Genomic DNA, 67,899 nt, shown 5'->3' on the forward strand with positions numbered 1-67,899 from the left:
TACCACTGCTTTACAGGAAAACGTCTCTTAACATTTTTGCATATATATTACAATATTATTAACGAATCTAACATGAAAACTAGAATTTAATAATGCAGCCTAAATTAATAAAATCAAAATGTGAAAGCATTATCATCAACAACAAGAAAAATTTTTCTCGCAAACAACCATAACACGAAAAAGTGAAATTTATTAATTTGACAAATTAGTATAAAAAGTTTCAAAGTTATATTTATATATATATATACACACATACACACATATAGTCATAGTTATATAAAAAAGAAATAGAGGTCAGCCTGGAGGGGGAGCCTTGTAGTTGGGTTTCATGTTGTTGGAAAATCGAAGGTAAATAGCATATAATAATATACATGCATATATATGTATATTTCAGGTGTTTAATTTATATTTGTTAATTATTAGGAGCTATTTTAGAAAGTTTTGTTTTAGATATGAAGTTAAACGACATAAAAGTAACATGTGTATTTAGGTCGCCCCCGCATCATGTTAAACCTACTTAAGGTTACTAACAGTACCATCAGTCACACCCTGATGTTGAGTACATTTGTAAAATTACAGGGGGTTTTAATGTTTTGCAAATAAAAATATCAGAATAAATTCTATATTTGTAAGATGTATGTTTGGTTGTTGCTGTTATTATAGTGTTAATTCGCTCTTTTTGTTGGATTGAAAATGCAGTCATATAGAGGTAGGTTTAGATGCTGTTTTCAACATACAGTTTCGTTCTGATAGTTTTCTTCTAATTTACGTTAAAGTGATTGTGTAAAACTAGAAACTGTTCTTTAATTCTTTGAAAACAAAAATCGCCATTTTGTTAAGAACTCGATTTTATTATCTTTTTAATTTGAAATACAGATTTTATTGACACAAATGTTTAGTTACTATCAGAGATAAGTTTTGGGTTTCATTTGTTAACATATTGCATGATTCATTGTTAAAAATTGAGTTTGGTAGATGACTCCTACAGTTAAACTAAGTTATTGAAGGTACAAATTTTGTTAAATTTGTCCCACAGAAATTCATCTTGAAGATTATGTTGTGGCTAAAACTATGAAAAACAATTGTCATAAGAGTTTCTAGTTTTTAAATTTTAGTAAAGATTCTGTCTACTTGTTCTAGCCAAGTTTTCACATTTTTTACACATTTTCTGTGTATCACTGCTGAAATTTTTCTGTCAGAAACTGTAAACTTTCTTCTGAGGAACATTTACAAACTTTTTACAGCATTTTTTAATAACTAGTCTGGAAAGCTTAACCTTATACTATAGACTGTAACTTGTACTTTACTGTAGAGGGAGAGATATTTTAATTTCTGTAGTTAAAACATTTTAGAAATCACCTTTTACATCTAAACAGATAATCACAAAGTCTAACTTCTTACACTAGCTTGCTTACTTGTTCTTGTAAGTTATATACCATTTCTGGTCAAATGAAATGTAACCTATTTAGCTGATTGGAGTCATTTGTCATAACCACTTGTAGTCTGTATACGTATTTGTGAAGGAGTATTTTGTTAATGTTAACTTGAAATTAACAGTTATTGCTACAGAACATGAATTACATACAATAAGACAGTTTTCATTAATGATAGTCTTATAATTACCTAATTATGGTTGCATTATTTCAGTGAATTGTTCAGATATACATGGAGTTCTAAGAAAACAGTTTACTGCATTTAAAGACATTATCAGATGTATATGTGGTGAAAATGAATATCTTGTTTTTCATTATCTGAGAAACTTTATGAAGAGGTTCAATTATAATTTAAGATTAGAAAAAGAGGCAAGGTTTTGAAAGCCACTTATCATTTGGTTTATATATAAAGTTAAGTAAATTTTAACAAGAAAATATAAACTAATACCTCAAAGTATGTCACCAGGCAAGTGCGACTAATCTGCATTTGTACCCTCCTACATGTTTTATTGCGACTTTCCATGTGACAACTTACCCCTGGATGGGATATCACTAGCCCATCATGTCGTTAATCTCCATCATACAAAAACAGGTGGGATAAAGTGTTTTGGTGATGGACACTACATTGTGATGCAAATGTTAAACACTGGAAAAGATTTCTTGACCAGAACTTTGTAAATAAACAAAAAAACTCAAGTCTTCATTTAAAAACACCAATAATAAAAAGATAAAAAACAATGTTTTTAATACCAAAAAGTAATTGAAGAGTAATAACAAAGTTGGAAAAAAAACAAAAGTTGCATATAAAAGATGAAACCAGAATCTACAGTGGTGCGTATAAAAGATGAAACCAGAACCTACAGTGGTGCATATAAAAGATGAAACCAGAATCTACAGTGGTGCGTATAAAAGATGAAACCAGAATCTACAGTGGTGCGTATAAGAGATGAAACCAGAATCTACAGTGGTGCGTATAAGAGATGAAACCAGAATCTACAGTGGTGCGTATAAGAGATGAAACCAGAATCTACAGTGGTGCGTATAAGAGATGAAACCAGAATCTACAGTGGTGCGTATAAGAGATGAAACCAGAATCTACAGTGGTGCGTATAAAATATGAAACCAGAATCTACAGTGGTGTCTTAAGAAATAAAATATCTGACGTATCGCAAATCTTTAACACCTTTTGTCATCAGCACTCCGACTCCAACTATTAAGTGGTTTCTGTTGTCTTGCCAAAGCATATAGTTTTGATGTCAGTGTCTAACTATTTAACATATATTTGGCATAATTAATCATGAACCTAGTATCCCAACATCACTTTAGTAAATCTTTGTGTTTGTATAGTAATATAAAAATACTTGTTTAATGTGCAGTAGAAAGGATAATTGATAGAAGAGAAAATACATGAATGATAAAATCAAAACTAAAAACAGAAACTACAGTCTATAAAATATATTGAGACAACAAAAGAGAATAATGTGTAATGTGGTTTGTTTGTAACCTTACCAGTGTCCATGTAATCATATGGAAAGTAGTTTAACCTTACCAGTGTCCATGTAATCACATGGAAAGTAGTTTAACCTTACCAGTGTCCATGTAATCATATGGAAAGTAGTTTAACCTTACCAGTGTCCATGTAATCATATGGAAAGTAGTTTAACCTTACCAGTGTTCATGTAATCATATGGAAAGTAGTTTAACCTTACCAGTGTTCATGTAATCATATGGAAAGTAGTTTAACCTTACCAGTGTCCATGTAATCATATGGAAAGTAGTTTAACCTTACCAGTGTCCATGTAATCACATGGAAAGTAGTTTAACCTTACCAGTGTTCATGTAATCACATGGAAAGTAGTTTAACCTTACCAGTGTCCATGTAATCATATGGAAAGTAGTTTAACCTTACCAGTGTCCATGTAATCATATGGAAAGTAGTTTAACCTTACCAGTGTCCATGTAATCACATGGAAAGTAGTTTAACCTTACCAGTGTCCATGTAATCACATGGAAAGTAGTTTAACCTTACCAGTGTTCATGTAATCACATGGAAAGTAGTTTAACCTTACCAGTGTTCATGTAATCATATGGAAAGTAGTTTAACCTTACCAGTGTCCATGTAATCACATGGAAAGTAGTTTAACCTTACCAGTGTCCATGTAATCACATGGAAAGTAGTTTAACCTTACCAGTGTCCATGTAATCACATGGAAAGTAGTTTAACCTTACCAGTGTCCATGTAATCACATGGAAAGTAGTTTAACCTTACCAATGTCCATGTAATCACATGGAAAGTAGTTTAACCTTACCAGTGTTCATGTAATCACATGGAAAGTAGTTTAACCTTACCAGTGTCCATGTAATCACATGGAAAGTAGTTTAATTTTACCAGTGTCCATGTAATCACATGGAAAGTAGTTTAACCTTATCAGTGTCCATGTAATCACATGGAAAGTAGTTTAACCTTACCAGTGTCCATGTAATCATATGGAAAGTAGTTTAACCTTACCAGTGTCCATGTAATCACATGGAAAGTAGTTTAACCTTACCAGTGTCCATGTAATCACATGGAAAGTAGTTTAACCTTACCAGTGTCCATGTAATCACATGGAAAGTAGTTTACTGATTATTACTTTTGGTTAATCTTTGAAAGGTACCAGTTTACTAAAGAGTGAATTTTTACATTTTGTTTGTATTTGTTATAAAGCAAATAGAGTGAAGGATAGTTTCATATGTTGACTGGAAATTACATGCCTGGCCTATATCTGTATCACAACATGTTATAAAGGAACCAACACTTAACACAAAAGACCTTAAGAGGTTTCACCAGGATATGGTATAAACAAACAGGAATTATCTATAGAATTGGATGTTTGTAACTGTTCTAGTGACAGGATGTTGAATGTATGTGTATTGTTGTTCTGTATAGTCCTTAACTTTTGTATTTTAACATGACTTCTAGGATTCAGAAAAATGGAACTTCGAAGACACTTTACAGTTTTAAGTTCAGTAATAATAATACTACATGTAGCACATAGCCAAGGTAAGTGAGATTTGATTATTTATTCAGTAAAGAGTTCCATAAAATTGTATTCTGTAACTTGATTTGACTGGACAGTGGTCAGTCTGGTGAGTGGCTTTCTATCTTTTTATGCTTTCAGATACTTTTATATTACTGTTTAAGATTGTTTCATATATGTGAGGTTTGTGATATTTTGTTAGCTTATGGTGTAAGCTTCCCATAACACTCACCATATGTGAAGTAGAGAATGTTGTAGTTATATGTAAATTATTAAAAGTATTTATGAATAAGTTGAAAGATATTTAGTTAGTAATTTAGAGATTAGGATACTCTTGTTTGAATATTTCACTCTATTTCAAGCATCAAAGTAACAGGTGTGATACATCATTCCTATTATTTGTACATGTATGAGAAATTATTAAATGTCTAATTCTGATTTCTTATTCTACTGTGTAAGGTATGGGTTAATGGTAAGACTGTGTAATAAACCTTCTCTACAGTCCATAAAGTCAGTGGTACACTGTCAGGTTAATACAGAACATTAAAGTAAATGTCTTGTGTTTTCGTAGAACTATGAGAAATTCAGGCATTTACAAGAAATGTTTCAAACAACCCAAAATTATATTAAAACAAGGAAATAGGTGTGTAAAGCCTGCTATTGTGATTCATGACACATTTGGTGTTTCTTTTATCAGAATTATTATATTTGTGTGTTTTTTGTTTATGACACATGATATGTTTATCTGTATGTTTCTTATGGCACACTTGTAATAGCTGGTGTATTTTATCACTATTAATTTATATTTTTTCCTCTAATTTATTTATAGTTGCAGAAAAACTGACATCCAGTCAATGTATATCAAAAAAATCTTGTGGCGAGTGCATTACGTCTCATCCTGAGTGTGCCTGGTGCTCTGAAGAGGTGAGAATTTATTGTTAATTGTTAAAAAATCTTGTGGCGAGTGCATTACGTCTCATCCTGAGTGTGCCTGGTGCTCTGAAGAGGTGAGAATTTGTTGTTAATTGTTAAAAAATCTTGTGGTGAGTGCATTACGTGTCATCCTGAGTGTGCCTGGTGCTCTGAAGAGGTGAGAATTTGTTGTTAATTGTTAAAAAATCTTGTGGCGAGTGCATTATGTCTCATCCTGAGTGTGCCTGGTGCTCTGAAGAGGTGAGAATTTATTGATAATTGTTAAAAAATCTTGTGGCGAGTGCATTACGTCTCATCCTGAGTGTGCCTGGTGCTCTGAAGAGGTGAGAATTTGTTGTTAATTGTTAAAAAATCTTGTGGGGAGTGCATTACGTGTCATCCTGAGTGTGCCTGGTGCTCTGAAGAGGTGAGAATTTGTTGTTAATTGTTAAAAAATCTTGTGGTGAGTGCATTACGTCTCATCCTGAGTGTGCCTGGTGCTCTGAAGAGGTGAGAATTTGTTGTTAATTGTTTTGAATACCTGAATGATATACACAAGGAAAATAATAAAAAATAAAGTTTTAAAGTTACTTGTACATATAATTGTTGAGGATATTCTAATTGAGGACAAAGTTATAAACTAGACAAGCCTCAAACTTACTCATTCAATAAAACTTGGGTCTTAAGTGTTACTTTGAAGATTCGGAGTTTTTACCATCATACCAACATGTTGAGACATTGGAAAAGGTACAATAAATTATTTTTCAGCCAATTTTTCTCTAATGTAAAACCTGAGGTGTCAAAGTGGATGTATCATCTGTTTTACTTTAGTCTTTCATTGTATTAAATGGGTATTATCTTTCTTGGTGGCTTTTGAACTATAAATCTAAAATATTGTTAAGTTTTTAGAACTTTTATGTATTTAGTAAGAAGCCACTACACAAACAAAAACCAGACAGTTTCTGTAGGCTCCTCTTAATATTATATATTTATGTTTTCTACATGATCACAAAATACACATTTTATATATTATCAGTACAAATATTCAAACAGTTACAATAATATCTTAGGCTATCACATTTTATCAATGTAGCACCTGAGTTGTTGATCAATTTCTTTACTGTTACAGAGTTAAGAGTTACTTCCTGACATATTATTAAGTCTCTGAACACTTAATCTGTGAAATAAGAAAATATTTACTTAATAGATTTAACTGATTTTATTATTGTATTATATTTTTCTATACTAGCAGTTAGGAAACAACAAAAAATCTTGCTAGATAAAGTAACATGAATGTTTAGAAACTGTTACAAGACTGTAATATAATTTCATCAACACTTTACATGTTGAGTTAGCTGTGAAATGGGTGACATTTACCTATTAGAGAGACACTGGTATATTAGTGACTACACTGAATCTGTGTAGGTATGTTGTATAGTGGCCAGCTGTGAAATGGGTGACATTAACCTATTAGAGAGACACTGGTATATTAGTGACTACACTGAATCTGTGTAGGTATGTTGTATAGGGGCCAGCTGTGAAATGGGTGACATTAACCTATTAGAGAGACACTGGTATATTAGTGACTACACTGAATCTGTGTAGGTATGTTGTATAGTGGCCAGCTGTGAAATGGGTGACATTAACCTATTAGAGAGACACTGGTATATTAGTGACTACACTGAATCTGTGTAGGTATGTTGTATAGTGGCCAGCTGTGAAATGGGTGACAGTAACCTATTAGAGAGAAACTGGTATATTAGTGACTACACTGTGTCTGTGTAGGTATGTTGTATAGTGGCCAGCTGTGAAATGGGTGACAGTAACCTATTAGAGAGACACTGGTATATTAGTGACTACACTGAATCTGTGTAGGTATGTTGTATAGTGGCCAGCTGTGAAATGGGTGACATTAACCTATTAGAGAGACACTGGTATATTAGTGACTACACTGAATCTGTGTAGGTATGTTGTATAGTGGCCAGCTGTGAAATGGGTGACAGTAACCTATTAGAGAGACACTGGTATATTAGTGACTACACTGAATCTGTGTAGGTATGTTGTATAGTGGCCAGCTGTGAAATGGGTGACATTAACCTATTAGAGAGACACTGGTATATTAGTGACTACACTGAATCTGTGTAGGTATGTTGTATAGGGCCAGCTGTGAAATGGGTGACATTAACCTATTAGAGAGACACTGGTATATTAGTGACTACACTGAATCTGTGTAGGTATGTTGTATAGTGGCCAGCTGTGAAATGGGTGACATTAACCTATTAGAGAGACACTGGTATATTAGTGACTACACTGAATCTGTGTAGGTATGTTGTATAGTGGCCAGCTGTGAAATGGGTGACAGTAACCTATTAGAGAGACACTGGTATATTAGTGACTACACTGAATCTGTGTAGGTATGTTGTATAGTGGCCAGCTGTGAAATGGGTGACAGTAACCTATTAGAGAGACACTGGTATATTAGTGACTACACTGTGTCTGTGTAGGTATGTTGTATAGTGGCCAGCTGTGAAATGGGTGACAGTAACCTATTAGAGAGACACTGGTATATTAGTGACTACACTGAATCTGTGTAGGTATGTTGTATAGTGGCCAGCTGTGAAATGGGTGACATTAACCTATTAGAGAGACACTGGTATATTAGTGACTACACTGAATCTGTGTAGGTATGTTGTATAGTGGCCAGCTGTGAAATGGGTGACAGTAACCTATTAGAGAGACACTGGTATATTAGTGACTACACTGAATCTGTGTAGGTATGTTGTATAGTGGCCAGCTGTGAAATGGGTGACATTAACCTATTAGAGAGACACTGGTATATTAGTGACTACACTGAATCTGTGTAGGTATGTTGTATAGTGGCCAGCTGTGAAATGGGTGACAGTAACCTATTAGAGAGACACTGGTATATTAGTGACTACACTGAATCTGTGTAGGTATGTTGTATAGTGGCCAGCTGTGAAATGGGTGACAGTAACCTATTAGAGAGACACTGGTATATTAGTGACTACACTGTGTCTGTGTAGGTATGTTGTATAGTGGCCAGCTGTGAAATGGGTGACATTAACCTATTAGAGAGACACTGGTATATTAGTGACTACACTGAATCTGTGTAGGTATGTTGTATAGTGGCCAGCTGTGAAATGGGTGACATTAACCTATTAGAGAGACACTGGTATATTAGTGACTACACTGAATCTGTGTAGGTATGTTGTATAGTGGCCAGCTGTGAAATGGGTGACAGTAACCTATTAGAGAGACACTGGTATATTAGTGACTACACTGAATCTGTGTAGGTATGTTGTATAGTGGCCAGCTGTGAAATGGGTGACATTAACCTATTAGAGAGACACTGGTATATTAGTGACTACACTGAATCTGTGTAGGTATGTTGTATAGTGGCCAGCTGTGAAATGGGTGACAGTAACCTATTAGAGAGACACTGGTATATTAGTGACTACACTGAATCTGTCTAGGTATGTTGTATAGTGGCCAGCTGTGAAATGGGTGACATTAACCTATTAGAGAGACACTGGTATATTAGTGACTACACTGAATCTGTGTAGGTATGTTGTATAGTGGCCAGCTGTGAAATGGGTGACAGTAACCTATTAGAGAGACACTGGTATATTAGTGACTACACTGTGTCTGTGTAGGTATGTTGTATAGTGGCCAGCTGTGAAATGGGTGACAGTAACCTATTAGAGAGACACTGGTATATTAGTGACTACACTGAATCTGTGTAGGTATGTTGTATAGTGGCCAGCTGTGAAATGGGTGACAGTAACCTATTAGAGAGACACTGGTATATTAGTGACTACACTGTGTCTGTGTAGGTATGTTGTATAGTGGCCAGCTGTGAAATGGGTGACATTAACCTATTAGAGAGACACTGGTATATTAGTGACTACACTGAATCTGTGTAGGTATGTTGTATAGTGGCCAGCTGTGAAATGGGTGACAGTAACCTATTAGAGAGACACTGGTATATTAGTGACTACACTGTGTCTGTGTAGGTATGTTGTATAGTGGCCAGCTGTGAAATGGGTGACAGTAACCTATTAGAGAGACACTGGTATATTAGTGACTACACTGTGTCTGTGTAGGTATGTTGTATAGTGGCCAGCTGTGAAATGGGTGACATTAACCTATTAGAGAGACACTGGTATATTAGTGACTACACTGAATCTGTGTAGGTATGTTGTATAGTGGCCAGCTGTGAAATGGGTGACAGTAACCTATTAGAGAGACACTGGTATATTAGTGACTACACTGAATCTGTGTAGGTATGTTGTATAGTGGCCAGCTGTGAAATGGGTGACATTAACCTATTAGAGAGACACTGGTATATTAGTGACTACACTGAATCTGTGTAGGTATGTTGTATAGTGGACAGCTGTGAAATGGGTGACATTAACCTATTAGAGAGACACTGGTATATTAGTGACTACACTGAATCTGTGTAGGTATGTTGTATAGTGGCCAGCTGTGAAATGGGTGACAGTAACCTATTAGAGAGACACTGGTATATTAGTGACTACACTGTGTCTGTGTAGGTATGTTGTATAGGGGCCAGCTGTGAAATGGGTGACATTAACCTATTAGAGAGACACTCTTGTATTAGTGACTACACTGTGTCTGTGTAGGTATGTTGTATAGTTGCCAGCTGTGAAATGGGTGACATTAACCTATTAGAGAGACACTGGTATATTAGTGACTACACTGAATCTGTGTAGGTATGTTGTATAGTGGCCAGCTGTGAAATGGGTGACATTAACCTATTAGAGAGACACTGGTATATTAGTGACTACACTGAATCTGTGTAGGTATGTTGTATAGTGGCCAGCTGTGAAATGGGTGACATTAACCTATTAGAGAGACACTGGTATATTAGTGACTACACTGAATCTGTGTAGGTATGTAGTATAGTGGCCAGCTGTGAAATGGGTGACATTAACCTATTAGAGAGACACTGGTATATTAGTGACTACACTGAATCTGTGTAGGTATGTTGTATAGGGGCCAGCTGTGAAATGGGTGACATTAACCTATTAGAGAGACACTGGTATATTAGTGACTACACTGAATCTGTGTGGGTATGTTGTATAGGGGCCAGCTGTGAAATGGGTGACATTAACCTATTAGAGAGACACTCTTGTATTAGTGACTACACTGAATCTGTGTAGGTATGTTGTATAGTGGCCAGCTGTGAAATGGGTGACATTAACCTATTAGAGAGACACTGGTATATTAGTGACTACGCTGAATCTGTGTAGGTATGTTGTATAGTTGCCAGCATATTTCCACAGGTAGTTGCTGCTCATTCCACAGTGAACTCAGTATGAATATTCTGACTAGCTATCCATCAAATAATTATTTTTATACTGTTTTTACTGTTCTCTGAGAAAGGTTTTGTATATTACTTGTGTTCTTTGGGTCTGCTTAGTTGCAGTATTCAGACATTAATTGAAATGTTTTTATTAGGCTTAAAGGAATAGTGTAGTTTAACAAGTGCAAACTGAATTCATGAACTTGTTTAGTGTTAGAAAAATTTTTTAAAGACAAAGTAATACTACTTGCAAATATCTTTTACTCTGTGTAATGATATTGTAAAGTGTCTCTGTGTAATGATATTGTAAAGTGTTTTGTTGGGGGGGGCTAATACAATAACATAATGAAGAATGTGAACAGAGATTATGATCTAGTGTGTATGACACTTTTAATAATTTAGAAGTGGATGTGATGTGGAAAATAACCATTCAGTATCAACATTTGGAATGTAATAATTTGAACCTCTAAGTTTATGCTTCACACTGTTGTATGCCAAGTTATACATACATCACAAAATTGAAGTTAGTTACTAGATTGTTTTCTGTTTACTCTGGTTTTAAAGGTATACACATATCACAGGTTTTAAAGGTATACACATATCACAGGTATAATACATCAGCTTTATATCTTCCTCTAATATATCTATTAATAGTTAAATTGGACAGTGTTTTTACTATATTCAGCATAATTCAGTGACTGTCATGATTTGGTGTACTTTTAATTTTCCCAAATCGTTGTGTGAAGGCAAATGAAAAACCACTAGTTGATAGTGTGAATCAGGAACTTTCCTTTAGAAGCTATATTCTTCTAACATGCAACCAGTTTGTAAGTCTGTCAAAGTACATGGTAATATTACTTAAGATTTGTTTTTGGTACACCAATGGTACGTGTTGACGGTCTCATTAACAGTATCAGTTCATCAAAAGAAATGGTCTCGTCCAACAGTTTTGGTGTACAAAAAGAAACCATCTCAGCGTTGGATGAGCCATTCTTATTTGTTTTGGTACACTAACAACACTGAAGTGTTAAATATATCACTTGTTGCTGTATAAAAGTATTTAGTAACAATCATTCTTATGTTAAGTTGTATGTAATGACATCTTCTACGTACAACACAAAGATTAAAACACTCTTTATTATATTGTATGTTATTAATATCATGGTTAACATGGATTCTGCTGTTTAAGTTCTGTTAAGTATGTTGAACACTGGCTTATTAGTGTAGCATCATAGACAGTTTTAAAATACCATAAGGTAATTTCTGTATGTACCATATTACATCCTGATAGCATAAGTACGACATTAAATTGTGATCAGATTAAATAAAGAAATAATGGTCACTTATCTTCCTTTAGGATTTTGAAAATGGTGGAAACCGGAGATGTGACACAATTGGGAACTTGATTGGGAAGTGTTCACGTGGAGAAATTGTTCACCCAAATAGCAAAATGGAAAACTTGTAGTGAGTACAAGATTTTATGTCAATTAATATATTTAGTTCATCATTAAAAAAATATCCCATGAAGTTCACATAAGTTCTTTATTAAAATGTGTTAATTTTACAGGTTATTAAAAAGGCCATTGGCTAAAGTTTAGTTATGATCTCAGGCAATAGGTGGCATTAGTGCATCATAATTATTTTCACAGCTTCACATACAACACACTTATTTGTGGACATTTTTTTCTGAAAGGTGGTGTTAACATTACACAGTATACTGTCAACAATATGTCATTCTAGATGTATTTAATGGCCATATTACATAGTTATTTGTCCAGTAGAATTATTGGTGAAGTGTTAAGTTAGCCTCTGACCAGTACCACATAGCCATTACATTGTACTTCGCATTGTCCACTAAATAATGTTTCCTTGTATATAAGTATGAAGTGGAATTAATATATACAATTTATTCTTCTTATTTTGTATTTTTTGTTTGAAATTCAAATTTCTGATGTGGTACAACACTTCCACTAACATGAATAGCTATTCTTGTTAAGTGCTGCCCTCTGCATGCAGAATTTGTTTGCATGTCACAAGCTTATGTCTCCACCTCTAAACTGTTATTACTAACTTCCAGCATGATTACCTGGGCTTCAGGTGGTGGTCCTTGACTGATTATGTAAGGAGATTTATCATCATATGAGTTCACCTTCATTGGTCCTTGAGCAGGCCTGAGGAGAGGGGAGGTCAGTGGGGGGCTACAGTTCCTGGGAAGTATGAAATAAAGAATAATGTATTCACATTTTCATAATATACTTAATGAAAAATCGCAGTACTGCTTTCCCTCATAAAATACCTTTTTGTCCAAAAAATGTTAATTCTCAACACATTTGGCTGGTGCCCAACAGAAAAATTCCTTATCCATGAAATTATGACAATTCCAAAAAGGTGACATAATTGCCCCTGGCCTTGAATTTGGTGGCCCATATATTTGAGTTTGCCAGCTTTAGATGCATAAGCTCTTAGAACTTGTATATATTTTTGAATATTTTGATATTAATATTATTATCTGTATTTAGTTTGTTTTGATAACGTATGTTTAATTAGATTTTTAACTACTTCTTGTATGAATCCGGTTTTCTTAATTATTGTACAGTTTATATACATATCCTTTTGTACCATAATGTTGATTTTAGGCTTACTGTGTGTATTTGTAATTTTAGGCTTATTTGTCATTAATCTTACTTGTAAATCATAAATTAGGTTAAATGCATTGTTTCTTCAACAAATACCATCCACTAAATATTTATTGTCAAAATACACTTACTTAAGTTTACACAGTGTTTTTATTTTCATAAATTTTTGTGCATTTTACAGTTAATATTGACAACCCCTGGATCCAGGGTGTCTACCCAGCTTTCTTCCACTATTGCTAGCCTTCCTTCTTTACCTGGTTTGTTTGAGACAATGTCTATTTTGAATTGGTCTTTACAGCAGAGTCTGCTTCACCTACTGCAGCCATTTTTATTAATGTTTTTCTTGTTTTCTCTCCTTTTCCAGATGTTTTATTTTTAGTTCATGTTGGTTTTTTTGTCACTCATTTTAAAAATAGTGCTGGCATGCTGTGGGCTTTGGTTCATTTTTCCTTAGTTTATCATCAGGCAGCTTGTTTTCTTAGTTCTTTGCACTTTAAATATCTGTTTCTTGTATGGAGGGCAGAATTAGTTAGTATTATTCCTTTCACTTAGCCAAGTATTCTTGCTTTTATCTTTCCCTATTGCATATCCTACTAGTATTGACTGGCATGCAATTTCTTTCTCAGGTGTTCTATTTATCCATTGATATTACCTTCCTCCTTATCTCCATGTTGAAATAATTACAGTCTTTGGATCTTTTGTTTCAAATGTGACAAAGGGATCTTGTAGGATGGGATATTCTTTTGTACCAAGTTTGTTTTTCTTCCTATTCTAATTTAGACGTGCACATGGCTCTCTTCTGACACATTTTATGGGGATTTTTACTCTTGTGACATTAACATAATGTGGGTATCTGGTTTGCTACATTTGCTCAGTTGTCTCTTTGGTCATTGAAACAAATAATACAATGACCAATGTCTGGCACCTTTCTATTGTTTACCACTACCACATTGAACTATACTTCAATTATTCTCAATGTAGATTGGAGCCCTATGATTGATATGACCCGTCTCATTTGTTGTTTGGGGATTTCCCATATTCCTGTATCTTTTATCACACTTTGGTGGATTTTCACTAAAACTAAAGATGTCCACATTCGACATTTTGTTTTATATTCTTATTTACCTTTAGTGAAATTTAAAAGAAATCTACAACACACACATGCACACATTATAACCATAAAATATTTGAGCCATAAACCAAAAAACTTTAACATGAAATTTTTAAACTATGCTGCACATTTTTCTTAAAAAAGGAACCCTAGGGAACAAGCTATGATGCGGGATTATAAAATGTATCCTAGGTTTTGGAGGTGACTGAAGAAGTAGGACCCACATTGTGGTGGGGATACACCATTTATCAGTCTTAATGTCCAATTCAGTAGTCTCTCATAAGAATAATAGAAATTAAGAGAGCAAGATGTGTGTACTCAAGGTGACAACATCCCATATATATATCACCATTCACTGCCTAAAGACAGTTGTGGCAAGATGTGGGTACTCAAGGTGACAACGTCACGTATCTACATCACCCTTCACTGCCTAAAGATAGTTGTGGCAAGATGTGGATACTCGAGGTGACAACGTCCCATATCTACATCACCCTTCACTGCCTAAAGACAGTTGTGGCAAGATGTGGGTACTCTAGGTGACAACGTCCCATATCTACATCATCCTTCACTGCCTAAAGACAGTTGTGGGAAGGTGACTGTTCTCCCAAGTTAAAATAACAATAAGAAAAAAATAAACATAAAATAAGGAAAATAAGTTAGTACCATAAGAGATAAAACTTATCTCTTGAAGTTACAACATATTGTTCTTGCAGTTTTTTAATGTTATTGTTAGCTGTTTAAATGATAAATCTGTATGGTATTTTTTTAAATGTATGTAGAATAATTTTATTTTTATTTTAAGTTTCTATAACTTTCATTCCAAAAGTCATCTGGATGGATAAGCTGTAATATAATAAAGTTTTAAAATATATTCATCAGTATTTTCAAGTGATTTTAGAATATTATTTTTATTAAATTTTGTAGCTATTCTGTATTTAGTTTGATTATCTTGCATAATATTTTATTTGTTATAATATCTAAATTACCAGTAATATGTTTATGAAAAGTATCAACAAATAAAGTATTTTCACATTGACAAGGTAAATTATTAACGTCATCTACATTTAAATTGGTTAAAAAACTTTTATATATTAATGGAACAATTTGAACTTTCATATTTATAAGTGACAGTAGGTGTTAAGCTTTTACAAGGAAAATTGTTATTGTTTATAGAGTGACGAATAATTTTAGAAATATGTAAATCATTGAATATTTTATGTCTAAAATTAATTATCAAATATTTTACTTTTTGTTTCTCAAAACTTGAAACATTATAAACTTTTAATCAATATTTTATAATGTCTGTAAGTAAGTGTGTTGTGTAGGGTCAGTTTGAAAGTTATATTTAATTTATTTATTACATTAGTTAATTCTTTTATTTTGGGATGATTAAGTTCATAAATCTTCTTAAAAATAGTTTATGTACATTAATGTTAGTATAGACTATTATCTAAATAACTACACAATTCTGAAAAAAAAAACCATTTTACTTCTTTTACCTGGAAGAATATACAACATGGAATAACGATTTAGGCATGTATGTAATCATTAAATGTCTGGTCCAATGTACAACATGGAATAACGATTTAGGCATGTATGTAATCATTAAATGTCTGGTCCAATGTACAACATGGAATAACGATTTAGGCATGTATGTAATCATTAAATGTCTGGTCCAATGTACAATATGGAATAACGATTTAGGCATGTATGTAATCATTAAATGTCTGGTCCAATGTACAACATGGAATAACGATTTAGGCATGTATGTAATCATTAAATGTCCGGTCCAATGTACAACATGGAATAACAATTTAGGCACAAACTGTAAGATTGTTTGAACACTTAGATTATTTTTGTTTCTTTATTGGTTGTTGAAAAGGACATAAAAACCCCATTAACACTTACATTGTTTACAATTTTAGTGAAGAGAATAAGTTCAGAGTTGCAGAATGTACAGTTTTAGACCTCTAACTAAGATGGGTCAAATCAACCCACCTTGTAAATAAAAAGCTGATTGATTTAATATAATTTTTCTTCTAATCCTTTATTATTATATATTAATCTTTGTAGCCAATACTTGTTTGTAGGTTATTTATGTTAGTAGATCAATGATGTTTGTTTTTCCAATGACAACACTGAAAATATAAAACTTTCCATATTTGGTAGTCATTTAGTAGGTCATTGAAATATATCCTCTCCCATTGTAGAACTGAGGGGTAAAAGATAGAACTTTACCTGATTCTCTACATTCAACAGTAGGCTTGCTTGTACTAGAAGTCTCTTGGTTGTATATGTCACCATTTTGTTACTTAGTAATAACCTTGTTTGTTTTTAATAACAAGCATTATGTCATTCTAAATTTATTAAAACATGTTCCTAATTGTACAAGCAGGACTTACATACAAAAACTATTATTACCTCATGTTTAACATTTGAAAATTTGTATTTTCCTCTTTTTTAGATTTCTGCTGTTTTTGGTTTGTTGAAACATAATTTGTAGATAATAAATAATACTGTGGAGTGTCTTGTATCTATGAACTTAACTACTCAGTATCTTGTGTTTTCTTCTTTCTGGTATGTGGGTTCTACATTTAAAAATCCACACATTACCTTTTCTTTACATTCTCATTAATTTGGTAAATTGTTTGTGAAGAAATGGTCTCTTAGACCAGTGATTGCTAACCTTTATGAACCAATTATTTCTGAATTAAAGTTTCATGGAGTACTTCACACAAAATGAAGTTTTAAAAGTTGCATATTACACTGTAAAGCAGCATACTTCAATAGCTATGTTTCAACTGTATCTCAGACTGACTCAGATTTATATTACACTGTAAAGCAGCATACTTTAATAGCTATGTTTCAACTGTCTCTCAGACTGACTCAGATTTATATTACACTGTAAAGCAGCATACTTCAATAGCTATGTTTCAACTGTCTCTCAGACTGACTCAGATTTATATTACACTGTAAAGCAGCATACTTCAATAGCTATGTTTCAACTGTATCTCAGACTGACTCAGACTTATATTACACTGTAAAGCAGCATACTTTAATAGCTATGTTTCAACTGTATCTCAGACTGACTCAGATTTATATTACACTGTAAAGCAGGATTCTTCAATAGCTATGTTTCAACTGTCTCTCAGACTGACTCAGATTTATATTACACTGTAAAGCAGCATACTTCAATAGCTATGTTTCAACTGTATCTCAGACTGACTCAGATTTATATTACACTGTAAAGCAGCATACTTCAATAGCTATGTTTCAACTGTCTCTCAGACTGACTCAGATTTATATTACACTGTAAAGCAGCATACTTCAATAGCTATGTTTCAACTGTCTCTCAGACTGACTCAGATTTATATTACACTGTAAAGCAGCATACTTCAATAGCTATGTTTCAACTGTATCTCAGACTGACTCAGACTTATATTACACTGTAAAGCAGCATACTTTAATAGCTATGTTTCAACTGTATCTCAGACTGACTCAGATTTATATTACACTGTAAAGCAGGATACTTCAATAGCTATGTTTCAACTGTCTCTCAGACTGACTCAGATTTATATTACACTGTAAAGCAGCATACTTCAATAGCTATGTTTCAACTGTCTCTCAGACTGACTCAGATTTATATTACACTATAAAGCAGCATACGTTAATAGCTATGTTTCAACTCTCTTTCAGACTGACTCAGATTTTACTTATCTGTGGTTAAGAACCACTTTCTGGGATAACCCAAAAACAGATAATAATATAAGAAGTCTTAGGAGAGATAAAATACATCATGGTGGTTAGAATGTTTGGTTCTCAACCTGACTGTCATAAGTCTGAATCCCAGTTACCAAGCATGCTTGTTCTACATGACTGGTGATTGGGACAGCTGACCAAATGTGAAATTTTATGATGACTTAAAATACAGTTAGCTGACCACAATATATTTGGGGTTAATGTTACCATGGAAAAGAAGAGGGGACAACACAAAATACACCGAGATGATGTTCAAACTTTGTGTTGTTAAATTGTACTAATGGTGTATTTTTATGTTATATAAGTTTGGAAAAGTTTTATTGTTGCATTTTTATAATTTCAAAGCTGCTATTGTAATAATCAGCTATATGTTGTAGAGAAAGTGGATGTTTTTGACAGAGGTGGTGACTTCTAATGTTCTTGTGTAGTACATGAAAAACATTCCATGTATAATAGCAATCTATCAGAGTTGAATAAAACCTAATTCTGTGTTTTGTTACTAGGATAAAGAACTGAGTGACACAGGAGCAAGTGAGGAAGATGCCGTTCAGATCAAACCACAAAAAATTAAACTGAAGCTGAAACCGAGTGAGATTCTGTTTATTTCTATATTGTTATGTACAGAAGATATGATATTAGATTTATAATTAGTACAATGTACTCACACAGAACATTGCAAAATACTATTGTAGTGTATGTTGAAGTAGAAATATGGATTCTACATTTTCCTTCAATAATATGTGTAACATTAATAAAGAACATGCTATCTATATTTTGTTACCTCCTCTGCAGTAGACTAGTTTCACTGAATTCTCAGGTCATCCTTTGTAGAGCCAACTAAACAACTAGATAAGGTCTCTTATGATGATGTAATACTAAATTAGGGTTAGACACAAAGTAAAATACTTCATGTGATTTATAACTAATTTATCATTTAGTCTGATAAAAATATTATTAATAATTAATTATTAAAGGTTAGTCACATGTTATTTAGACAATTAAAATCCTTTATAAACCATGAGTAAACAAGCTTTAATATATCAATCCATGGAAATAGTGGTTCATCCTTGTTTGGTTGTTCACTGGGAACACCAGTTATCTGCATATCTGCTTCCTCACAGGATGTAGTGTTTGTATACTTTCCACAACTTCCTTATCATCTGCTAACATTACAGCTATTTACCATGCTCGCCACACTTGTCATTGTGCCCTCTATCTTGTATATAAGCACCTTATATATATAATCACAGTTTCTCACCAAAGTGTTAGGTGTGATTTTTATAGGTATGAATTCTCATATTACTGTTGTCAGCAACGTGGTTAATCAGACTTTGCATGCCCCTCCTTTGTTTTCTAGTGTCTCTCTGTGGTAAGGGGGTACTTTCAGTTAGAGCTGTTCATGTGTTTATCCTCTGAGAGATGGAAACATTTGTTTGGGGGGTTTCCTCCTAGGCTTTTGAAGTTGCTTTTTTTGTTGAGGCTAGGTGGAAGTTGGATTTTGTTTTTCTTTACTATGTCAGCTTCTCAAGAGCCCAACATGGATCCTACTCCTTTTCTTTTATGAATCATTTGGATTTGTGAGATTGTTGGGCTTTTACAGTGTTCATTGTTATACACTTTATATAACCCAATTAGTTGGAAGCAGTTATGGGTTTTACCCATGCTTTCTGTACCAGAATTGAGGTTATCACACCATTGGTTATTTTATTCTCCACTGGCAGATAATGTACTTTATTGGAAATTAAAACATTAAGTAAACTTGGCACAAGGGTTGATTAATAGGATTTAAGTGTAAGACAGAAAGGTAGAACATTGAACAAAATTTGTCTCCTCAAGTAAACACAAGATAAACTGAAGTTCACTTTAGTACGAAACCCCTTCTTCGAGTATGTGATTCAAGAGGCCTTTATTAGTATTCTATTTATTATAAAAGTTCTATATTTATGAGATGAAAAATCACCCAAGCTTCTAAGATTTTAAAGAAGAAAACTGATTCATCTATAATAATATTTGTTTGTCATACAACACTAGATTTTTCAAAATGTAAGAGTACTTGTTATTAAACATCTATAGGTTTTATTTATCAGTGATTTAAGTGAAAGAAAACATTAAGCCAGAGATACAAAAGTAATTAGATTAACCCTTTGAACTAGATATATTTTTGGGATCTTTTTATAGATAAAATTAATCTTTTTGCTACAGGCTTGGGAAAAAGTAATGCACGTAAGTTTATCTACATATTTACACACATTAAGTATTTGTACGATGATGTTTGATACAGCATGTGTATCATTACAAGATTGGTAGACTTTAGTAAAGATTACAAATATTTCATACACAAAAAAAACCTGATTTTTACATAATATTGTTTCTAAAGATTTGTTGTGAAAATATTAAATCTGTTTTGTTACCAGCCTGAGTGCAAATTGATTTCATGTTGTGATATTCTTTATTTGAATTTCTAATTTCTAGAACTTCCTAAATACAGTTTGATTGTTTATTTTATTTTCTATACTCTGTGTGGGGTCTGTTGCTTGACCAACTTCAAAAATACAAACGTTAAGTCTAAGTACACCATGTATTTATTATTTGTTGTTATATTGACCTTCCAGATATGCTGACAATACATGACATTCATGTGCACTTATGTATCCAGTAATATAAAACTGGCATTTAGTCGTCTTCATCTTAGCTGTGTTTTAGTGGACTAGTATTTTGTGATATAAAGCCACATTTCAGTTGTTATACATTATATATATATATATAGATTATTACTATTTAGAAATAAATTATTAAAAGGCTTATTAAAGCCTTTTAGATAACTTAGTAAGTGATCCCTAAAACAATATGTTAAAAACTAAATTATCATAGCATTTGCTTTTAATTTCACTTTTTCCCATTATTTCATAATTATTTTCTGCACTGTATATTCTATTTAACTAAGACATTTCCAGTAACTGTATGCTGTAACAACCATAGGATAAATAAAACTTAAATTAAGTTTAACTTTTGCCACTAATGGAAACTATTAAAAAAAAAAAAAAAGTACTTCTAAGGTATCTGTTTGATTTAATTAGAAGTTGTTAGTGTTCATTACATTTGGTTTGAAACTGTTTAAGTTAGATTTGTATTAATTAGAAGATCAGGTAAAGAAGAAAAATAATTATTGGATGTTCTAATTATCATAGGAAGTCCATTTTCGTTGAACGTGGAGTTCCGACAAGCAGTGGACTATCCGGTAGATCTGTATTATTTGATGGACCTGTCAAAATCAATGGAAGATGATAAAGACAAACTTGCAGCTCTTGGTAACTTGCTGGCAACTACCATGCAGAACATCACCAGCAATTTTCGTCTTGGTTTTGGCTCTTTGTGGATAAGGTGGTGATGCCGTATGTCAGCACTGTACCGCAAAAGTGTGTAAAAGTTTCCAAGTTCACTTCTTTATTTCTCTGACACTTGAGTTATCTGATATACATACAAAGTGCAATACACTTTGATTTAAAATGTATACTAACTTCTTTATGGTTAGTAGGGTTAGCACAGGTTAGGGTTAGTTTCTCAATTTCAAGTAATATGTTAAAAGCTTTATTGTAACATATAGTCTTCACTTTTAGGACACTGACATTTAATTAAAACGTTTACTCATCATGTGTAATTTAATATAATGTATATATATCAAGGACGTACATTTATGGATCTTTGTTAAATATTGTATGGAACCTAAAACACTTGGAGTGATGTTTTGCAGCTTTAAAAAATTAAGGTAGAGACCACTTTGGCTTCGTTTGTCTAACTTCAATTATAAAGGTCATGTGAGCATACTAAAGTTACTGTAGGTTTTAGTCTGTAGCTTTGAACACTATTTTCGATCAGTTTTTTTTTTTAAACCAGAAAGTAATCAGACCTATATAATTTTCAATGGTGTTTGTATAGGATTATCAATTAGAAAGAAAGTTTTATAAGTAACTTCTCTTGATTATCAGTTAGAAAGAAAGTTTTATAAGTAACTTCTCTTGATTATCAGTTAGAAAGAAAGTTGTATAAGTAACTTCTCTTGATTATCAATTAGAAAGAAAGTTTTATAAGTAACTTCTCTTGATTATCAGTTAGAAAGAAAGTTGTATAAGTAACTTCTCTTGATTATCAGTTAGAAAGAAAGTTGTATAAGTAACTTCTCTTGATTATCAGTCAGAAAGAAAGTTGTATAAGTAACTTCTCTTGATTATCAGTTAGAAAGAAAGTTGTATAAGTAACTTCTCTTGATTATCAGTTAGAAAGAAAGTTGTATAAGTAACTTCTCTTGATTATCAGTTAGAAAGAAAGTTGTATAAGTAACTTCTCTTGATTATCAGTTAGAAAGAAAGTTGTATAAGTAACTTCTCTTGATTATCAGTCAGAAAGAAAGTTGTATAAGTAACTTCTCTTGATTATCAGTCAGAAAGAAAGTTGTATAAGTAACTTCTCTTGATTATCAGTTAGAAAGAAAGTTGTATAAGTAACTTCTCTTGATTATCAGTTAGAAAGAAAGTTGTATAAGTAACTTCTCTTGATTATCAGTTAGAAAGAAAGTTGTATAAGTAACTTCTCTTGATTATCAGTTAGAAAGAAAGTTGTATAAGTAACTTCTCTTGATTATCAGTTAGAAAGAAAGTTGTATAAGTAACTTCTCTTGATTATCAGTTAGAAAGAAAGTTGTATAAGTAACTTCTCTTGATTATCAGTTAGAAAGAAAGTTGTATAAGTAACTTCTCTTGATTATCAGTTAGAAAGAAAGTTGTATAAGTAACTTCTCTTGATTATCAGTTAGAAAGAAAGTTGTATAAGTAACTTCTCTTGATTATCAGTCAGAAAGAAAGTTGTATAAGTAACTTCTCTTGATTATCAGTCAGAAAGAAAGTTGTATAAGTAACTTCTCTTGATTATCAGTTAGAAAGAAAGTTGTATAAGTAACTTCTCTTGATTATCAGTTAGAAAGAAAGTTTTGTAAGTAACTTCTCTTGATTATCAGTTAGAAAGAAAGTTTTGTAAATAACTTCTCTTGATTATCAGTTAGAAAGAAAGTTGTATAAGTAACTTCTCTTGATCATTTGCAAGGCTCAAAGAACCTTGTACAGGATGTGCTCCTCCATACGGCTTTAAGAATCACATGCCTCTCAGCCTGAACACCGAAGAATTTGAAAGGCAGGTTAAGGCCGCTAGTGTCTCGGGAAACCTGGATGCTCCAGAAGGTGGCTTTGATGCAATAATGCAAGCTATTGTTTGTCATGTAAGTTACTATCATGTTCTCAGTGGTCAACTTATTACTTGTTATGTAAGTTACTATCATGTTCTCGATAGTCAACTTGTTTCTTGTCGGGTAAGTCACCACCGTGTTCTCGATGGTCAACTTATTGCTTGTCGGGTAAGTCACCACCGTGTTCTCGATGGTCATTCCCTGATATTACTGACGATACACGTGTCTGATTTCTTGATTATATTTTTGTTGGTCATTCCGTGATATTATGCTTGTGTTTTGTAAAATTTTTCCAGTTATAACATTTGTATGTTTATACTTGTGTTAATAGGATGCCATTGAATGGAGACAGAAGTCAAGAAAGATGTTGGTGTTTTCATCAGACAGTGGGTTTCATTATGCTGGGGATGGAAAGGTTAGACTGTCTTGTTTCATGGAGAATTGTGCTGTATATCCTCCACAAATTGCATTAAATCTATATTAATTTTCAAGTTCATGGGTTTATTGTTTTTAATAACATGGGTCATCTGTTTAGTTTGTAATAGAAGAGCAATTATAATGTTAACATATGATGATTGAAATTACAGTAGCACAATTTATATTCAATAAAATGAACAAAAACACCAAATCTATTGAAAGTGATTAATATTGTATAACTTAATTACAGCTTGTAAAGAAATTATTCTTGTGTGAAACGTTGTTTTATTTGTTTATTTTTTTATAGTTGGGAGGAATTGTGAAGCCCAACGATGGTATCTGTCACTTGGACGAAAAAGGCAATTACAACATGAGCATTTATCAAGACTATCCATCCCTCAGCCAGATAAACGTGGAGGTTAAGAAACACAAAGTGAATGTCATCTTTGCAGTTACTAGCGACCAACTGCCTATCTACAAGCCGCCTAAGTGATCAACTGGAGGGTTCTACTGCAGGGAAACTGGAAAATGATTCTTCTAATGTGGTTGAACTTGTGAAAGACCAGTATAGTGTCAGTATTTACAGTTGCTGTTATTGGTTTAAAATATACAGGACGTAGCATTCGTGATGTTAGTAAAACACGAGGTTCAATAAGTCTTGGTAGAAATAAAATCAAAACCTTATAACCCAAGTGCTTTTAAAAAGTGGACCTTTTATTTTCAGGGGTCACTAAAGAAGAAAGATTCACCTTTCAAAAGCACTCTGTTTATAAGGTTTTTACTTAATTTCTATTAGGACGTAATGTTAGTTTTCGTGGTTACTTCAACAGTTACTGCTGTTGATTTAGAATATATAAGAGAATGAGAGAATGTCGAAAGGTAGCCTTTACTTTGTTTTTGCACCAATTAAAAGCTGGCAGTCCACTTGGAATGAGCAACGTGACAACAAACTTTTTCAAATCAAACCCAAAATTGGACTTTGGCCATCTAGCTTCCGTAAAGTTTGGAAGGAGGAAGTTGTTCTCACTAGGCTACGCATTGGTCACAGTTTTTTAACTCATCATTTTCTTTTATCTGGAACTGATGCACCAATGTGTAGTTTGTGTAACACTCAAATCACTATCAGCCACGTTTTACTTTCTTGCCATCGTTACAATTCTCAACGGCGACAATATTTTAAACATATTTTTTCCAGGGTCAATCTGTAACATTGGACAGAGTTATTGGTGATGGTGACTCTGTCCACCTTGATAATGTTTTTAATTTTTTAATGGCCATTAACCTTTTTAATCTCATTTAAGTGTTGCATATTTATTCATTACACCTTTTTAATTGTGGTTCCTTTTTTACAGTTTTAATCTCTCTCCAATTTGACATTGGACAATGACCAGGACATTAAATAACTCAACACCAGGACTGGAAAGACCAACTTCAGGTGACTAACGCTCCTGTTTGAACTATCCGCTTTGAACTACTCGTTAGTCATCCTGGCGAAGTTGTTATTATACTTTTGCTGCATATCATTTCACACTTTTACTACTTTACTTTTAGTACTGGCCATATTGACTCATAACCCGGAACCAGGACTGGAAAGACCAACTTCAGGTGACTGATGGTGGTTTTATACTTACCTGTTAGTCTTCCTGGCGGTTACGATCATTACCATTCTGCTACAGGTAGTTCTTTACAACTTTGTTAACTGGATGTCAACATTGGCTTTTACGCCATTTTCTGTTTTAATTGCCGTTTGCTTTTATCTTCATTTACTTTTACAAATTTTACTCCATTTACTTGACTTTCTTTTTACTGGACATTTGGCTACTCATTATTACGATTTTGTGGAGTGTCTTTTAAAACTTTTATTCTTTTACATTTTGATAATAGCTGCTATGACACATAACCGGAACCAGGACTGGAAAGGCCAACTTCAGGTGATTGACGGTGGTTCTTGAACTTACCTGTTAGTCTTCCTGGCGGGTTATGATCATTACCTTTTTGCTAGAGTAAATACCTTACAACTTCTTATACTCTGCCTTCTATCTTAACATTGTAGACTAGGTGTCAACATTGGTTTTACACTTTTTTATTTTACCTTCATTTCCATTTATGTCTATTACTACATTTATTTATTTTTTTTACATTTTACCGAATGTCTGGCGCAGATAGCCTCGCTGCTTTGTGCCATAAAACACTAAATCAATCAATCAATCAATCAACCCATGCTGTATGTTTAGAGGTTTGTCACCTTAGTCAGCTTATTCAAATGATGGGGACTGCACTACCACACATACATGGGCATCTGGCTTTTTCTTGCTATTTCCAACTCAACCAGTTTCTCTCCTCAATTCTTTCTCAAAGTTCTTTGAGTAAGATGGTTGGTCACTTTGTAGAAGTCATTCCTTCATCTTCCCTAATTCTTTATATATCAGTATGTTTTGTTCAGCAATTGCCACTCCTTGTCTTCCAGGCTCCTCTCTCAATGGTTGTCTGATCTTCGAGTGTTTCAGTTCATAAGTCTCCTTGATTTGGAGTGTCAGGCAGTATTATTACATGTCTTTATTTTTTTTCCATTCTTTTCCTTATCCTTTCCATGTTGGCCATTGTAGTGTACATAGTTCCTGGTGTGGAACATTCTCATGACCCACCTCACCATACTCTGTCAATACATTACACATCTGTTTGATGGCACATTTCTTTCTCTTCTCAATCTACAGTTGTCATAGGTTTGGCTAATTTTGCTTTCAATACTGCTTATAGTGCTCCTTATCCATTATCTGGATTGGTTTATCCTTCCTACAGCCTCTGTGACTTGTAATGTTCAGATCTCCTTTTCTACCAATCTTCAATATGTAATTTTGCTTTCCTCCTGATTTGAATGGACTCTGTACTCTGTGCCCTCCATTGTTATAATGTTTACATGGATTATTTCTGGGATCCTCATTCCTCCTTGTTTCTCCCTTTGTAATGTTCCTCTTTGTATTACCTTCATCCAGCTACCCAAATTAATTGATTTGAATGTTTGATACAGTTGGCTTATTTCCTCCTTGTCTCCTTACTGACGTGATCTCTCTAATGTTCTCTCCGTCACACTACATCACCTTCCATTTCCTCCTTGTCTCCTTACTGACATGATCTCTCTAATGTTCTCTCCGTCAACTACATCACCTTCCATTTCCTCCTTGTCTCCTTACTGACATGATCTCTCTAATGTTCTCTCCTCACAACTACATCACCTTCCATTTCCTCCTTGTCTCCTTACTGACGTGATCGCTCTAATGTTCTCTCCTGTCAACTACATCACCTTTCATTTCCTCCTTGTCTCCTTACTGACGTGATCTCTCTAATGTTTTCTCCCGTCAACTACATTACCTTCCATTTCCTCCTTGTCTCCTTTGACGTGATCTCTCTAATGTTTTCTCCGTCCAGCTATATCACCTTCCATTTCCTCCTTGTCTCCTTACTGACATTGATCTCTCTAATGTTTTCTCCGTCACACTCATATCACCTTCCATTTCTCCTTGTCTCCTTACTGACATGATCTCTCTAATGTTCTCTCCCATCAACTACATCACCTTCCATTTCCTCCTTGTCTCCTTACTGACGTGATCTCTCTAATGTTTTCTCCCGTCAACTACATCACCTTCCATTTCCTCCTTGTCTCCTTACTGACGTGATCTCTCTAATGTTCTCTCCCGTCAACTACATCACCTTCCATTTCCTCCTTGTCTCCTTACTGACGTGATCTCTATAATGTTCTCTCCCGTCAACTACATCAGCTTCATCAGCATCAAAGGAGATTCTACTATAGGGTATGCACATGGTCATTTCTCACTACCTACACCACATAGCTGTTTCTGCTTCCTTGGGGTAATGTCTACCACCTCTAGCTATTTTCTTGACTTTGGTGAGGCTGTGACACAAGGTATGTCTTTATTAATGTTTTTTTTATTTCATTCAGGGACACTTGCTTCAATGTTGTATTAATTGGCTAATGGTATGTGGCTAAGTATTTTGCCTGTACTCTGAATGAGATCATCTTAGATGGCTGTGACCATTCATGGACAACAGACATGCATGGCTGTGTGCACTCACCCTTGAGATGGGGCATGGACATCAGACCTGCATGGCTGTGTACACTCACCCTTGAGATGGGGTGTTTCACAAAATCAGTTAAATGTAAATTCCTAATGATACTTTCCTCATAAGATGCTCATCCTGGACTATCAACTATGAACTGCATGGATAAAGCAGAAGGGAATTGGTGTCTGTCCCTGCCATACCTAGATTGAATAAATCTGTGGTCTGCTTTTACCAATAGGGTTTTGTGATCACCCATTGCATTGTTTCAGGTGTCGCATTCCTTCCAGACTTCCCAATGCACATTTTACCCTCTTCTTCTGTTGGAGTGTGAATCCTTCCTACTTACCAGTTCCAAGGTACTTTTGTGGTTGATGACGGACCACCCTGCTTGACAGATTCCACAAAAGTGGCTCTTCTGTGTAGTAGGTTTGAAAAGGTCTTCATAAGATGTTTTTTGCTTGTATCCTGGGTTTTCCTTCATGACGAGGTTGTTAATGACATAGGTAATTTTGAGCTTGTTCATAGTTACGGGGGCTGATTGCATGAGATAGATTTTCTTCAGATTCTGAGTTAAACATTCCTGGGGCCCTGGCATTAAGCCACTCTGTGTGTTCCTAGAGTCTTCTGATAGGTTTCCTTTGAACTTAAGACTTTAGATAAAGATGGTGTAGATCCTTATCCTACCCTATGAGGATGTTAGTACAAAGTGAGTGAGATTTTGGATGTAGTTGACTTGCTGAGTACATCTGGTATGCCTTTAACCACTCTACACCTTGAGGCATATTATCTCTTACCCACCTTCCATCATGGGATTGAGTAATTCTACTTCTTTTATGCCCCTTTGTTGCACCATCCTCTCCCTCATGGATATGTTCTATTCTTGGTCCACCATGTCTGGACCTCATGACCCTCTAATTGTTCACAGTTAACAGGTATCTTGCTCAAAATGGCTGTGATGCTTCTCTCAGATCATTGGACCTGTTCCTGTCAATTAATGGAATGTCCTTCAGACAATTCTGTAGGGATACACGTGTGCTTTCCATACATTGGTGTCCCTTCTTCATCTCAATGTGGAATTCAAGCTAATCTTGTTACTGGAGGGACAATACCATATGAGAAGTTATGATTTTCTAATTGAAAATGCATTTCTGATAGGTACTTTGCTCTGATCACATTTCTCATCTTTCCTCCCAACTGTATTCTGGTGCTCACCTATTAGTGAATAGGTGGTGCAAAGTGATTTACATGAGATGTGTTGGAACTTTGGATTCCAACAGAGAGAGTGTTAAAGGCTTGTGGTCAAAAAATGTTCTTAAATGGAGGACAGCAAAAAATGAGAAAAGCTAAACTTGTAAGTAGATGAAATTATAGCTGTTAAAATTATGAAATGTAGCAGTATTTTATCAAGTGATATTTTGTATACTGTAGCAGTATTTTATCAAGTGATATTTTGTATACTGTAGCAGTATTTTATCAAGTGATATTTTGTATACTGTAGCAGTATTTTATCAAGTGATATTTTGTATACTATAGCAGTATTTTATCAAGTGATATTTTGTATACTATAGCAGTATTTTATCAAGTGATATTTTGTATACTGTAGCAGTATTTTATCAAGTGATATTTTGTATACTGTAGCAGTATTTTATCAAGTGATATTTTGTATACTATAGCAGTATTTTATCAAGTGATATTTTGTATACTGTAGCAGTATTTTATCAAGTGATATTTTGTATACTGTAGTATTTTATCAAGTGATATTTTGTATACTGTAGCAGTATTTTATCAAGTGATATTTTGTATACTGTAGCAGTATTTTATCAAGTGATATTTTGTATACTGTAGCAGTATTTTATCAAGTGATATTTTGTATACTATAGCAGTATTTTATCAAGTGATATTTTGTATACTATAGCAGTATTTTATCAAGTGATATTTTGTATACTGTAGCAGTATTTTATCAAGTGATATTTTGTATACTGTAGCAGTATTTTATCAAGTGATATTTTGTATACTGTAGCAGTATTTTATCAAGTGATATTTTGTATACTGTAGCAGTATTTTATCAAGTGATATTTTGTATACTGTAGCAGTATTTTATCAAGTGATATTTTGTATACTGTAGTAGTATTTTATCAAGTGATATTTTGTATACTGTAGTAGTATTTTATCAAGTGATATTTTGTATACTGTAGTAGTATTTTATCAAGTGATATTTTGTATACTGTAGCAGTATTTTATCAAGTGATATTTTGTATACTGTAGCAGTATTTTATCAAGTGATATTTTGTATACTATAGCAGTATTTTATCAAGTGATATTTTGTATACTGTAGTAGTATTTTATCAAGTGATATTTTGTATACTGTAGTAGTATTTTATCAAGTGATATTTTGTATACCGTAGCAGTATTTTATCAAGTGATATTTTGTATACTGTAGCAGTATTTTATCAAGTGATATTTTGTATACTGTAGCAGTATTTTATCAAGTGATATTTTGTATACTGTAGCAGTATTTTATCAAGTGATATTTTGTATACTGTAGCAGTATTTTATCAAGTGATATTTTGTATACTGTAGTAGTATTTTATCAAGTGATATTTTGGATACTGTAGTAGTATTTTATCAAGTGATATTTTGTATACTGTAGTAGTATTTTATCAAGTGATATTTTGTATACTGTAGCAGTATTTTATCAAGTGATATTTTGTATACTGTAGCAGTATTTTATCAAGGGATATTTTGTATACTATAGCAGTATTTTATCAAGTGATATTTTGTATACTGTAGTAGTATTTTATCAAGTGATATTTTGTATACTGTAGTAGTATTTTATCAAGTGATATTTTGTATACTGTAGTAGTATTTTATCAAGTGATATTTTGTATACTGTAGCAGTATTTTATCAAGTGATATTTTGTATACTGTAGCAGTATTTTATCAAGTGATATTTTGTATACTGTAGTAGTATTTTATCAAGTGATATTTTGTATACTGTAGTAGTATTTTATCAAGTGATATTTTGTATACTGTAGCAGTATTTTATCAAGTGATATTTTGTATACTGTAGCAGTATTTTATCAAGGGATATTTTGTATACTATAGCAGTATTTTATCAAGTGATATTTTGTATACTGTAGTAGTATTTTATCAAGTGATATTTTGTATACTGTAGTAGTATTTTATCAAGTGATATTTTGTATACTGTAGCAGTATTTTATCAAGTGATATTTTGTATACTGTAGCAGTATTTTATCAAGTGATTTTTGCATACTGTAGCAGTATTTTATCAAGTGATATTTTGTATACATTTTTGTGAGTTAATACTTGTAAGTATTACTACAGTAACTTGGACATATACAAGTATTCTACAGAACAATACTGTAGGTGATAACCCACAAATATAACTATAAAATTGTCTCCTGCCTGATTTGTTATTTAAAATAAGTTTCTCTTCCAAACAAACTTGTACTTATTTCACCAGAACAAGTTAATTGCTTTAGTTAGGAGGAATCAAAATGTATTGTGTATGTCGTACACGTGGAACATCTGGACTATGAACCTTTCTTCATGTATGAACTCCAACTTGGTAAGATACTTAGAATTCTTTCTCTTTTGCAGAAAATTACGTCGAGTGTCAAATTGCAAGACAACGTGAACAGCGATTTTGTTGAAATCAAATATTACTCATCTTGCCTTGGGTGAGTGTGATTTTAATGATTTTGAGGTGAATATTATTTTTTTTTCCTGAAATGAAAATTGAAAAATATTGTTTATACTCACACTTAAAGTTGGAATATAGTTTTTACCCTCTTATTTTCTGGTTTCTCAGTAGAAAGCCAGTATATTTATGGATTTACGATGCTAAGATCCAGGGTTTAATTTTCTTCAGGTAGTGGATTGTGTACAGCCCATCATTTAGTTGTTGAACATAAAACATCTTGTTGACAAGTTCAAGTGTTTCTAATTATTGTTTGAATGAGTGAACTATCTTTTAGAATGTGTGAACTTTTTACTGTAAACTGAACATCTTTCTGTTAGAAAGGTTTATTGTTTGGTTTACAAACTTATCAAACACAAAGTTTATGTTTTTGACATACTTCCCTCTCCCCAGTTTTGTCTGGAATAACTGAAACCTGTTCTTCTTTTCCTATGGTTCACTCCATGTATCACTGTATGACTTCTAAATAGTAGTTAATGCTACTGAACAGACTTGGTTCTCTTGTTTGTGAGTGAATTATAACTGTGATTAGTGAAATTAAAATATAAACAATTTATCTAACTGAAGAACTGTGTTAACATAGATTGTTATTCAATACAGCTTTATAGATTGATGATTTACTTTAATATATCTTGAAGAAGGAAAGTCATTTATTTGAATGTAATATTCTAATTTAATTTAGTAATGGACTTGTACACACACTTCACCACATGTACTCAGATTGCACCACATGAACTTGGAGTGAGTTTAACTTTTATTCAGAAATACAAGTTTCACGAATTGTATTAGACTATAAATAATAGTTTTTAAATTTCTTTGTTTTACATTGTCTTCAATCCATGTGTGACTGCATACAGAGAACAACATGTAACATTGATACCAGTGTATGTACATATCAGCAGTAGATTATGGACATTCAATGTTTGGTTTACTGCAGCTAGTCCAGTGTAAAACGAACAGGCATATACTTGGATAAAAACTAAATGTGTTATGTTTTATTTCTTTCCTCAGAGAAAACGAGAAAAGACCAATGAATGTAAGGGAAAGTTTGAAAGATGTGAACAAAGTGTAAGTACCAAGATGTGATTAAGTAACTCTAAAGGACAGTGTAAGTACCAAGATGTGATTAAGTAACTCTAAAGGACAGTGTAAGTACCAAGATGTGATTAAGTAACTCTAAAGGACAGTGTAAGTACCAAGATGTGATTAAGTAACTCTAAAGTAACAGTGTAAGTACCAAGATGTGATTAAGTAACTCTAAAGTAACAGTGTAAGTACCAAGATGTGATTAAGTAACTCTAAAGTAACAGTGTAAGTACCAAGATGTGATTAAGTAACTCTAAAGGACAGTGTAAGTACCAAGATGTGATTAAGTAACTCTAAAGTAACAGTGTAAGTACCAAGATGTGATTAAGTAACTCTAAAGTAACAGTGTAAGTACCAAGATGTGATTAAGTAACTCTAAAGGTTTGAAAGTTGGGAACAGTGTAAGTACCAAGATGTGATTAAGTAACTCAAAAGGTTTGAAAGTTGGGAACAGTGTAAGTACCAAGAAGTGATTAAGTAACTCTAAAGTAACAGTGTAAGTACCAAGAAGTGATTAAGTAACTCTAAAGTAACAGTGTAAGTACCAAGAAGTGATTAAGTAACTCTAAAGTAACAGTGTAAGTACCAAGAAGTGATTAAGTAACTCTAAAGTAACAGTGTAAGTACCAAGATGTGATTAAGTAACTCTAAAGTAACAGTGTAAGTACCAAGATGTGATTAAGTAACTCTAAAGTAACAGTGTCAGTACCAAGAAGTGATTAAGTAACTCTAAAGTAACAGTGTAAGTACCAAGATGTGATTAAGTAACTTTAAAGTAACAGTGTCAGTACCAAGAAGTGATTAAGTAACTCTAAAGTAACAGTGTCAGTACCAAGAAGTGATTAAGTAACTCTAAAGTAACAGTGTAAGTACCAAGATGTGATTAAGTAACTCTAAAGTAACAGTGTAAGTACCAAGATGTGATTAAGTAACTCTAAAGTAACAGTGTAAGTACCAAGATGTGATTAAGTAACTCTAAAGTAACAGTGTAAGTACCAAGATGTGATTAAGTAACTCTAAAGTAACAGTGTAAGTACCAAGATGTGATTAAGTAACTCTAAAGTAACAGTGTAAGTACCAAGATGTGATTAAGTAACTCTAAAGTAACAGTGTAAGTACCAAGATGTGGTTAAGTAACTCTAAAGGTTTGAAAGTTGGGAACAGTGTAAGTTCCAAGATGTGATTAAGTAACTCTAAAGGTTTGAAAGTTGGGAACAGTTGTAGTACCAAGATGTGAGTAACTAACTCTAAAGTAAAAGTGTAAGTACTAAGATGTGATTAAGTAACTCCAGTGACTCTATGTTTTAAAATATTCAATTTTAATATTGTTTGTAAGTAATGTTATAATAAATGTATAGATATTTTAGAACACAGTCCAGTAGTTGAAACTATTAACTTCAGTAGATATTTTAAAATAATGGTATTTTTAAGAAATGTGTAGTAGCTACTATACAACAACTGTACATAGGCCTACATTGGATGGTTTGTTTTCTAATTACTAGATAGTTCTAAAAATTCAAAGATAGTGTGTTATCCCTTCTTTTCTTCATCCTATTAAGAGAAACCTTTGGACAATGTTTGAATTCAATAGTAATTTCACGTTAAGTACCATTCATATGGAAAGTTCAATCTTACGATTTGTATATATATCACTGACCATCTAATTGTTATAATGACACAGTGTATGTCCACTGTATCCAAGAATATAACACCAACATTTACAGTTTTGAATGTGTTTTAGTTACTATTATTTTGTAAACTACAGTCGCAATTCATATATTATTATTATTATTATTATTATTATTATTATTATTTACAAATAACGTCTTAAACTCAATTTACTCAAAACACAGAACAGCTAATTAACAAGTATAGAAAACAATTATATCTTCTAGTTATAAGAACTTTTGTATTTAGTTGCTGCTTGATAAAGATTGCTAAGCCTTTTCAAATTTCACACGTTGAGGATGTGAAACAAAATAATTTCATATATACAGTTGAAATAACAAAAATTCACAACTATATCGATACCATAGAATTCCACTATAAGTTAACAAACTTTCTAACCAAGCTGTATTTAGGTCTGAGAAAGGATATGAAATTTTAAGCAGACTAGAGACAACCTACCTCTTTGATATAATGGCTTCCAAATACTTTAAAATGGCTGAGAAAACCATTTGGGGGAAATTATGAGCTGTTGATTGGATATTCACATCACATATTAATGTAAGTCCATATAAGGGACTGTTTCCATAATAAAAAAAAAGAAGAGGTTAATAGGTTCACTGTGTTTCATTCAGTTCATAAACCATATCTCAGCAAGATATGATGTTCTTATTTTATATTCTATGTTGTCAGTATTGGTAGTTTGAGTTCCTAATTTGTACAAAACTACAGACTTAGTATTTTGAGATCACAAACATCTAATTTGAACCACTGCTGTATTCAACATACCACGTAACTCATTAAAATCAATATTCAGGTGTTATTTTAATACTTATTTTAAATTAAGAAATTAAATAATGCATAATAATAAAATTTGAATTATATATATATATATATAAATGTATCATGTTATGAAATTTAAACAATTTATACCACACATTTATACTTTTGTGAAATAATTTGTAGTCATTCTAGAATGATAAAAGCATAACTTGTATTTCTTGACTACATTTTTTTATGGTAATTATGAGGTCAGTCAAATTGACAGACACCCTATAGTTAGGATAGAAAAACCAACAGATAAAATGTAGTAATAATGAAAACAAACATTTGAAATATATTTGAGGTTTTATATATTATACAAATAATGTTTGAGGTTTTATATACTATACAAATAATGTTTGAGGTTTTATATACTATACAAATAATGTTTGAGGTTTTATATACTATACAAATAATGTTTGAGGTTTTATATACTATACAAATAATGTTTGAGGTTTTATATACTATACAAATAATGTTTGAGGTTTCATGTACTATACAAATAATGTTTGAGGTTTCATGTACTATACAAATAATGTTTGAGGTTTCATGTACTATACAAATAATGTTTGAGGTTTCATGTACTATACAAATAATGTTTGAGGTTTCATGTACTATACAAATAATGTTTGAGGTTTTATGTACTATACAAATAATGTTTGAGGTTTTATGTACTATACAAATAATGTTTGAGGTTTTATGTACTATACAAATAATGTTTGAGGTTTTATGTACTATACAAATAATGTTTGAGGTTTTATGTACTATACAAATAATGTTTGAGGTTTTATGTACTATACAAATAATGTTTGAGGTTTTATGTACTATACAAATAATGTTTGAGGTTTTATGTACTATACAAATAATGTTTGAGGTTTTATGTACTATACAAATAATGTTTGAGGTTTTATGTACTATACAAATAATGTTTGAGGTTTGATATACTATACAAATAATGTTTGAGGTTTGATATACTATACAAATAATGTTTGAGGTTTGATGTACTATACAAATAATGTTTGAGGTTTGATATACTATACAAATAATGTTTGAGGTTTGATATACTATACAAATAATGTTTGAGGTTTGATATACTATACAAATAATGTTTGAGGTTTGATATACTATACAAATAATGTTTGAGGTTTGATGTACTATACAAATAATGTTTGAGGTTTGATGTACTATACAAATAATGTTTGAGGTTTGATGTACTATACAAATAATGTTTGAGGTTTGATGTACTATACAAATAATGTTTGAGGTTTTATGTACTATACAAATAATGTTTGAGGTTTTATGTACTATACAAATAATGTTTGAGGTTTTATGTACTATACAAATAATGTTTGAGGTTTTCTGTACTATACAAATAATGTTTGAGGTTTTATGTACTATACAAATAATGTTTGAGGTTTTATGTACTATACAAATAATGTTTGAGGTTTTCTGTACTATACAAATAATGTTTGAGGTTTTCTGTACTATACAAATAATGTTTGAGGTTTTCTGTACTATACAAATAATGTTTGAGGTTTTCTGTACTATACAAATAATGTTTGAGGTTTTCTGTACTATACAAATAATGTTTGAGGTTTTCTGTACTATACAAATAATGTTTGAGGTTTTATGTACTATACAAATAATGTTTGAGGTTTTATGTACTATACAAATAATGTTTGAGGTTTTATGTACTATACAAATAATGTTTGAGGTTTTATGTACTATACAAATAATGTTTGAGGTTTTATGTACTATACAAATAATGTTTGAGGTTTTATGTACTATACAAATAATGTTTGAGGTTTTATGTACTATACAAATAATGTTTGAGGTTTTATGTACTATACAAATAATGTTTGAGGTTTATGTACTATACAAATAATGTTTGAGGTTTTATGTACTATACAAATAATGTTTGAGGTTTTATGTACTATACAAATAATGTTTGAGGTTTTATGTACTATACAAATAATGTTTGAGGTTTTATGTACTATACAAATAATGTTTGAGGTTTTATGTACTATACAAATAATGTTTGAGGTTTTATGTACTATACAAATAATGTTTGAGGTTTTATGTACTATACAAATAATGTTTGAGGTTTTATGTACTATACAAATAATGTTTGAGGTTTTATGTACTATACAAATAATGTTTGAGGTTTTATGTACTATAGAAATAATGTTTGAGGTTTTATGTACTATAGAAATAATGTTTGAGGTTTTATGTACTATAGAAATAATGTTTGAGGTTTTATGTACTATACAAATAATGTTTGAGGTTTTAAGGACAAGTTCTATAAGCATAACATGAAAATCACACTTGGACTAGTAACAAAATTGTCAGTATTTCCATACATAAATCCTCCATAGAAATGTTACACTAAAAAATCAGATTTTTGTTTACAAAAAGCTTGTAAGGTTTACTAAAGCTGTACCAAATTTTGTAAAGATATACATATAGCATTAAGAATTATAGTGTAAATAAATACTTAAGTTGTGTATCTTATATCAAGCCTGTTGTGAAAGGGTTAACTGGCATTCAGTTCCAAATCATGAACACGAGAGTGTAAATGTCATTTACGAGGCACACGTTATTCGTTGATTCCTGTATTTCTCAGGAAGGTAATTCTTTAAGACTATGGTCTCAGGTGCAAAGAGTCAAGTAAACAGTTTAGAAGGACCTCGGGCTCTACGCTCTGAGTAAATTTGAAACAAGTATAATAATTTTTAAACTTATAATTTAAAATGTACACCCTACTTGTTAACTATAATAAAACTTGTAATTTAAAATGCACACCCTACTTGTTAACTGTAATAAAACTTGTAATTTAAAATGTACACCCTACTTGTTAACTGTAATAAAACTTGTAGCTTAAAATGTACACCCTACTTGTTAACTGTAATAAAACTTGTAGCTTAAAATGTACACCCTACTTGTTAACTGTAATAAAACTTGTAATTTAAAATGTACACCCTACTTGTTAACTATAATAAAACTTGTAATTTAAAATGTACACCCTACTTGTTAACTGTAATAAAACTTGTAATTTAAAATGTACACCCTACTTGTTAACTGTAATAAAACTTGTAATTTAAAATGTACACCCTACTTGTTAACTGTAATAAAACTTGTAATTTAAAATGTACACCCTACTTGTTAACTGTAATAAAACTTGTAATTTAAAATGTACACCCTACTTGTTAACTGTAATAAAACTTGTAATTTAAAATGTACACCCTATTTGTCAGTTTGTGATCGTTATCCGTACTATTTTATGTATCCATGAAGTCTGTTCATGTTTTTTGTTACTGCCATCTGGAGGGTGTTTATAATTAGCTCTTATTACAAGAACTAATTAACAGTTTTATTTTAACACAAAGATTGAAGCAGTTTTTCATTTTTATTTATTTTACATTTCTGAATTTTAGTGAAGTAATTTACATAAACAAAAAAACATGCCAAAATCATTCAAGTCTAAAATGTCTATTGTTCAACCCTTTTGTGTCGGATCACTGATCAAAGGCCATGTCATCATGTTTGTTGACTTGTATTCAAAATTTTATTGGGCTACTATTTTATGTCAATAAGTTTGGAATCAAGTTGTAGGTTATAAAACATACTTTAATATTATATATGGATTAATTTCTTAATTTAAAAGTAAATAATAAAAGAACATATCTAAATATAGCTTTTAGTGAGTTGTTATGTTGAATGCAGCATTGTTTAAGATTAGTATTCTGACATCACAAATATCTAAGTTTACAACTTGTACAAATTAGGAACTCAACTTACTAATGTTGACAAGCTAAAATATAAAGTAAGAACCTCATATCTTTTTATTTTACTGAGGTATGACTTGTGTACTGAATCAAACAGTGGCTCCATTCACCTCTTTCCACTTACATACACTTACTTCAACATAAGACATGTAAGTAACCAATAAACAACTTAGAATGTCTCCAGAGTGGTTTTCTCTACAATTTTAATCTTTGAAAAACCTACAATATTTTTTATTCAAGATTTCAGTAAGGTATGTTGTGTCTTTTAGTTTGCTTGAAGTTTCATATTTTTTTAAATATAAATAGATCTCAGTTACTAATGTTAATAAATCATAGTGGAATTCTGTAGTATCAGCGTAGTTATGTATGATTCTTTTGTTATTCAATTGTATGTATTGAACCTAAAAAAACAATTTGATATCCTCCATGTAAAAATTTCTAAAAGCTTAGAAAAAGATGTCCAGCAACAACCGAGTACAAAGGTCACAGAGAGAAGAGTTAATTGTTTGTTTTACTTCTTGATTTATTGTTCTATAATAATAAAAAAATGATTGAATTATTTCTAAATAGTAATAATATAATATGTGTGTGTATGTATAAAACAGTTGAAATGTCTATTACACTAGTAAATACTAGTTTTTTATAGTAGTAAATACTATAGGGTTGGCTAAGTGATAGACCCCATAGAAAATAAAGTCCTACTGAAAACAAATGTTTGAAGTATATTTATGAGGTTTTTAGAGATTGTACAAATAATATTTGAGCTTTTTGAGATGAAGAATAATTTTTCAAACACAAAATCAATTTGCACTCAGACTAGTAATGAAACAGACTCTAATTTCAGAAACAAATCTTTAATAAAAATATATCATTAAAATATCTGATTATTTGTTTAGAAAATAGTTGTAATCTTTACTAAAAGTCTACCAAATCTTTTTAAGATAACACATACTGTATCATAAGTTATGGTGCAAATACTTAATGTGTGTAAATGTGCAGATGAATTGTGCATGTTACACCAAATCTATTGTGAAAGGGTTAATTGAAACATTACTTTGAGACTTCAATGATTAGTGCTTGTTTAAATAGCAAGATATTTTTATTTTGTTTTTCAGTGATTCACTGAATTCCAAGACTGATCATTAAATATATAATAGTGGTCAGTATAATGCTATCAGTTATTTGTGCAAGTTAGCAGTTATTGTAATGTCATCAGTGAGTTATGTAAGGCCATCTTTGTACATCTCACAAAATGTACCTATTCATGTTATCCATTGTCAGGTGACATTTGAAGCACGAATTGAGGTCAAGAAATGCCCAGAGAATCAAACCACATGGAACCAGACTATTCAGATTTATCCAATTGGTCTGAACGAAGCTCTCATTATTGATCTGGAGATCATCTGTGAATGTATGTGCGAAAAACCTTGGAATGAGGTATATAGCTTGTTTTACAAACACAGGTTCTTACAAAGCATATAAGTAATACTACTGACGAGACTGTTGTGTGAAATTATAATGATGTAAAAAGTTTTATTACAAAGTATGTGATACTACTGAACAGACTGGCATGTGAAATTATAATTATGTAAACAGTTTTTAGTATTTTCTCTTAGTCTAATCTTTGCTTTTCAGAAGTGTACTTTTTATGAACAATGTTTTAATGCTCAGTAACTCGGATATTGTTGTTTGAAAATGTTACATAAGTTTAGGTGACTGACTAAACTTACTCATACAATTTGCATGACTGTGTTTTCAAACCTGAACAATCTGGTCATGAAACATGGGCATGGTCACTTGACTGACCTGATTGTAAAACATGGGTAACTATTTTTCATGGCTATGCTGACGTTATATTTGTTATTTTCCAGGAGAAGAGCAGTGACAAGTGTACTTATGGTAACGGAACATACAAATGTGGGATGTGTAAGTGTTACGAAGGACGTACCGGAAACAAGTGTGAATGCGATTCCAAGGACTCTGATCTCACTGCAGATGAAGCAAAGTGTATTTTGTTAGTACTGAAGTTGTTTTTTAATAATTTATAATGTGTGTCATGATCTCTTATCAGCAGCTGACTCTTTAAAGACAGGTTTTAGAACTGTGTCTCCTTGATCAAGAATAATGATATATTAATGAAGATTACAGCAGAGGTTCCCTGTTTACTTTATCTGGAAAACACCCTAACCTTACTTATGTTAGTTTTTACAGTAAGTTTTATAACAAATTTGAAGGATACAGTTTGTATGAATCACTCTGGTAACACCATCAGTAGTGAGTTGTATTAAAGATCAGTAACTTTAGGGTGCAGGAAAAGTTCTTATTACTAATAAGGCATTTCATTATGACTTATGTTTTACTAAATATTTGTTTATTATATTCCAAATATCAAAACCTAATGACCATAAGTTTTAAATTTGTAATTTCATTGTTTAGAATTCTCAGTTTCTCCCTAGTGTGAGAACTGTGACATTTATTCACTTGGTGTTTCTTTCTCTCTAATATTGTACCACCTATCTCCGAAGTATGGGTTTAATGTTATTACACACAACTTTCACAGACTTCAATTTTATTTGGTTACAAAGTCATAAACTAGAAAACCAAACACACTTGAAACACCAACTTCTAACATCGTCTGTTTTGCATATTACTATTAGTTGTCTTGCATGTAATATTATACTGTTTATAACCAATAGGTTAAGTATGAACAGTGTTAATGTGTGTATCAGAGTGAAGTTTACACCACAACTTGTGAAACAGGTCATAACAAGTGTATAATTAAAGTTTACACCACAACTTGTGAAACAGGTCATAACAAGTGTATAATTAAAGTTTACACCACAACTTGTGAAACAGGTCATAACAAGTGTATAATTAAAGTTTACACCACAACTTGTGAAACAGGTCATAACAAGTGTATAATTAAAGTTTACACCACAACTTGTGAAACAGGTCATAACAAGTGTATAATTAAAGTTTACACCACAACTTGTGAAACAGGTCATAACAAGTGTATAATTACAGTTAACACCAAAACATGTAAGTTTCATGTGTTTTCATGTATGTTTTACTTTTTTCTTTCGTCTGTTTTCCAGTGACAAGGACACTAAACCCTGTTCTGGACGTGGAATTTGTCATTGTGGAGTTTGTGAATGTTTCACTAGACAAGCAAGTTGACATTTTTGTTCATTTTGTTTTAGTAAAAGAAATATTTATTTTTATAAAATATTTGGCATTAAGTCTTTAACTTGTCCATTACAAGTTTGGTTGAATCTACCCAACTCATAATCCCAAAAGTAATTATACTATTATTTTTCATAATGTATACATGTGTTACAAATTTTGAGAATTACTCATGAACACATCAAAGCTCTTGTGCACAGAATATCAGATTTTTAAATTAAGTATACACATCTGTTAGTTACCCACCTGTCACACTCTCTCTTTCGTAATTCATTAGTAGTTCTCTCTTAACTTTATATTAAATATAACAAATAGAAACTCAAAGTTTTCATCTATCAAATGACATAACATTTTGTTCTGTACAGTTAAATGTCAATGTCACCTAATGTACCCACGAGTGAATTTGTATCACATAGTTAGAAAGATAGGAAAACTCTGACAGGTAAGGGAATCTCTTTACTTTTTGCATGTTGTTAACCTACATTGCTTGGTACATTATTTGATTAAATAAAAATTAATACTGTAAAATGTAAACTAAGTAAAGTAAATAATAATATAATAAAAATGTTTCACGGGGTATGCGAACTGCTTGTAGTAGTTTGTAGGTAATGTAATTCAACAGCATAAAGTGAGCTGCACTTGACCCGAGTGATTTAAAACCTGTAATGGTAAGAACAGTAGTTCAACAGGGAAATAAAACAACAAAATTTACATGTGTATACTGTTACAAGTTTAGAGCAATGTAGGATAAATAAGTGTAGTTTCTTGAAGTCATTCTAGAAAGATAACAGGGTGATTTTAAATAAGAGGTCTCAGGGAATACAAAGGAAGTTTGAGATTTTTGTGATGAAAAATAATTTCATATATACAGTTGAAATAACAAAAATTCACAACTATATTGATACCATAGAATTCCACTATAAGTTAACAAACTTACTAACTAAGCTGTATTTAGGTCTGAGAAAGGATATGAAATTTTAAGCAGACTAGAGACACAACCTACCTCTTTGAAATAATGGCTTCCAAATACTTTAAAATGGCTGAGAAAGCCATTTGGGGGAAATTATGAGCTGTTGATTGGATATTCACATCACATATTAATGTAAGTCCATATAAGGGACTGTTTCCATAATAAAAAAAAAGAAGAGGTTAATAGGTTCACTGTGTTTGATTCAGTTCATAAACCATATCTCAGCAAGATATGATGTTCTTATTTTATATTCTATGTTGTCAGTATTGGTAGTTTGAGTTCCTAATTTGTACAAAACTACAGACTTAGTATTTTGAGATCACAAACATCTAATTTGAACCTATTCTATAATGCTGCATGACACACAAACGTTTGATATTTAGATTATTATTTTGTAATATTTAAATTTATCAAATCTTTATTACTACAATTTTAATTATAATCTACAATTTGATACCAAATTTATTGATGTACATTTATAGATAATAGTTGAATATAATTTTTAATGTAAGTAAACAAAGGCTATATGACACGGCGTTTGACCAGTGACCCTTAGTTATAAGGTTAACATGTTATTTTTAGAATCAAAGTGTTAAAGGTTAATGTAACATACAATGTTGCACATTGAACATAAATTTGTAAAAGTCGTGGAATGAGTGCCAAAAGAACAGATAATTTATAGTAAAACATTGCGTAAAAATCTAGGTAGCAAAAAAATATACCATTTGCTTTGAATTCAACTGATTCTCAAAATGAATATTGTACTTTCTGTATGGAATGTGCTAAAGAAGATGTGTAGTCATAATTCATGTGAATGTTTCACAGAATCCAGAAGAAGAAGTGACGGGAAAGTTCTGTGAGTGTGATAACTTTTCGTGTGATCGGCACGAAGGGGATATCTGTAGTGGTGAGTGACTTTCTCTGTTCATGTTTCTCACTCCAACCGAGAAAATATCATGACCAACAACCAGTGAGAAAAGGTTAAATCTGTTACGAATAACGTAGTTGTCAATTTTAAGGTACAGCTGTTACGAATAACGTAGTTGTTCTTTTTTCTTAAAAATATGAAAGACAAGATAATACATTTGTAAAGTGTGATTTATACATAACGTATCAAATGTGTTTCACCACGTGTCTTTAATATCAGCCAAACTTTTGGTATTAAAATCATGTTCTGTGTTGGTAAAATTGTCCATTCCTTTGCTGGTTTGTTTTAATATGATCAAAGGGTGAAGTTGGTGTGGAAGTGAGAATATGTCTTGTATTTAAAGTTAAAAATAGTACTACAGTGGTAACATACATATTGTGTGTTAATGCATCATTTGCCATGCTTCCCTTTCTCACAAGGTGTGAATCATATTTTATATTGTACTGATGTGAAATATATTTATATTTTAGTGGTATCAAACATTTTTGTAGTAGTGACATAAAGTTTCTAAACAGTGAGGCCATATTGATATTTTAAAATGTTTTATAAACCACAAAAAGTACCAGATGGATTTCTTCTCATTCATATTACTAATGCTAGAATGTGTCTTTTTGTACACCCAAATTGATCATCCACAAGTTGCTACAAGTTTCTCTAACTCCCAGCTCTGAGTTGGAAGAACAGTTCTTAACTCTGTACACTGACTTGGAACTGAAACTGTTATCTTGTGCGGTGGAACAGTTCTAAACTCTGTACACTGACTTGGAACTGAAACTGTTATCTTGTGTGGTGGAACAGTTCTAAACTCCGTGCACTGACTTGGAACTGAAACTGTTATCTTGTGTGGTGGAACAGTTCTAAACTTTGTATACTGACTTGGAACTGAAACTGTTATCTTGTGTGGTAGAACTGTTCTAAACTCTGTACACTGACTTGGAACTGAAACTGTTATCTTGTGTGGTAGAACTGTTCTAAATTCTGTACACTGACTTGGAACTGAAACTGTTATTTTGTGTGGTGGAACTGTTCTAAACTTTGTATACTGACTTGGAACTGAAACTGTTGTCTTGTGTGGTGGAACAGTTCTAAACTCTGTACACTGACTTGGAACTGAAACTGTTATCTTGTGTGGTGGAACAGTTCTAAACTCTGTACACTGACTTGGAACTGAAACTGTTATCTAGTGTGGTAGAACTGTTTTAAACGTCATACACAGACTTGGAACTGAATGGTTTAATTAAATAATGTGAACATTGAACAGCTTAGTACTGATATTTAAATCAGTATTACTGTTATTTAAAAATATAAAATATATACCACCTCCATAATAAAGATTGAAAGCTAGGAATGAAAAATTGAACATGATTCAGTCATATATTAGAAAGACATATTGTTGGTAAATCACTTTATAATTTTCTTCACGTATGATGTATTCAGGATTAGATAAATACATGACTTTCACTGTTATTGCAGGACCTGAACATGGGAAGTGTGAGTGTGGAGAATGTCAGTGTCAACCTGGCTGGAAAGGTAACGCATGCGAATGTAGAGACACCAACGAAACTTGCATCGCTCCGAAGAGCGACGTAAGTGTGGTTTATGTGTGTAGGTTTTGCTAATATGATTGAACATGTACTTTTCAGTACAATAACATTTTATGAGGAATCAAAACATTTACTAACAAAAGTGAAATTTCTATAGGTACGTTTTGTTAAATAGCCATATCAATTATAAATAAACTTGTTACACATGCAACCTATATTAATACAGTATAGCCATATCAATTATAAATAAACTTGTTACACACACAACCTATGTTAATACAGTATAGCCATATCAATTATAAATAAACTTGTTACACACACAACCTATGTTAATACAATATAGCCATATCAATTATAAATAAACTTGTTACACACACAACCTATGTTAATACAGTATAGCCACATCAATTATAAATAAACTTGTTACACACACAACCTATGTTAATACAGTATAGCCACATCAATTATAAATAAACTTGTTACACACACAACCTATGTTAATACAGTATAGCCACATCAATTATAAATAAACTTGTTACACACACAACCTATGTTAATACAGTATAGCAACATCAATTATAAATAAACTTGTTACACACACAACCTATATTAATACAGTATAGCCACATCAATTATAAATAAACTTGTTACACACACAACCTATATTAATACAGTATAGCCACATCAATTATAAATAAACTTGTTACACACACAACCTATATTAATACAGTATAGCCACATCAATTATAAATAAACTTGTTACACACACAACCTATATTAATACAGTTAGCACAAAGTAACGCTGTTCTAGTCAGTGATAAAATTCTTTTGGTGTGCTTGACACATTTCCTTGAAGCACGTAACTGGATACACGTTATGTCACATTGATTGTTAAGTTGTAAACAGTAACTGTTACTGTTAGATAAGCAGAAGGATATCCTATTTGTCAGGTTAGGTGTTAAACTGTAAACAGTAACTGTTACTGTTAGATAAGCAGAAGGATATCCTATTTGTCAGGTTAGGTGTTAAACTGTAAACAGTAACTGTTACTGTTAGATAAGCAGAAGGATATCCTATTTGTCAGGTTAGGTGTTAAACTGTAAATAGTAACTGTTACTGTTAGATAAGCAGAAGGATATCCTATTTGTCAGGTTAGGTGTTAAACTGTAAACAGTAACTGTTACTGTTAGATAAGCAGAAGGATTTCCTATTTGTCAGGTTAGGTGTTAAACTGTAAACAGTAACTGTTACTGTAAGACCAGTTTCTGGTACATGTATAATATTTTTAAATTTAAGTAGTGTCTACAACTCTTCACTCATCAATTCTCTGTTTACAATATTTTATTCAGAGTTTTATAGAACTAATAGAGTTTTCATCAGAGAACTAATTGTGTTAAAATATTGACACGTAGAAGTGTATATATTTAACAAAGGGCTTGACTCTGTGTGCAGTATGAATCAGTGTAATATGTAGCGGTAAGAGAAGTGACACAAGCTGTAACTTGTACTGTCATCTTGGTGCTACGAAGAAGATTGTTGACACGTGGTGATTACGTTCCCACTTTTACATGGTTGTGACAAGAGAGTGAAGTGGTACTAGTTTGAAATGTAACAGCTATTATTATTGGTCCAACTGATTCTCATATGGACTACATGTGACCTAAATTGTGATAGGAACAGAATAGAGTGAGTGATGGAGAAGTGATTTTTTATGGCAGAACGTTGCCATTCATGAATTTATAGAAAAGTGGAGTATTTAATCAACTCAAGACATTTTCATATCTTTGTTTTTATCTTGATAAAGTTTGTTCTGAGTTAATTCATGTTTCAGAGTTTTTTAGTGAAACTGTTCGAAACGGCATGATCAACTATGGCCACATTGTTAATGTTAAATTTTTTATTATTTTTTGGGAACTCTCTGAACTAATTTTGTTTATGCTTTTAATAAATAAAAGTCTTAATTAATAAACAATTTAAGTTTTCTAAACTTGGTCCAGAGTTTGATTTAATCTGATTATTGACATGTATACATTTGTTTGTTTTTACCATGAATGTAATTGGTTTGTTTTCAACAGGTTTACATAATGAAACATCTTTATTTGGTTGCCCTGTAAGTTAATAGTGGTAATCATATCCCAGTATCTGTTCTGTGGTAATCATATCCTAGTAACTGTTTTGTTTGAAAAATAAATAAAACTAATTTTTAAGATTAACAAATATTTCTATTTTTGTATTTTCTCGTTCAATGTTGTATTCTACGTAGTGTATAATTCTTTTCATATATTGTGGCATACACATATTTTAGTGAAGTGATGCCATTTTAGATTCTACTGACTGACTGACAGTCAGCACACTACTGTATCGTGATGTAAGTGGTTTGAAGTGTAGTGTTGTAAGTTTGAAGTTAGGTTGTCAAATTTTCTGATGTACTAACATAAATTATAATGTAAATTTTTCTGTTGAAAACAACAAAGCACTCAATGTAGTTTATTGATAAAAACGAATTTTACTGCAGGACATCTGTAGTGGCCATGGTGAATGCAAGTGCGGTGTTTGTGAATGTTACGAATCAGAAGATCAAAGATACACTGGACGCTACTGCGAGGAGTGCCCCGTGAGTAAACTTTAGACATTTAAGTGTTCTTTGTGTTAAAATATGTTGAATGTAATAGACTAGGTTTTGATACTGTGTTTTACTCTGACAAGAGTGAGAGAGAAGTTTGTTCTGCTGTCTAACATTTCAGACCTGTCCTGGACTCTGTGAAGACCTAAAAGAGTGTGTTCAATGTAAGATGTTTGAATCTGGCCCTTTGACCGTTGAGGAATGTCACAATTGTTCTTTTATTCCTGAAGAAGTTAGCGAGGCTGAAGGTTAGTATTGTTTGTGGTAATACGTGACACTTGTAGTTTTGTGTATCCATAATTATTAAACACTATTTAGATACTACTGCAGCCAGTAGTACATTTATTGACTGTCATAATTTACTAGTGAAAATGTTGACTGTCATCATTCTGTAGTGAAAGAACCAGAGCAGAGAATGTGTGTCTTCCGTGATGATGACGACTGTAAGTTCAAGTTTGTTTACAAACTCGACAAGAACAACAAGCCTTATGTTTGGGCACAGAGGACAAAAGGTAAAAATTGTCTGTGAATAAACTAACGTATATTTTTCTAAGTGAAAGAACAGTTTGATCAAACCAACCTCTATGTATAAAAGAAACAAACCTCTGTCATTTAAAAAATTAACTGTGTAATATAAAGAAATCTTTGTAAATATATATTCTATATTCTTCTTACTTTATCTATATTTTTACAAAACTAGAAAATAAACTTTATGAAAAGTTTGTGTAGTAATGACAGATTATAACGTTCCTTAAATTTTGTATAATATCCGACCAGCTGCAGTTGGTTTCTTCTCTCTAATTTTTAATAGGATGAGTTGCTTTGAGCTGTCTGTTTAGAATTGTTATAGTTGTAACTACAACCTAAGACTTCATTGTGTTCTCGAGTTTGGAGTGCTGGAATTTTGCATCTTTATTAAAGAACTATATTATTTTGTATTATGGAATTACATGTTTTGTGTGACTCGCTTCTCGCTTGAATTCAATCTACAGACTGTCCAGAACCAATTAACATTTTGGCAATTGTGCTTGGTGTTATTGGTGGGATTGTCTTGGTGGGACTAGCACTTCTACTCATCTGGAAACTTCTCACTACTATTCATGACCGCAGAGAATTTGCCAAGTTTGAGAAGGAAAGACAGATGGCAAAGTGGGATACTGTAAGTAACAGGCCTCACAGTGATACAGTTATATTGTATTATAATGCCACTACAGTCCATAAAATAACTGTATTTGAAATGTTTAAAACTGTCAGATGTCTAAACCTTGGCAGTTGACTAGAACCTGACATGACATACTTTATTACTTTGTTTTTTAAGTGTTGTTTAAATTTACTTTATACACTAGTACTGTATAAAGATCTTAGAAAGTATGTGGAAAGGTAGGGTTTAAAAGAAGGTAGTTGTATTACTGGACAGAAGGTGGGTGAGTGGACTTGTACTATTAGGTGAAGTTGTATTACTGGACAGAAGGTGGGTGGGTGGACTTGCACTATTAGGTGAAGTTGTATTACTGGACACAAGGTGGGTGGGTGGAGTTGTACTTGTTTCTTTTTTGAGTTTCTCGCAAAGCTACTCGAGGGCTATCTGCTCTAGCCATCCCTAATTTAGTAGCGTAAGACTAGAGGGAAGGCAGCTAGTTATCACCACCCACTGCCAACTCTTGGGCTACTCTTTTACCAATAAATAGTGAGATTGACTGTCACATTATAATGCCCCCATGACTGTAAAGGCGAGCATGTTTGATGCCATGGGGATGCAAACCCGCACCCTCAGATTACGAGTCGCATGCCTTAACCCTCCTGGCCATGCCGGGCCTGGAGTTCTACTATTAAGTGGAATTGTATTATTGGACAGAAGGTGGGTGGGTGAAGTTGAACTATTAGGTGGAGTTGTATTATTGGACAGAAGGTGGGTGGGTGAAGTTGAACTATTAGGTGGAGTTGTATTATTGGACAGAAGGTGGATGAGTGAAGTTGAACTATTAGGTGGAGTTGTATTATTGGACAGAAGGTGGGTGGGTGAAGTTGAACCATTAGGTGGAGTTGTATTATTGGACAGAAGGTGGATGGGTGAGAAGTTGAACCATTAGGTGGAGCTGTATTATTGGACAGAAGGTGGGTGGAGCTGAACCATTAGGTGGAGTTGTATTACTGGCCAGAAGATAGGTGGATGGAGTTGTATTATTAGGTAGAGTTGTATTATTGGACAGAAGGTGGGTGGAGTTGTACTATTAGGTGAAGTTGTATTATTGGACAGAAGGTGGATGGGTGAAGTTGAACTATTAGGTGGAGTTGTATTATTGGACAGAAGGTGGGTGGAGTTGTACTATTAGGTGAAGTTTTATTACTGGCCAGAAGATAGGTGGATGGAATTGTATTATTAGGTAGAGTTGTATAACTGGACAGAAGTTTGATGGAGTTGTGTTATTAGGTAGAGTTGTATAACTGGACAGAAGTTTGATGGAGTTGTGTTATTAGGTAGAGTTGTATAACTGGACAGAAGGTGGGTGGAGTTGTACTGCCAAACAAAAAGTGGGTTTTATTTTGTTTCCTTTGAAAGTAAACAAAAGTCTGTTAATTTATTGCATGGTTCATGAACATCTTGTGTGATATAAACTTTGTTCTTTACTTGTAGGGAGAAAATCCTATTTATAAACAAGCAACAACAACTTTCAAGAACCCTACTTATGGTGGAAAACAGTGAGAGGACAAGCCAGTGCTTTCTACTACTTTACTGCCACAAAATTTTACCTCTGTAGCTCAGTTAATGTTTTGTGAATATTGCTTTAATAAACAAGTAATTAACTGTCAGGTGGAATGTAACAGTTGTGTTGTCTGACTGTCACAAGGTTCTTCCTTTAATTAAGTAGTAGTTAACTGTCAGGTGGAATGTAACAGTTGTGTTGTCTGACTACCACAAGGTTCTTCCTCTAATTAACAAGTAATTAACTTCGGGTGGAATATAACAGTTGTGAGTTGTTTGATCTGAATATTTTTCTATTAACTAACATTGACAGATATTATTATTATAACAAGTTTTTGGTATCAGTTACTGTACTTCTTAAGGTTTTCCTGAAACATTTATTTTTATCCCATGACTGTTTTTGTATATAAAATTGTTAACCATAGTATCAATTCTTGTGATACTAAAATGGACCTGTATGGAAAATTTGATATAGCATTTTAAGAGAGACAAGATATTATATGTAGTATTTTAAATTCACCTTTCTTTGGTATGAGTGTTTTATAAAGAATTTTATAAGGGTTTAAAAATGGCAGCATATTAAGATGGAAGTGTTGAGTATTATTTTGAGGTTGACCAATCTTCAAGTATCTTATACTGATTGATGTATTTAAATAAAGGTGAAAACCTAAAGTAAATAATCTCAACTGGACATGTAGAATATTACTGTAGTGATATCAACTGTGTTTGTTATGTTGTGCTTCGGACGTGCTTGTTAATTTGAATATTTTTCTTCTTTGAAAGTTAAATTTTGTGCTAGTGTCTGTTAGCCTAATTTCAGTATTATATTATTGAGCAGATGTGATTATGGTAACCATTTAACTTTGTTTTATGATTTTCAAATACTAAAATTATTAAAATACAAGTTAGTGTTGCTGAAACAGTAAATTAAAAGTAGCTAATATTTTAAATGGTATATCTTAAAATGTTCTGAAGGTGTGTGATTTAACAACTCATAAGTACCATGTTGCTTATGTTGATTTTATATTTCTAAAGTATGTACCTTTTTCATCAGTCACGTGGTTTGTATTTCATTGGCGTTGAGTTAATTTTAACAATACTTGAAGAGTTTCTTCATATCTTGTATGTTGTGTTCTATTGTTAGAGGTTGATTATATCATTGTGTTGTTTTATCTTTTTTAAACCTGAAACTAATGATATTATAATCAGCAGGTTGACTTCAAAAATCATGTCTTATTTATTAGGTTGTAATTTTACTGACATTTGAATATTTTTTTCAATTAATGTGCATATTATATTTAACTTTACTGTATTTAAACAAGTTAGCTTTTAACCAGCATAGATTTTTCCAACTCTGCTCTTTGTAGCTATATTTTAGTGTAGATCACTTGTACACTGCATGGATATTTGTACAAAAATATTGCATGTTTTATTAAACCTACATTCATGTCAAGGTATTAATATTTATGAGGTGGTAGAAACATTAACTCTTTTATTTAGCATCTACCCAAGTGCCATTAACTCTTAAAGTGATTTTTACTGTTCTCTGCAGCTATGATGAGATTTTTATATAAGCTGACGTTTTTATGGAATTTTTTATTATTACTATTAATGTTTTTATTTGTTTAACAACATTTATCTAGAAAATCTGTGTTCATGATTGTGTGTGTGTGTGTGTGAATTTTCCCACATTATCTTTACTTCTTCCTGTGATATATTCAGTTTTTCCTGTGTTATTTTACCAGATATGCAACACTTCTTCCCATGCCATCCTCAGTTTGTCCTGTTTTATTTTACCAGATTTGAAACAGTTCTTCCCATGCCATCTTCAGTTTGTCCTGTGTTATTTTACCAGATTTGAAACAGTTCTTCCTATGCCATCCTCAGTTTGTCCTGTGTTATTTTACCAGATTTGAAACAGTTCTTCCCATGCCATCCTCAGTTTGTCCTGTGTTATTTTAACCAGATGTGAAACAGTTCTTCCCATGCCATCATCAGTTTGTCCTGTGTTATTTTAACCAGATGTGAAACAGTTCTTCCCATGCCATCCTCAGTTTGTCCTGTGTTATTTTACCAGATTTGAAACAGTTCTTCCCATGCCATCCTCAGTTTGTCCTGTGTTATTTTACCAGATTTGAAACAGTTCTTCCCATGCCATCCTCAGTTTGTCCTGTGTTATTTTACCAGATTTGAAACAGTTCTTTCCATGCCATCCTCAGTTTGTTCTGTGTTATTTTAACCAGATGTGAAACAGTTCTTCCCATGCCATCCTCAGTTTGTCCTGTGTTATTTTACGGTATCTGAAACAGTTTTTCCCATGCCATCTTCAGTTTGTCCTGTGTTATTTTACAGTATCTGAAACAGTTTTTCCCATACCATCCTCAGTTTGTTCTGTTATTTTACGGTATCTGAAACAGTTCTTCCCATGCCATCCTCAATTTGTCCTGTGTTATTTTACGGTATCTGAAACAGTTTTTCCCATGCCATTCTCAGTTTGTCCTGTGTTATTTTACGGTATCTGAAACAGTTTTTCCCATGCCATCTTCAGTTTGACCTGTGTTATTTTACGGTATCTGAAACAGTTTTTCCCATACCATCCTCAGTTTGTTCTGTTATTTTACGGTATCTGAAACAGTTTTTCCCATGCCATTCTCAGTTTGTCCTGTGTTATTTTACGGTATCTGAAACAGTTCTTCCCATGCCATTCTCAGTTTGTCCTGTGTTATTTTACCAGATCTGAAACAGTTTTTCCCATGCCATTCTCAGTTTGTTCTGTGTTATTTTAACCAGATCTGAAACAGTTTTTCCCATGCCATTCTCAGTTTGTTCTGTGTTATTTTAACCAGATCTGAAACAGTTTTTCCCATGCCATTCTCAGTTTGTTCTGTGTTATTTTAACCAGATCTGAAACAGTTTTTCCCATGCCATTCTCAGTTTGTTCTGTGTTATTTTAACCAGATCTGAAACAGTTTTTCCTATGCCATCCTCAGTTTGTTCTGTGTTATTTTAACCAGATCTGAAACAGTTTTTCCCATGCCATTCTCAGTTTGTCCTGTGTTATTTTATGGTATCTGAAACAGTTTTTCCCATGCCATTCTCAGTTTGTCCTGTGTTATTTTACGGTATCTGAAACAGTTTTTCCCATACCATCCTCAGTTTGTTCTGTTATTTTACGGTATCTGAAACAGTTCTTCCCATGCCATTCTCAGTTTGTCCTGTGTTATTTTACCAGATTTGAAACAGTTCTTCCCATGCCATTCTCAGTTTGTCCTGTGTTATTTTACCAGATTTGAAACAGTTCTTCCCATGCCATCCTCAGTTTGTCCTGTGTTATTTTACCAGATTTGAAACAGTTCTTCCCATGCCATCCTCAGTTTGTTCTGTGTTATTTTAACCAGATGTGAAACAGTTCTTTCCATGCCATCCTCAGTTTGTCCTGTGTTATTTTAACCAGATCTGAAACAGTTCTTCCCATGCCATCCTCAGTTTGTCCTGTGTTATTTTACGGTATCTGAAACAGTTTTTCCCATGCCATCTTCAGTTTGTCCTGTGTTATTTTACAGTATCTGAAACAGTTTTTCCCATACCATCCTCAGTTTGTTCTGTTATTTTACGGTATCTGAAACAGTTCTTCCCATGCCATCCTCAGTTTGTCCTGTGTTATTTTACGGTATCTGAAACAGTTTTTCCCATGCCATTCTCAGTTTGTCCTGTGTTATTTTATGGTATCTGAAACAGTTTTTCCCATGCCATTCTCAGTTTGACCTGTGTTATTTTATGGTATCTGAAACAGTTTTTCCCATGCCATTCTCAGTTTGTTCTGTTATTTTATGGTATCTGAAACAGTTTTTCCCATGCCATTCTCAGTTTGTCCTGTGTTATTTTACGGTATCTGAAACAGTTCTTCCCATGCCATTCTCAGTTTGTCCTGTGTTATTTTACCAGATCTGAAACAGTTTTTCCCATGCCATTCTCAGTTTGTTCTGTGTTATTTTACCAGATCTGAAACAGTTTTTCCCATGCCATTCTCAGTTTGTTCTGTGTTATTTTAACCAGATCTGAAACAGTTTTTCCCATGCCATTCTCAGTTTGTTCTGTGTTATTTTAACCAGATCTGAAACAGTTTTCCCATGCCATCCTCAGTTTGTTCTGTGTTATTTTAACCAGATCTGAAACAGTTTTTCCCATGCCATTCTCAGTTTGTCCTGTGTTATTTTATGGTATCTGAAACAGTTTTTCCCATGCCATTCTCAGTTTGTTCTGTGTTATTTTAACCAGATCTGAAACAGTTTTTCCTCATGCCATCTTCAGTTTGTCCTGTGTTATTTTACGGTATCTGAAACAGTTTTTCCCATACCATCCTCAGTTTGTTCTGTTATTTTACCAGATCTGAAACAGTTCTTCCCATGCCATTCTCAGTTTGTTCTGTGTTATTTTACCAGATCTGAAACAGTTTTTCCCATGCCATTCTCAGTTTGTCCTGTGTTATTTTAACCAGACCTGAAACAGTTTTTCCCATGCCATTCTCAGTTTGTTCTGTGTTATTTTAACCAGACCTGAAACAGTTTTTCCCATGCCATTCTCAGTTTGTCCTGTTATTTTATGGTATCTGAAACAGTTTTTCCCATGCCATTCTCAGTTTGTTCTGTGTTATTTTAACCAGATCTGAAACAGTTTTTCCCATGCCATCTTCAGTTTGTCCTGTGTTATTTTATGGTATCTGAAACAGTTTTTCCCATGCCATTCTCAGTTTGTCCTGTGTTATTTTATGGTATCTGAAACAGTTTTCCCATGCCATTCTCAGTTTGTTCTGTGTTATTTTACCAGATCTGAAACAGTTTTTCCCATGCCATTCTCAGTTTGTTCTGTGTTATTTTACCAGATCTGAAACAGTTTTTCCCATGCCATTCTCAGTTTGTTCTGTGTTATTTTACCAGATCTGAAACAGTTTTTCCCATGCCATTCTCAGTTTGTTCTGTGTTATTTTAACCAGATCTGAAACAGTTTTTCCCATGCCATCTTCAGTTTGTCCTGTGTTATTTTATGGTATCTGAAACAGTTTTTCCCATGCCATCTTCAGTTTGTCCTGTGTTATTTTATGGTATCTGAAACAGTTTTTCCCATGCCATCCTCAGTTTTTTCCTTGTTTTTTTTTTACCAGATCTGAACCTTTTTTCCAACACAAAAGATTGTTGTGACAAACACTGGGTTGTTTTGTTATTTTTATAAATGGACACTACCTGCTCATATGCACGTGTAACATGAGTGTCTTTACTGGTCAGATTCACTGGTTATTGTGTGTTTAGAGGGAAAGTGGTTGTGTTATAACCTGTGGGACTCTTTATGTGTCTCTGTGAATCAGATTTACTGCTCAGCTTGTTTGTACTGATAGTGGTAACCTCTGTGAAGTTTATATTTGAACAAAAGATAATTTTACTAACATTTTTCAGTGTTTCTTTTATAAAATAGGTGAATTTCATGATTAAAACATCTTTCTGTTCTAATCAACTATGAGTTTCAGTGAGTAATCTTTGTACAATGTAATAAGAACCTTTTAAAGTGAGATTAAGTAGAAACAGCTTGATTGTTTATTTAAAAAACTAACAATAAGTATTTGGAGGAAACTAAATCACTCAGCAGAAATATGTAACAAGGAATTTTAATCTGAATGTGTTTTGATAAATAAAGATTTCCACTAATATATATTTTTTATTATGGTGGAATAAATAACAGAAATATGGTGTTAAACATGGGCATATAAACACTTGACAGGATCAACATTGTGTTAAACACTGCTCTGTATACACTTGTCACAATCAATATTGTGTTGAACACTGGTCTATATACACTTGTCACAATCAATATTGTGTTGAACACTGGTCTATATACACTTGTCACAATCAATATTGTGTTAAACACTGCTCTGTATACACTTGTCACAATCAATATTGTGTTAAACACTGCTCTGTATACACTTGTCACAATCAATATTGTGTTGAACACTGGTCTATAGACACTTGTCACAATCAATATTGTGTTGAACACTGGTCTATAAACACTTGTCACAATCAATATTGTGTTGAACACTGGTCTATAAACTTGTCACAATCAATATTGTTTGAACACTGGTCTATAAACACTTGTCACAATCAATATTGTGTTGAACACTGGTCTGTATACACTTGTAACAATCAACATTGTGTTAAACACTTGTCAAAAATAACACTGTGTTAAACAGGGGTCTATAAACTTAACAGGATGAACATTGTGTTAAACCATGGTCTGTATACACTTGACAAGCTCAACATTGTGGTAAACTCTTGTCTATAAACACTTTTGGCAGGATCAACATTGTGTTTAACACTGGTCTATACCCGTCGGGATGGATTCATGTTAGGTAGTGAGGGAGACCTCCAAGAGAAGTTTCCTTGCTTGGCGATCTGTGAAGGAGAGGAGAGGATCCTGGTGGTTGAAGGGTCCAAAATTAAAATGCCACTTGGGCCTTGAATTCTTGAAGATGTAACGGCCTTAGGGTAGCTCCTAGGATCAAACGGCTAAGGTTAACTGAGTGCCAGTGTTGAACATTTCAACGAGTCTTGTGGACACTGTGTGTGCAATGCTGGTGTTTGGGTATTATGTTCACAATACCCTTGCTTTGCTGCAGTTTTTTCGTTTCACAGTGTAGTGCATCTTCTTGTAGGGCTTCTTGGTGGGTAGGGTAAGTAGACACTGAAATTTAGTCTTTATTGTGAATACCTAAACGAGACTGATTTTTCGTTCTACATCATTCCTTATCTGAGAAATTCTTAGGGTTGATTTCTCCTTTTTATTATTTAAAAGGGGTTAGAGGGGCTTGCTGGCTCCCCAAGTCAGTAACGAAGTTGTGCTCTGGAGATACATTGGTGGAAACATCTACACCAAAACACCTTGAATTTTTTTTGAATTTTTGAATTCTAAAATCATTGGGGATATACCCATTGAGTTACTCCTCATGCTAGTTTGAATTTCTCAAAAGGAGTTACTGTTGAGAGGGATTTAAAGAGCATTCCAGAGTCGGAGATCCTTGCTGGTTTCTCTAGCCAAGAATTTCTGCAGTGTGCATTATCTCCATTCATATGTGAGATATAATGCTGCCAACCAATGTTCCAATTCTAACGTTTACTTTACCACGCCCACCTGCCACTATCACAACAGGTTACTTGAACTGTAAGCTATAGCCATATATTCCACACCCTCTCTGATGTTTCCACTGTCAGCAGTTCATTCATTCAAAGGCATCTTGTTGTGGTTCCCTGACATGTGTTTGTTGTGGTGGTAAAAACCTGTGAGTGTGAACTGGAACCTCACTGTGTTACGTGTTCACATCTCTTGTTCTTGCTCTGTGTGGGAGAAGGTACAACATTTAAAACTGAAAACTATTTCCTACCCTGAAGCTCAGAAGTTATTTCTCCACTCCATCTCAGACATGTGCTGTTGAAATATGTTCCATTGTCACTGTGGGAATGGAGACATATCTTTCCATGCCTCCAACAAAGTCGTTTTTCAACCGTGTGAAAAGTATTTTGCCTTCAATGTTAAGAAAGTTGATGAGTCAACTTCTATTTCTGTTCCTACCATTCTTTTCAGTGGCTCCCGAGTCATCTTCCTTTGCTCCAGCTTCTGACATTTCCTCGAGTCCATCTTTTTTGAACACGAGGTGCAGAATGAATATTTGTCCATGCCCTCACTCGCTGGAATCTTAGTCTACTGACAGAGACCTGCCCACTCAACCCAGGAAACAATCCATGGAGGTCGATAGACCTGCTTTGACAACAACAAAAAAATGGTTGGAAACAGAATGGCTCTCTGCCCAGTTTTCCTCCACGTAAGTAAACATGGCTACTGATACAGTGGAACTGTCGAGGTTTTCGTTTTATGGCATTAAGGGTATGATTGATTCTTGTCATCCTTTGTGTCTCTCCTCACTGTAAACGTTTTTTGAAACCTGTCGATATAGTTACATTTTAGCAGTTTTATTTATACCAGAATAACAGGTTGTGTGATGGACGAGTGCATGGAGAGGGGAGGGGTGGTACTTCTGACATGTGCCTGCCATGTCTTTGCCACTCCATACACCCTTCAAGGCCGTAGCCATCCGTGTTTCCTTGAGTCATACCATCACTGTTTATTCTCTCTACCTGTCTCATGGAGAGACTTATGATCAATTAGACCTTGATTCTCTCACTGAGCAGTTGCTGCTTCCCTTTTTAATCTTGGGGGACTTGAATGGACATAATCTCCTCTGGGGTGGTGGTGATATTATTGGAAAGAGTCGTACCATAGAGTATATTCTCTCGGATCACAACCTTTCTTTCTTCAATAAATTTTCTTACACTTATTTTTATGAAATTAGTCAGTCTATTACTGCTAATGATCTATATCTGTTTCCATTCACTTTTTTTACTTACTTCTTTTGGGGGTTGACAGTGACCCACGGGACAGTGTTCATTTTCCTGTCTATTTGAGGGATACTGGCTGTGGTCGATGCAACGTGCCTCGGTGGAAGCTGTACCAGTCCAACTAGCTTTCGGTCATTGCTCTATCAGAACTTCACCCTACCATTGATAGACAACTGCAGTGACTGATTGTATTGTTGAGGCAGATGTTCAATCTATTCCTTAAACCTCAACTTGCTTTCTGTGGTATCCTTGTTCTGTTCGGAAGGCTCAGAAACGGGCTTGGGGTACATTTCGTAGGTATTCCCCACTTTCAAACTGTATTGCTTTTCAGGAGCTTGTGCACATGCCATTTTGGTAAGATGTAAAGCCAGAAGGAATCTTGGATTAACTTCACAACCAGCATCTTTTCTACCACCAGTTCCAAAGTCATATGGGACAAAATGTGGAAGATGAGTGGGCATTATACCTCTCTCTCCCTTTATATTTTGCGCTTTGATGGCCAAGAAATTGCTGATGCTCAGAACATCACCAAACACACGGTAAAAGCTTTTCTCGTGCATCTAGCACTTCTGTTTCATTCCCCTGCCTTCTTTGGCTATCGAGTTTCAGGCAAAGTGATCGCCTCTTTCCTTTCAGGCCTATCATCTTATTTCTTTATACTGGTGGAACTAAAGTTTGTTCTTCATTGGCCTGGCAGCACATTGGTCAGACCTGATGATATTCACTACGAAATACTGCGCCATCTCTCTCCTACCTCTCTTTCTATTCTTCTGGTTGTTTTAACCAGATCTGGCAGGATCCTAATGCCTGATGCCAGGCTGTTGTTCTACTTTCTCTAAGCTTGGGAAGGATCCCAAGATTCCTTCAAACTACCATTCAATTGCTTTTAATGAGCTATCTCTGTAAGACCTTAGAGAGGATGGTTAATGTTTGTCTTGTTTGGTTCCTCAAATCAAACAACTTCTCTCGCTCACCCAGTGTGGGTTTCGATGACAGTAAACCAACAAATTGATGTTCTATGCTAAAGATCTCTCTTGGCCTCATTTAATCCAAACTGGACTGTGGATTTCTGGTCTATGGTTTTTTCCAGGACCTCAGCCTTTAAGATTTTGGATCCTGTTCACCATCTGGGGCTTCAGCTCTACACGGAGATTTTCTGCACTACTCCAGTTCAGAGTTTGTCCACTGAGTCTCATGAACATCCTCTTAACCTCCGCCGTTTGCAATTGCCCTTATTATATACTTCAAAACTTCGATCGTTACCACAGCATCCCACCTGGGGTTGTGTTTTCTTTCCCCAGCGGACCATACTTGTTCAGAACAGACGATCTGTCATGCTCCTTTTGGCCTTCTTAACCAGGTGCAGTTGGCTGAATTGGGTATGTCCATGGATAACATTGCTGTATCCACTGGTCAGCTCATCCCACCATGGCTTCTTACAGTCCCCAAATGTGACCTATCTTTAAGTCATCTGAAGAAAGTAGACACTCCTGATTGAAAATGCTGTCTGTTATTTGTTGAACATCTTTCAAACCATCTTTCCATTCCTATTGATACGGATGGTTCCAAATCAGTAACTGTGTGGGCTCTGCCATGGTTTGTTGTGGTTCAGTGGTTGTGTGCAGAATCCCCTCTACAACTTCTGTGTTCAGTGCTGAACTGTGCACCATTTCTCTTGCCCTGGATCACATAGTAGCTAGTCAGTACTCAAACTGCACTATTTATACTATTCTGTTAGTTCTCTACTGGCCCTGGAATTGTTTCATGTTAGTTCTCACCAATATTCAAAACCGACTGGCCCATTTCTCTGTCATCTACTTCTATCCAGTTTTTCTGGATGCCGGGCCACGTTGGCATTCGCGGGAACGAGCTCGCTGACACCGCAGCTAAGTCCGCCTGCTCTGGTTCTATCCCATATACGGACCGTGGTTTTATACTGAAGGCTCGACTCCGCGCCAGTTGCTCTTTGGCCATAAAGATCAGACGGAGGAAGTTGTTCTGTCTAGGCTATGTATTAGTTACAGGAGGAAGTTGTTCTGGCTAGGCTATGTATTAGTCACAGGAGGAAGTTGTTCTGGCTAGACTATGTATTAGTCACAGGAGGAAGTTGTTCTGTCTAGGCGATGTATTAGTCACAGGAGGAAGTTGTTCTGGCTAGACTATGTATTAGTTACAGGAGGAAGTTGTTCTGTCTAGGCGATGTATTAGTTACAGGAGGAAGTTGTTCTGGCTAGGCTATGTATTAGTCACAGGAGGAAGTTGTTCTGGCTAGACTATGTATTAGTCACAGGAGGAAGTTGTTCTGTCTAGGCGATGTATTAGTTACAGGAGGAAGTTGTTCTGGCTAGGCTATGTATTAGTCACAGGAGGAAGTTGTTCTGGCTAGACTATGTATTAGTTACAGGAGGAAGTTGTTCTGTCTAGGCGATGTATTAGTTACAGGAGGAAGTTGTTCTGGCTAGGCTATGTATTAGTCACAGGAGGAAGTTGTTCTGGCTAGACTATGTATTAGTCACAGGAGGAAGTTGTTCTGGCTAGGCTATGTATTAGTTACAGGAGGAAGTTGTTCTGGCTAGGCTATGTATTAGTCACAGGAGGAAGTTGTTCTGGCTAGACTATGTATTAGTCACAGGAGGAAGTTGTTCTGGCTAGACTATGTATTAGTCACAGGAGGAAGTTGTTCTGTCTAGGCGATGTATTAGTTACAGGAGGAAGTTGTTCTGGCTAGGCCATGTATTAGTCACAGGAGGAAGTTGTTCTGGCTAGACCATGTATTAGTCACAGGAGGAAGTTGTTCTGTCTAGGCGATGTATTAGTTACAGGAGGAAGTTGTTCTGGCTAGGCTATGTATTAGTCACAGGAGGAAGTTGTTCTGGCTAGACCATGTATTAGTTACAGGAGGAAGTTGTTCTGTCTCAGGCGATGTATTAGTTACAGGAGGAAGTTGTTCTGGCTAGGCTATGTATTAGTCACAGGAGGAAGTTGTTCTGGCTAGATTCATGCATTAGTCACAGGAGGAAGTTGTTCTGGCTAGGCTATGTATTAGTTACAGGAGGAAGTTGTTCTGGCTAGGCTATGTATTAGTCACAGGAGGAAGTTGTTCTGGCTAGACTATGTATTAGTCACAGGAGGAAGTTGTTCTGGCTAGACTCATGTATTAGTCACAGGAGGAAGTTGTTCCTGTCTAGGCGATGTATTAGTTACAGGAGGAAGTTGTTCTGGCTAGGCTATGTATTAGTCACAGGAGGAAGTTGTTCTGGCTAGACTATGTATTAGTCACAGGAGGAAGTTGTTCTGGCTAGACTATGTATTAGTCACAGGAGGAAGTTGTTCTGGCTAGGCTATGTATTAGTCACAGGAGGAAGTTGTTCTGGCTAGACTATGTATTAGTCACAAGAGGAAGTTGTTCTGGCTAGGCTATGTATTAGTCACAGGAGGAAGTTGTTCTGGCTAGACTATGTATTAGTCACAGGAGGAAGTTGTTCTGGCTAGGCTATGTATTAGTCACAGGAGGAAGTTGTTCTGGCTAGACTATGTATTAGTCACAAGAGGAAGTTGTTCTGGCTAGGCTATGTATTAGTCACAGGAGGAAGTTGTTCTGGCTAGACTATGTATTAGTCACAGGAGGAAGTTGTTCTGGCTAGGCTATGTATTAGTCACAATTTTTTAACTCACCGTTTTCTCTCATTTGAGGCTGATGCACTAAAGTGTGGCCTTTGTGACACTCGTGTCACAACATATTACTGTTGTGCCATTGTTACGACCACACCATTTTGATTTGTTTGTACCACGGATTCACCCTGACGCCGGGCAGTGTTATTGGCGACAGTGACACCGTCCACCTTAACTGCGTTTTTAATTTTTAAGACCTTCTAAACTTTATTTACGTTTTAACCTGTTATTATTTGTAGTTTCTTTAGTTTCTATCTTCTTAAAGACTGGTTTCTAAACACTTGACAGGATGAATACATAATCGAAACGGTGTTAAACACTGACCTATAAATACAACTTAGTAAATTGTTGTATCTTAAAATAAATAAATTTACCAAGTCGTTGATTTTATGAATACCATCTCCATTATGGTTCAATAGCTTGTGGTTGATGTTACAGGTCACCACGTTTAACCCAGTTTGATGTTAACCTGAGCAGCCACTGGGAAATGATTCACATGTGAATTGTAGCATTCCTTTTTTCAAGAAGGTCTGCAACATGTTGTTAGACATTGTTTCGCTTCCACCGTGTTTCTTATGCAGAGAGACTTGTTTAAGGATCTTCAGTGAGTGATTAGGCACCACAATTGTGAGATGGTAATGGACCAGATCAGAAACATTGTTGCTTTAGTGGTCACGTTACGTGCATCTATATATTTTGTCCATTTTTCTTGTTTTTTATCTTCTTATGTTCGTAATTTTTATTTATTGATTAGTGTCTACTGAATATGAAATTTATTCATTCACTTGGTTTATATGAGTAACATACTAATTCCGAACTAGCGATTCATTCAATGCATGTCACGTTTGTCTGAAAGGGAAATATTTCAGCCACTAAAAAGTTATGATTAACTCAAAACTCAGTAAGGGTAGCCTATTGGTTAACTCAAAACTCAGCAATGGTAGTCTATTGGTTAACTCAAAACTCAGCAATGGTAGCCTATTGGTTAACTCAAAACTCAACAAGGGTAGCCTATTGGTTAACTCAAAACTAAGCAAGGGAAGCCGTGCTTATGTATATTGGTGAACGCAAAACTCAGCAAGGGTAGCCGTGATTATGTATATTGGTTAACTCAAAACTAAGCAAGGGTAGCCGTGCTTATGCATATTGGTTAACTCAAAACTCAGCAAGGTTAGCCGTGCTTATGTATATTGGTTAACTCAAAACTCAGCAAGGGTAGCCGTGCTTATGTATATTGGTTAACTCGAAACTCAGCAAGGGTAGCCGTGCTTATGTATATTGGTGAACTCAAAACTAAGCAAGGGTAACCGTGCTTATGTATATTGGTTTACTCAAAACTCAGCAAGGGTAGCCGTGCATATGTATATTGGTGAACTCAAAACTCAGCAAGGGTAGCCGTGCTTATGTATATTGGTGAACTCAAAACTCAGCAAGGGTAGCCGTGCTTATGTATATTGGTGAACTCAACACTCAGCAAGGGTAGCCGTGCTTATGTGTATTGGTGAACTCAAAACTCAGCAAGGATAGTCGTGCTTATGTATATTGGCAAAATTCTCTTGCTGCAACAGAGAGAGGATGCGTAAAAAATGCCCCCCGTCAGTGGCACGGATGTATGTCTGCGGACGTCCATCGCTATCAACCAGGTTTCAATAATGGTGGTGGGCACAGCACAAATAGCCCATTATGTTACTCTGTGCTTAATTACAACCAATAATTAGCTAGTTTAGATATAGATCTTCCAGGTGCTTACACTGATTTATTAGTTTTTAACAACTCCATATCAATAAATAACTTTTTACTGTTTCTACATTCTGCCAATAAACATCTCCAGAAACGTGTTTAAAACGACGTGTGCTTCGACAGATTTTTAACATTAGCCAAAACAAATCGTTTGTTTTTATTCAGAATGAACTGCAGTAATCTCAGACTGTTTTAATATATATTTTCTAAAGTCCAGATATCTGAATTTTGATCATTAGATTCTAATCTCACCTGAAATATATTTATACTTTCACTTAACTTTCACTCGAAAACAACTTTTTAAACACTCCTGATTTCCAGTTCAATATGATAAGAGACCGAGTACATTAAATAAAAACATTATTATCGCCCGCTTCAAGCTTTCTTCTATCTCATAATCGTGCACCTTAACAATAAAACATTATTATAGCTTGCTTCCAGCTTTCGTCTGTCTCATAATCGTGCGTCTTAACAATCAATATGATAGGAGACCGAGTACATTAAATAAAAACATTATTATCGCCCGCTTCAAGCTTTATTCTGTCTCATAATCGTGCGTCTTAACAATCAATATGATAGGAAACCGAGTACATTAAATAAAAACATTATTATCGCCCGCTTCCAGCTTTCTTCTATCTCATAACCGTGCATCTTGACAATTAATATGATAGGAGACCGAGTGCATTAAATAAACATTATTATAGCCCGCTTTCAGCTTTCTTCTGTCTCATAATCGTGCGTCTTAACAATTAATATGATAGGAGACCGAATACATTAAATAAAAACATTATTATCGCCCGCTTCCAGCTTTCTTCTATCTTATAACCGTGCATCTTGACAATTAATATGATAGGAGACCGAATACATTAAATAAAAACATTATTATCGCCCGCTTCCAGCTTTCTTCTATCTTATAACCGTGCATCTTGACAATTAATATGATAGGAGACCGAGTGCATTAAATAAAAACATTATTATAGTCCGCTTTCAGCTTTCTTCTATCTCATAATCGTGCGTTTTAACAATTAATATGATAGGAGACCGAGTACATTAAATAAAAACATTATTATAGTCCGCTTTCAGCTTTCTTCTATCTCATAATCGTGCACCTTAACAATAAAACATTATTATAGCTTGCTTCCAGCTTTCGTCTGTCTCATAATCGTGCGTTTTAACAATTAATATGATAGGAGACCGAGTACATTAAATAAAAACATTATTATCGCCCGCTTCCAGCTTTCTTCTATCTTATAACCGTGCATCTTGACAATTAATATGATAGGAGACCGAATACATTAAATAAAAACATTATTATCGCCCGCTTCCAGCTTTCTTCTATCTTATAACCGTGCATCTTGACAATTAATATGATAGGAGACCGAATACATTAAATAAAAACATTATTATAGCCCGCTTCCAGCTTTCTTCTGTCTCATAATCGTGCGTCTTAACAATTAATATGATAGGAGACCGAATACATTAAATAAAAACATTATTATCGCCCGCTTCCAGCTTTCTTCTATCTTATAACCGTGCATCTTGACAATTAATATGATAGGAGACCGAATACATTAAATAAAAACATTATTATAGCCCGCTTCCAGCTTTCTTCTGTCTCATAATCGTGCGTCTTAACAATTAATATGATAGGAGACCGAATACATTAAATAAAAACATTATTATCGCCCGCTTCCAGCTTTCTTCTATCTTATAACCGTGCATCTTGACAATTAATATGATAGGAGACCGAGTGCATTAAATAAAAACATTATTATAGTCCGCTTTCAGCTTTCTTCTATCTCATAATCGTGCGTTTTAACAATTAATATGATAGGAGACCGAGTACATTAAATAAAAACATTATTATAGTCCGCTTTCAGCTTTCTTCTATCTCATAATCGTGCGTCTTAACAATCAATATGATAGGACACCGAGTACATTAAATAAAAACATTATTATAGTCCGCTTTCAGCTTTCTTCTATCTCATAATCGTGCGTTTTAACAATTAATATGATAGGAGACCGAGTACATTAAATAAAAACATTATTATAGTCCGCTTTCAGCTTTCTTCTGTCTCATAATCGTGCGTCTTAACAATCAATATGATAGGAGACCGAGTACATTAAATAAAAACATTATTATAGTCCGCTTTCAGCTTTCTTCTATCTCATAATCGTGCACCTTAACAATAAAACATTATTATAGCTTGCTTCCAGCTTTCGTCTGTCTCATAATCGTGCGTCTTAACAATCAATATGATAGGAGACCGAGTACATTAAATAAAAACATTATTATCGCCCGCTTCCAGCTTTCTTCTATCTCATAACCGTGCATCTTAACAATAAAACATTATTATAGCTTGCTTCCAGCTTTCGTCTGTCTCATAATCGTGCGTCTTAACAATCAATATGATAGGAGACCGAGTACATTAAATAAAAACATTATTATCGCCCGCTTCCAGCTTTCTTCTATCTCATAACCGTGCACCTTAACAATAAAACATTATTATAGCTTGCTTCCAGCTTTCTTCTGTCTCATAATCGTGCGTCTTAACAATTAATATGATAGGAGACCGAATACATTAAATAAAAACATTATTATCGCCCGCTTCCAGCTTTCTTCTATCTCATAATCGTGCGTTTTAACAATTAATATGATAGGAGACCGAGTGCATTAAATAAAAACATTATTATCGCCCGCTTCCAGCTTTCTTCTATCTCATAATCGTGCGTTTTAACAATTAATATGATAGGAGACCGAGTGCATTAAATAAAAACATTATTATCGCCCGCTTCCAGCTTTCTTCCATCTCATAATCGTGCGTCCTAACAATAAAACATTATTATAGTCCGCTTTCAGCTTTCTTCTATTTCATAATCGTGCGTCCTAACAATAAAACATTATTATCGCCCGCTTTCAGCTTTCTTCTATCTCATTATCGTGCGTCTTAACAATTAGTTTTGTAAGAAGCTCAGTCGTAAGACTGTCATGTTCAAAGCACACAACTCTTCCTTCCGTCTAAAAGAACAACTTAAGTTACATTAGCAACAGCACAACTTTCAGAGA

General features: G+C 33.6%; 2 protein-coding genes across 2 annotated transcripts; both read left to right on the forward strand.

The window, feature by feature from the left end:
• The first annotated feature begins 509 nt into the window (after positions 1-509).
• Positions 510-12,177, forward strand: LOC143235789 (integrin beta-8-like). Its single transcript, XM_076473990.1, has 4 exons — positions 510-709; positions 4,396-4,476; positions 5,283-5,377; positions 12,070-12,177. Exons 1-4 carry the CDS (start codon positions 694-696, stop codon positions 12,175-12,177), a joined length of 300 nt encoding a protein of 99 aa, XP_076330105.1. The 5' UTR covers positions 510-693.
• Positions 12,178-18,255: 6,078 nt separating this feature from the next.
• LOC143235790 (integrin beta-PS-like) lies at positions 18,256-52,447 on the forward strand. The gene is given in 21 exon segments (XM_076473991.1): positions 18,256-18,261; positions 18,722-18,806; positions 21,407-21,583; positions 21,586-21,634; positions 23,316-23,487; positions 23,786-23,869; positions 24,179-24,352; positions 24,354-24,443; positions 31,573-31,652; positions 32,686-32,718; positions 33,129-33,159; positions 40,312-40,467; positions 40,902-41,044; positions 42,126-42,198; positions 44,009-44,090; positions 45,585-45,697; positions 48,171-48,269; positions 48,400-48,526; positions 48,674-48,790; positions 49,271-49,437; positions 50,914-52,447. Coding segments are annotated over 21 exon segments (2,127 nt in total). The 3' UTR covers positions 50,983-52,447.
• The last annotated feature ends 15,452 nt before the right edge of the window (positions 52,448-67,899 follow it).

Source organism: Tachypleus tridentatus, chromosome 12, assembly GCF_004210375.1.
Source record: "Tachypleus tridentatus isolate NWPU-2018 chromosome 12, ASM421037v1, whole genome shotgun sequence".
In the NCBI taxonomy this organism is placed as follows: domain Eukaryota; kingdom Metazoa; phylum Arthropoda; class Merostomata; order Xiphosura; family Limulidae; genus Tachypleus; species Tachypleus tridentatus.

Excerpts from the sequence above, each read along its gene's own strand:
- LOC143235789 (XM_076473990.1), top strand. Across the intron at positions 4,477-5,282 it reads ACATGTAGCACATAGCCAAG|TTGCAGAAAAACTGACATCC; the intron begins GTAAGTGAGATT and ends ATTTATTTATAG. Across the intron at positions 5,378-12,069 it reads GTGCCTGGTGCTCTGAAGAG|GATTTTGAAAATGGTGGAAA; the intron begins GTGAGAATTTAT and ends ATCTTCCTTTAG.